This window comes from Chenopodium album, chromosome 14, assembly GCF_948465745.1.
Source record: "Chenopodium album chromosome 14, dcCheAlbu1.1, whole genome shotgun sequence".
NCBI classification, from domain to species: Eukaryota; Viridiplantae; Streptophyta; class Magnoliopsida; order Caryophyllales; family Amaranthaceae; genus Chenopodium; species Chenopodium album.
The window spans coordinates 11423533-11495621 of record NC_137847.1 but is presented as its reverse complement, the minus strand read 5'-3'; the positions used below and the strand labels follow the sequence as shown (position 1 = coordinate 11495621).

General features: G+C 33.1%; 3 protein-coding genes across 3 annotated transcripts; 1 reads left to right on the top strand and 2 right to left on the bottom strand.

Moving 5' to 3' along the window:
• Window positions 1-24048: 24048 nt before the first annotated feature.
• Window positions 24049-25540, top strand: LOC145580060 (putative serine/threonine-protein kinase PBL16). The gene is made up of 3 exons (XM_081637383.1): window positions 24049-24179; window positions 24295-24418; window positions 24520-25540. Exons 1-3 carry the CDS (start codon window positions 24075-24077, stop codon window positions 24894-24896), a joined length of 606 nt encoding a protein of 201 aa, XP_081493509.1. The 5' UTR covers window positions 24049-24074; the 3' UTR covers window positions 24897-25540.
• Window positions 25541-25636: 96 nt separating this feature from the next.
• LOC145580059 (WD-40 repeat-containing protein MSI4-like) lies at window positions 25637-35295 on the bottom strand. Its single transcript, XM_081637382.1, has 15 exons — window positions 35083-35295; window positions 34141-34204; window positions 32801-32887; window positions 32133-32195; window positions 31571-31636; window positions 31381-31455; window positions 31187-31262; window positions 29418-29613; window positions 29235-29316; window positions 28728-28801; window positions 28131-28242; window positions 27974-28048; window positions 27039-27115; window positions 26574-26673; window positions 25637-26139 (listed from the first exon to the last, which is right to left on the bottom strand). Exons 1-15 carry the CDS (start codon window positions 35202-35204, stop codon window positions 26038-26040), a joined length of 1371 nt encoding a protein of 456 aa, XP_081493508.1. The 5' UTR covers window positions 35205-35295; the 3' UTR covers window positions 25637-26037.
• A 1285-nt stretch (window positions 35296-36580) lies between these two features.
• Window positions 36581-40154, bottom strand: LOC145578911 (uncharacterized). Its single transcript, XM_081636207.1, has 4 exons — window positions 40019-40154; window positions 39809-39915; window positions 36931-37009; window positions 36581-36822 (listed from the first exon to the last, which is right to left on the bottom strand). Exons 1-4 carry the CDS (start codon window positions 40019-40021, stop codon window positions 36775-36777), a joined length of 237 nt encoding a protein of 78 aa, XP_081492333.1. The 5' UTR covers window positions 40022-40154; the 3' UTR covers window positions 36581-36774.
• Between the last annotated feature and the right edge of the window lie 31935 nt (window positions 40155-72089).

The window sequence follows — 72089 nt, the reverse complement described above, 5'->3', positions numbered from 1 at the left end:
ACTTCAGCTTAATTTCAGTTCAGTTTAGTTTAGTTCAGTTAAGCTCTTATCAGTTCAGTTCAGCTCCTAATTTCCTTCTCACATAAAATATTCATTTCAGCTCTAATCAGTTCAGCTCCAATCAGTTCAGTTCAGTTCAGTTCAACTTCAATCAGTTCAGTAATACCTCGTATTTTAAAAACGTATTTTCTAATTAATTAATTAGTATTCTCTTAAAAGGGTATTTTAGTAAATTTTACTATTTGAATTATGGAGCCAAAATGATATTTAAATTTTGGCGCCAAAAGTATTTTAAAACTTAATTATTATTTTTGGATTTTGGATAAGATTTATTATCCATTTATTTTATTTTAAAATCCGGATTATTTATATATATTTTAGATACTTTAACTAAGAGAAAATTATATTAATTAGGAGGTCAGAATTTCCTAAATAATAAGCTATGATTTTCGAATTACTTAGAAAATCGCTACTTTGACTTTCGTTTTCGAAATTTGCGTTTCTCCAAACTCAATCAAAGTGGGGGCTTCTGTAGAAACCCAAATGTGTCTCCCCAAAACCAAACCCAGTGATGAATACCTTTCACGTCATTTGATTATCGAACGAAGTGAAAGTGTGAAAAGTCTAGTGATGTGGTTGTTTTTATTAAAATATCTCTCAATCTATTTTTGAAAACGTTTCTTTTCTTACTCTATTTATGAAAATAGCCAGTCCAATTTATTTTGGTCCATGATAGGGTCCAATAATGGTGTATTTGGATTGGGCTCAAAAAGAGCTTTCGAACGATATATTATAAACCCAATTCCAATGAATAATGAGGAAGTTATGGCTTAAACTAAATTTGGCTCGAAATGAATTTTAAATGCGGCCCAATGATCTAGAGGAGGGCCTATTAATTATTATTCCTAAAGTTATTAGGATTGATTTTAATCTTCTAGAATATCTAGAAGGTTCTTTTAAATTCTAATAGTATTAGGATTAATAATTATATTTTAAAGAGTTTTATTTGAAATAAAATAAGTGTTTCATGATAAATCTGATTTTAATTTGATAAACACGGAATTTGCTGCTTAATCGTATTAAGAAGAGGATTCCGCGTACAAACGCGTTTTATCTTTTAAGTAGCGCCAAACGACAGAGTCTGTCGCTTGGCGCTAACATCTGTCGCCTGGCGCTGATCTTGTCACCTGGTGCTGATGTCTGTCACCTGGCGACAGATGCCAGTTTTATTCCGAATAGAACTTGATTTGTTTTCGAACTATTTTTCTATAAATAGGGTCCTAGACCTCCGTTTTTCAATCAACAATCATTAACAATCATCAACAATCAACAATTCACAATCATCTCTCTCTTTTCTCCTTTCTCAAAAGCTAGAAGCTTCTTCTCTCTATTCTTTTTCTAAACCTTCCCTCTTACAAAATTCCACATACATTAGTTCTAGACACACCTAGCCAAGTTCGAAGTTGCCTTCGCCCTAAACGTGAAAGGTTATAATTTCTGAGGGTTTGGTCCCAAATCCTATTTCAATTCTTTAATTAGATTTATTATTGTTTATTATTTTCCTTGAAGTTACTAACGCGTGTATTTTGTTATTAGAAATAGATACGAGGCATCCAAGTAAGTAATTGCTTTGATTATTACTTTGATATAAGAATCATGCTTTGATTGTTTTAATTCCTAGTATCATGTTAGGATGTCTTTATTGATTCCTAGTATCATGTTTAGGTTGCTTCTTATTTCTTTCTTCTATCATGTGTAGTATCATGTTAGGGATGAAGCTTTGATCTTTATTGTTTAGTGACATGCTAGGATTTGTTATTAATCTTGTTAGTATCATGCCTAGGATCTTGCTATTATTATTATGCTTTATTGAGATTATTTTGATGATTGTTATTATTATGTTGCTTGATATTATATTATTATTATTGTTATTGCTTGACCACGCCCTCTCTTGCAAGATTAAAGGGAATTTGTACTTGTAATCACGCTTAATAAGATAATTAATAATCTTGTTTAGGCTAACATGATTATAATTCAAGTGATCGCCAATAATAGAGTTATTTGTGCATTAATATTCAACCAACATAGACTAAACAGGTTTAGGGTTAACCTATTGATTGTATGTTAGTCAGAAAGCGCACATGAATACGAGAAGAATAAAGTAGAGGCCTATTTAGGGCAGGTTCAATCTCTTTTATGTTGGATTTGTACATTCATCCCCGAACTTCCAGTCATGGTTCCAGACCTATTGGAGTTAACGATCTCCTGGATCGTTAAGGGGTGTAACCTTCACCCTGTGAACGGTTTACAAGTTCCTAAAACTTGTTGGCGACTCTTTTACTCTAGCTTCCTTCTCTTTGGACGCCACCATGCTTAAGTGTATGATCATAGTGGGGCTCAAGTGTGGGATGCTTGAAATATTCCCTACAACACTTAGAGAGAAAATTGGTTCTTGAAAAGAATTGATTTTAATAATCACTATTATTGAATTATTGAGTTATTGGTATTATTTTTGAGTATCTTGAGATCATTGGTTTTAAAAAGAGAAATTGGTTTTATAAATCATTTCTATTTACTTATTGAGTTATTGGAATTGTTTTGAGATTATTGAGAATTGGTTTTGAATCATGAGTTTTGGAATTATTGGATTAATCATTGGAATTGGTTTTAAAAGCATGTTTGCAAATGAATTGAGTTTACATTATCTTGCACTTATCGTACTTAGCATGTTTTGCTAATCCGTATTTCCTATTTGTTTTAGTTCGCCCTGTTTACTGTAATGGTAAGCAGTGTTAACTATTTTCAGGTGGAGTCATGAATGAACATATGGGAGTCCTGGGATTTGCTTCACCTAGTTTAGGAATGTTGGTCTCGTCTTTATTTTGATTACTCATAACAATGTTACTATTTTTATAAGTATTAATAAAAGAAAGAGTACTGATGTTTCCGCTGCAAAGTATTGGTTTTAGTTAGTAAGTTTTGAGTAGCCTTGCGTAATCACGCGGTGGTAATACGCCTAAGTCTATTTCTACGGTATAATTAAACGTATTATACTAGTATTTCCGTAGGGGGAGATTTGGGGGTGTTACAAGTTCAGTTCAGTTCAACTTCAATCATTTCAGTTCAGTTCTGCTCAGTTCTGTAAATATGAACAGACCCTGAGTATAGACGTGGCACATGTCGTCTTACATTTTTAATTTTTAATTACACTATTATTCTTAACTGTTTCATTAAACACTTCATCTTCATCTCCCTTCTTCAATTCAACTCTTTTATTTTCTCTGTTTAATTTTTGTCCCTCCACATTCTTTCTATCAAGCCTCATTTTGAATTAAAGTCCCAAAATTTTTATTTCTGTAATTATGTTTTCAGTTACGCATTATACCCATAATTATTTATTGGTATTTCTTCACTCATCTCTAAATGCAATTTCCTATGAACAACCCTTGTATTGCACAAGCCCAGAAGGCTAGTAATAGTATGAATATTCAATCCCTCTGTTTGGGTTTTTTTTTTTTTTTTTTTTTTTTTTTTTTTTTTTTTTTGGCATTGATTTTGTTTAAAGGTTTACTTGCTTTATTTAACTCTAGAGGCTAGGACCTATGTTAATATAATGTGCACATGTTCGGATGTAGAGGAGGTTGATGATAACTATTTCGAAGATTCAACCATGTTCTTAATATTTTAAGGGTGTGGATTCGAGTAGAGGATGAGAATAGTTGTTTTAATGAGGATGGGAATTGGGAAACGAGCATCCAAACGCGCTAAGAAAGTTGTGCAAGATCATACAAAATTATTGAAGAGTTTACCAAATATCAAACCAATCAACACTAGTAAAATTATCAGCAAAAGAAGAGGAATTAAGTGAGTATAGTATGTGCTCGATTTGCTTTGAGAAGATCTCAAGTAAAGAGGAAATCATAGAGATGATTTGTTGTACGTAAACATGTATTTCATGGTGAATGTTTATTTAATTGGCTTCCGTAGAAACATTCTTGTCCATATTGTAGATGGAGTAGCTTAGTAGATGTTTATTAGTATTATTGATTAATTAGGTGATAATTTATTATAGGTTTATTTATATAGGTAAAAGCTAACGAACGCCCTCGGGGCGTTGGATAAGCTAGCTAAAAGTAGAAAGATTAAATTAAAAATTAACATTAATTACATCGATCGACGCGTGATTTTGTCATGATTTCCCAAATTAATACCACTTTAGGTGATATTTTAAATTCTTATCCAACGCTCCGGGGGAGTTCGTTAGCAAGATCTTATTAAATATATATTATTCATGATGTCATTAAATTTGTGTATATAAGTGAGTATTTTTGCATTGCTCTTGAACCATAATCATTCGTATTGCTTGCTATGTTAATATGGCATAGCATATATATATATTTCTTTAATTTCCCTTGCTTGTTAAATTAATTAAAACACAATAACCCTTAGTAACAATGATTGCATAAGGTCTTAAGAGCAACTCCAATAGTTTTAGTTAGGGACTTGTTTACATTTTCAAAAGTCTTTAACTATTAGCTAGACCATTGAATCTAAAAAATATAATTAGCTTGGCCCAGGGCCGTTCCAATAAAATTAGAGGCCCTATGCAAAACAAAAAAATATAAGGCCCTTAAAATACTCATCTTCAGAGTTCTAATTCGTTGACGTCAAACAAACTTGCCGAATAATAACAATATTTATATACAAAATATAGTTAGCATTATTTTTTAATTTAAACAAATTATTTTCAATTACTAATTACCATTCCTATGAGATAAATCATGTGAATCAAACCTTTCAGTTCATTAAGAAAAAAATAATTGATGAGATGTGTTTGAAATAGGGTAATTTATGTAGAGAAAATAGTTTTGCGATTTGAAATTGATTATCAAATCTTCAAGATAATTAAATCTCTGACTTTTTTAATTTGGGGAGGAGTTAAGAGGAAATATGAAGAGTCAAATCATATAAATTGAAAAGGATCTTGCTAACGAGCGCCCCGAGGTGTTAGTTAAGGAATAATTTTATTGGTTGAAAGAGTATTAAGTTAGGAATGCATGATAAAATCACGCGTCGTTCGGTGTAATTAATGTTAGTTTTACTCTAATATTTCCACTTTTAATTCTTTTATCTAACGCCCTGGGGACGCTCATTAGCTTTTGCCAGTTGGAAATTATGAACAAACGTTATTCAAGGAAAATGCAAGATTTGAGTGGAATATGAAATTAATGTTGAGCAAGATTTGAGTGGAATATGAAATTAATGCCAAAATTTCGGAAGAAAATCTGCTGCTTTCCCAACACAATAAAGATCTTGACAACTTGTGCAAAATTACAGTTATACGTTCATTGAAAGCTAAGAGAAGAAAAATAAAAAATTAGCCCTCTTACATTTGGCCCTGTGTAGCCGCTCAGGTTACACATGTTAAGGGCCGGGCCTGGCTTAGCCAAGCAAATTAGTAAGTCATTAGCTAACCATTGGGGCACAAAATAGTAACATAAAAAATTAGCTTAAAATTCTATGTGGCATATCAAGCTTATTTGAGAATTAGCTTACCATCTGAGATGCTCTAATCTTGATATATATGTTAGGTTAATGATGTAATAAGATCATTTTATGAAAAACTGCATGCAGTGTAAGATGGAAGAGAAAACTTAAATCAATCAAACTAAAAGAGTCTAGAAGATCGAGATAAAAGTAATAATATTATTTATTCAAATTACAAATGTACGTTTTACATTTTTAAGTGTACGTACACGTGATTAGTGGTCGATCATTATTAGATAACTAAAGATATAAACTTGTTCTTTCTAAGAACAAGCAATTTGAGCACTCTTCAAGGTGAAGTCATAAGATTTGTCCCAAGCATATTTGAAACTTAGGGTAGAATTTGGAGTGATAGGATTCCCACCATTGATGGTACAATCTCCACCATTTGTTTCAAAATCGACGGGTGGATTGGTTCTTGAGTTTAAAATCTGTCACAAGCTAATATTATATCCACAAACACACATTCACAAGTGTTATGAAGGTTGAATTTAAACTCGGGCTTCCCTCCTACTTTTACTCCGGGTGGCGCTTGATCAAGTTTCAAGTCTGCATTTGTGCAACTACTTCCTATACGAAAAAATTTCATGTTATAACAAAGGGGTATTAATTGTGAGATATAAAAAATTTATATGTTGCAAAAAACAAAAAACAGAGGTATTATATAATAAATGGATCTTGCTAACGAACACTTCTGAGGCATTGGATAAGCATTTAAAATACTACTAAAAGTGGTATAAATTTGGAAAAGCATGATAAAATCATGCGTCGATCGGTGTAATTAATGTTCATTATATTTTAATCTTTTTACTTTTAGCTAGCTTATCCAACGCCCCCAGACGTTCGTTAGCTTTTGCCATAATTAATGATTATAATCATCATATAATTTAAATTTTACAAAAAAAAAAAAAAAAAAAAAAAAAATTGTAACGCTTACCTCCATGAATTAGACATACGAAAAAGAGAATTGCACCAAGAAAATTGACATACGAAGCCATTGGAAAGAATTTAAACAAGAATTTAAATATGGATGTTTCCTAAATTGTGTTTTCTCTTTGCGGCTTTTGCTAATAATGGTGTATATGTCCTATTTATAGAGAAGCATTGGAATGAGAATTTTTAGAAAACGTTTTTGATTTTTTATACATTCCTTATATGTTTATTTTTTTATTTTTATTTTTTTGAAAAAATTTCTTATTTGTTTTATCGTAATTATGATAGAAAAAGATATAAGGATTTAATTCAGAAAGTGTATAATATGTTATCTTCATTTCGATATGTTGGAATCAAAGAATTAATTCTCCGTCTGTTCATAAGATTTCTAACCATACATTTATTTACACTAGCGCAATAAAACATAATAAAAGCAAAACACAAAAAAATCAAATCAAAACAAATACACTACATACCATTTTCCCCCTCTCAAAGACATTTATATACATGTAATACACCCGAATACACAACATAATTACTCAAATTAACTATTTCATCCTTGGGTGCATACAGTGCATATCATCTACCATGCGGGTGTATATTAATAAATTTCTACCCCTCTCTACTCCTATATATAGTAAAATAAAATTATTGCATACCATCAATGTCTAAATTTAACTGTGACTATCTAATTGGATTGATTGAATAGAGAAATAAAATCCTTGAGATTATCGTCCTTTGAAAATTTGATTTTACTATGAGCTAGCTAGAAATTTTTTATGAAAAAAAAGGGAGCTGATATTACAAGGCAAAAAAAGTCGCTTTCAAGGTGAAATTATCCACCCATTGTCCGTAATATGTGAGAGTCTATAAATGTCAAAATTATTAATTCAATGAGCAATAACTTTTGTATACATCCGGTGTACAGTAATTTACTGTACATCGGGGATCACTTTTTATCAAATTTAGGGTCACTTTTACAATTTTTTGGGTAACTTTTATCAATAAAGTATAAATACTTAGTAACATTTATTTATGTTAGGGTAACATTTATCCATATTAGGGTAACTTTTGCTTATTTTAGGGGTAACTTTATAACAGATGTACAATATTTATTGTACATCCGATTTATTTAAAAGTTTGTGTTCAATGAGATATTTTGTAATCTTTTAATAATCTTTTGTTATATATCTATATTTTTAGTAGATAAATATTTCGATAAAAATCTTTTCAAACTCCACCAACTGGTTATTTTTATCAAAATCTGATATTGCCAAGGCAAAAAAAGCCATTTTCAAGGCAAAATTATCCATCCATTGCATGTAATATATGAAAATCTATAAATGTCAAACTTATTAATTCAATAAAATAATTTGTAATCTATTATTAATTTTTTTGTTGCCAATAATGGTTTGTAATCCTTTATTGCCTATCTATAATTTTGGTAGCTAAAATAAATTCTAATTAAAATCTTTCCAACTCTTAAGACGAAAAAAATAACTAGCTAGTCGTCATTCTCCGGGGAATTATCTCATATGCACAAAGAGTTCTACATCATTCATAAAAACAATTAAAAAAAAACACTCAAAAAAAAAAAAAAAAAACTTTGTATATATCATTAAAAGTTTAAAACTTATACTACATAACGAAAAGAGATAATAGCAGAACAATCAATCTAGCCAACACAGGAGGTGCATTAAGATCAATTGAATTTGGTGTACTTTCACCAAAAAATCATGCTAATCATGTACAAGGACTAGTAAATGCAAGAGGATTATATTGACGATGACGACTCTATAATGATGAATAATTAAGGGAGGCAAAAAAAAAAGTCACTTTTAAGGAGAAATTATCCACCCATTGCCCGTAATATGTGAGAATCTATAAATGTAAAACTTATTAGTTTGGCCTTGGAAATGGGTTTTTTTTTTTTTTTTTTTTTTTTTTTTTTTTTTTTTTTTTTGCCATGGCAATATCAAAATTAATAATGTTTAGGAAATTTTTACTTTTGCAACCACTCAAACACCCCTATTTTACTTTTTGCTATGCATTTAAAATTTTATTTTATTTTGTTACCACCAAAAACTTTTGCCAATTGGTCTAAGCTGCACCCTAGATAGATGCAACACCGGCCCAAAAGCTCAATTACACACACCCCATAAAAAAAAAGCTCTAAAACAAAACTAGACAACACGGAATCGCAGCCCACCCACGCCCAATTAAAAACTGCTATAGTTTTATTTCAAAAAATAAAATAAAATAAAAAAATTGTCAATTCATTTTTCTGTGTCTTCAACTTCTCCCAACTTCTTTAATTAAACATACTTCACTTTCTCTCTCCTCTTATAATTTTTTTCTCTCTAAAACTAAAAATTGCCATGGATATTTTGAAAAGAGCTCTAAAATCAACCAAATTTTTCAAAAAAAAAAAAACTGTATAGTCATTTCAAACATTTCTATAGTTAATTTCTGCTGTTATTTTCTCTCTCTAACAAAGTTCCTTTTTTCTCCTCTACATGATTTTACTTTACTAAAAACTGAAAAATTAACAATGAATATTAGAGAAGAATGAAAAATCAAAATAATTCTCCCAATAAAAGGTAAATATTTATGAATATCATTGACTTTCGTCGTTAATTTTCGTCCGAATTTTTTGATGCTCTGTTCGAATTTTTTGTTTTGTAATTATATTAGGAAACCAATGCTTATGTTCATATTTTGAATGGTTATGTTCACTCTCTGAAATGTATATATTCATATTTTTTATGCCTATATTCACTTTCTGAAAAGCTAATGTTCACATTTAAAGGAACCTATGCATATGCTCATATTTTGCATAATTATGTTCATTTTTTGGAATTCATATATTCACATTTTTTTTAATATGTTCATATTTTTAATACTTATAATGCATATGTTTCATAATCATATTATTTTTATTTCTTCAAATTTTTATGTTCATAATTAAATGCATTATATTCATAATAATATTTTATAAGTTCATAGATAATTTCAAATATTCATAATGTAAATATATGTTGTTCATGAAATATTTTCATTAAATCTGTTTATGCATATGTTGTCTTTCTTAAATATTTATGTTCATATTTTTTACGCATATGTTCACCTTTTAAATGCTTATATTCACTTTAAGGAAACCAATGCTTACGTTCATATTTTGAATTGTTATGTTCACTTTGTGAAATGCATATGTTCATATTTTTTATGCTTGTGTTCACTTTTCTGAAAATGTAATGCACATTTAAGGGAACCTATGCATATGTTCATATTTTGCATGATTATGTTCATTGATAAAAAAAATGCAGAAAACAGATGAAATTCATACACAGATGAAATTGATCGAAGCTAACAAAATTCAATTCATATTGAATTCAAAAAATCAGATAAAACTTAATCAATCGAAATAAGCACAAATTCACCACATAATAAATCGAAAATCATACATAAATCAAAACAATTACAATCGAAATTCACACAAAATTCATACATAATAAATTGAAACAAAAAAGAAAACAAAAAAAACAGAGGAGAGAGAAATAAAAGAAGGAGAAAAAACAGAGGAGACAAAATTAATGAAATTTTTGATGAGAATTAGGAAAGAAAAGAGATGAGAGAGAATTGGGAAGAAAGAAACAAAAAATTTTAAAAAGGAAACAAACTAATAACGCGAGAAGAACGTTAGTTGGGTTTTAGGATCTGACTTTAGGCTGCGTGCGTTTCATGCAAAATATCTTGTGTTTCATGGTTGTTGCAGCTATCCTATATACTACCTCCGTTTCTTATTATGTGCAACAAAGGGGTATTATTTGTGAGACATAAAATATTCCTTTGTTGCACATAATAAGAAATAGAGGTAGTACATGAGATTGCAGCTAAGAATATGTGAACTTTTGCTACCACTTAACATAAATCGTTTGGGTTTCGTTAAGTGGGGCCTATTATCTCATTAAATAATGATTTAATTTATTAAAAAACTAATAAAAACTTTTACTTCATCTGTCCCATAATTACAGGAAAATATGTCGTTTTAGGTATCCCAAAATGTTACTCCTATTATTAAAAATAACACCATTATTACTTGGCTTTTCCATACAAATTACACACATACCTAAAAAAATCATTACTTAATACTTTTAACTTTTTCATACAATATTCTCTTCTTTTTATTATCCCCTTACAATATTTTTTTTTTTTTTACATATAATATTCCTTTACTTTTTCCATCTCCCTTAAAAACTGTATTTTTTAGAGTTATTTGTCTGTAATTATGGGACGGAGGGAATAAAAAATTAATTTTTTTTTAAAATAAAAAATCTTTGCCACTCCATCCCGTCAGCCACCCCTTACCCCTCCGTACTGGCTGCCCGGTGCCTAAACGATTTCTAGGCGCCGACGACCCCGTTTCCCTCACCCAAAACCGGCACCCCTAACCCTAAACAACACCCTTAAAACCACCTTAAATGGATTTTAGGGTTTTGTTTTTACCCGTTTAGGGTGGTTTCAGGGAGGGGTGGGGCCGAATGGTGTTTCTAGTGTTATTGGTAGGGATTACAACTGTTTGCTACTACTGCGAATGATTGAAATTGGTTGCTTGATGTCGCTGCTATTGGTTGCGATTGGTTGCTTGATGTCACTGCCGCTGCGGTTAAATTGCTCGTGGGTGAGCGGGGATGGAAGTACCGAGTGGTTGTGCAGTGGTGTTATCGGCAGGGATGGTGGTCGATTGTGGGCTGCTACTGCTTGGGAGCTGTTGTTTGTTGGCGGATAATGGAGCTGGGGAAATTGGAGTTGATTGCTGGTGGTGATGGAAGTGACGGTGGAGGGAAGTGTTGTGCATGGTGGTGAGACAGGGGCTGTTGTGCGTGTGATTGGGTGGTTGTTTGTTGTTGGTGGTTGGTTGTTGGTGTAAGCAGGGAGCAGTGGTGGCTAGAAGAAGGGAGGGGTGGCTAGAAGGTGACTAGACCCCACTAACGAAAATAATAACCAATTCTGTTAAGTGGTAGCAAAATACATATTTTTTGCTTTTAGGTGGTAGTAAAATAAAATAAAAATTTAAGTGGTAGCAAAAGTCAAAATTTCCTAATCTTTATAATATTTGGTAAAATATATGTTGTACTGGAGTTAAGCTAATTTCAACCAAGTCAGAGTCCATGTAAACAACCTGTACAAGAAGACAAACACAACATAACACTAACTCATCCTAAGAAGAAACATAGAAATTGAATTGCCGTCAAATCTTTCTTGGATCATGTGTTCACTCAATTTTCGGCAATTGTATTGGGCTATTTCTTGCCGACATTGATCCAAGAGGCCCTACAGCAAATTCTTCATCAAATTATAGTCACCTCAAACTCAAATCCTCATTTTGTTGAAGTTGTGCTATGTGCTATAGATTCTTGACAAGGTTAGTTACAGTAGAGTTACTTAACGTAACATAAATTTAGGAGAAACAAACCTAAAAGTACAATATACCATAATCTTTGTGATATACAAACTATGTTTGCAAAGCAATTAAGGGGCCGTTTGGCTTGGGGTATTCAACAAAGGGAATGAGAATCAACTACCATGAATCCCTTTGTTGATGTTTATAGACAAATTTAATCATTCCCTTTACCCCTCCCATTACTCCATTTTCCTCTATCTTCATTCCCCACCCCCCAAGAGAATCACACAAACCCCCAAACTCCTCTTCAGCCAATTATCTTGATTAACTTTCTAACCTCCTTGATCACCCTTGAAACACCAACTGACCACCGATACCACCGCCCAGCCACTGACTCTACCACCCTGACACCACCAGAACCACCGCCAAGCCACTATAAAATCGTCGATGCCTTGCCGCCACTATCTAGCCACCACTGAAACCACCTAAAACCACCATTCTCCACCGAAACCACCCAAATCCGATCCACTCGAAAAAAAAACCCATCTTTCCCAAACTACCCAACTCCATTCGAAATAACCCTCACCCACCACGTTCACCACCCATTACCCATGAAATCACCACACCCACCACGAAAACCACTACAAAAACCACCCAAAAACCCTAACCATCTCAATAAAAAAAAACCCATAACTATCCCATAAACAACCCCAAACACCCAAAAAACAACATATAACAATCTATTAACGAACAACCTGCTAGATCTATAAAAAAATCACTTAAAAAAGAGAGAGAAGAGGGATAACAACGACATTTAGCAATGGAGTTGGTGCGGCGGTAGACGAGGGAGGGGCGACAGTGTTGAAGGAAAAGGGGAGTAGGTCGCTGGCAGGGAGGGGTGGGAACTGACAAAGGGCGGAGGTGAACTCGGCGCTACTGGGGGGAGGGGGTTGGAGTTGCGGTTGTTGGAAATGTAGTTGGTACTTCCAAGTTCCATCTTCATTCCATTCTTTTTAAGTAAAACAAACAACCTATGATAAATTAGGGAGTAGTTGCTTTCAATTCTCCCTCTTTCTCTTTCTCTTAATCATTCCCTTCCCCCTATGCGAACTTTTGCATATAGTATTGTCCCAAAAAAAGAACAAAGAAATTTTTTTTGCATATAGTACATTACAACTGTACAAGTTTAATTAATCTGATCTTTTGCATGCATTCTACCCAGATACTTTGGCTATAAGATCAAAATGATTGTTTAACCTTATCAAGTCTAATAGAATAAGTAACTATGGTATACATATACAAGACTACAAGAGTATTATGACGAAAAACTATAACTTAAACAGGAGTTGCATGCTAGGCAATCTCCTTCTTTTGGCGAAATTAAATAAATGAAAGAATAACAGCAAAATAAGGACAAAATTGTAAATAAAATGGATGGGTTGTATTTAATGGCAATTAAATTAAAAATAAGAATTAGATCCAACCAAATAAGAGCGGGTGTTGTGATCCATAAAATGACAACTATTTGCTATTGATCCTTGCATTTTGCAAGGCAAAAGCTAATGAAGGAATGTTAGATAAGAAGGCTAAAAGTAGAAAATCAACTTGAAATAAACATAAAATAAAAAAATAAAAATAAAAATAAAACTTGAAATAAACATTAATTACAGTATTATATCGATTGACGCGTGATTTTGACATGCATTCACAAATTGCTAGTTATTTCGTATCGTTTTAGAAAGTATATTAAATTGTTATCTAATGCCCTGGGGACACTCGTTAGCAGATCCCTAAATCAGAGGTATTACTTATGGTGCATTTCTTAGATTTTTAATAGGAAACTCTTGTACAAAGTTAGTGATGAGGTGGATGGAAAGAGATTAAGAGTTGACAATTTAATAGTTAGCCACAGAGAAAATACAAGTTAATATCCTATATTAACAAAACTTGTTAATATCAAGGCTACTTTTATAAATTTAGCAACCACACTAAGGGTAATCTTGTAAATTCAGTGGCCAATCCCCCTTTCTCTCCCCCCTATCACCACCCCACAACCACTAGTACCACCTGCTGCACCACCGTACGACCCTTAGCTTCGCCAGTCGACCACCACACAATCACTAGCACCACCACCTGACCCCCACTGAGCATTAGCACCACCATTCGACCGTCACACCACCGCGATGAACACCACTAGCACGAGCGAATCCCTTTCCCTAAGGGGTTAGTATGACCCAATTTTAATAATTTGCTACTAAGGTGTCTTTTGTTTGGCTGGCCGGCCACCGATTTAGAGCCGCGCAGGTGGTCGGTCTTGAGCATGGCCATGGGAGGGGAGGAGAGAGAAGGAAATAGTGGCCATGAGAATGGAGGAGAGAGAAGGAAATAATGTCATGTGAGTGGGAGGAGAGAGAAAAATTGATGATATAAACATGGTTTTGTTAATATAGGATATCAAATGGGTTTGCCTCCTTGTGTTTGTGCCCTGCTTTTTTCATGCCATCTTTAAACAAAACTCACAATAGATAAAATTCTAACCACAAGTCCACACGCAAGTCAAATGGTAATTCAAGACATGCGCTACGAGTAATATGGTACATAGCAAATTAATACAATGATTGTCAAAAAAAAATAAAAAATAAATAAATAAATAAAAACGAGTATTAGTATACTTGATAGTTCATACCCATATATATATCATCCTCATTCTTTTCCTCTCATATGTGAGTTTTTCTTGACCACCTCCAACTTTAAGTATAACCAAAATATATTCCTGTTGTCCTTTAAATAAATTTCTTATTTGTCTTTTAATAAATGTGTTTTAGGAAGGTGAATAAGTAAAGAAAATACAAAGTATATTAGGGTTTGATTGATTTCTGAGGAATTTTATTTAGAATTATAGCTAGGACTTTGTTAATTTACAATGTATATAAATAATAATTTAAAAAAAAAAAGAAATTCTCAACGGTGACCCTTAACTTCTGCTACGCACTAATGGTGACCTCCTTATTTTTTTTTTTTACCTAGGGGTTCCTACGCGCACGATGCGCTCGGTATGGCTAGCGTTTCAAGAAGAGTTATTGCAATTAGTCCTTATGTTTTATGCCAGTTTGCCAACTATTTTATTATAAACACTTGTTTATATGCAATTAATGTGTCGAATGTTGTATATCTTTTCAATGTTCTAAACGGGGATGCCCCAGTTTCTCATAGTGAGAAACAAAATTTGTTCCTCACATGGCATTTTTGTAAATAAACCAATAATTTTATTCAATTGTGGAGCCCACTATAATGAAAAAGTTGTTGATTTATTCACGAAAATGCCCCCATAAGAAACAAATTTCGTTTCTCAATATGAGAAACAGGGAATATCCCGTTCTAAACTTTAGCAACCTACTTTAGAATAATTAGTGAGGGAATTGTGAAAAATATTGTGTTCTAGAAATGCAAATCTTTGATATATTTAAAGTACGAGTACATAATAAGACGAATCAATTAAACGCGAAATGATTAATATCATACGTCTATATTTTACTTGTATTTTGTATTATTAGAATTAATTTAAAGTCTCTATTATACTAAACACAAAATCTTACACGTGACTTGTCACATCATGTGACCAGCTGGGGTTACTTAGTTAGTGTTGTAGGAGTTAATTCGTTAGTGTTATAGGGATTACTTGATTTCGGTTGATGTTATAGGGTTACTTGATAGTGTGATTATGGGTTATAGTACACTCTTCAACACTATTATTGGGGTTTTCTCCTCAATATTTCCCTTTTCAACTTCTTATACATAGCCCTATATTTATCATTTTCCTAATATTTTTGAACAGATTATCGGGGTTACTTCATTGTATTTTTTACAACAATGTTATTGCAAATTATATATGTTTTTTTTTTTTTACTATAAACATCCTATGATAGATTGCTAACACAATATGTGCACGATTAAAGTAGTATAACCTCCATTCTGCATATCAAAAGCTTTTAGCAGTTTGCATCTATATTGCAGCTTAATTATTACCTTTATTATCTTTATTTTACTCAATAATTTGCACTCATCTCTTCGTCTACTGCAAAATTTAGAACACTAAATACTATCATCTGATCTTGTAATGCTTTGCCGCTTTGTAGTATCAATTGCTTGAATACATTATTTTTTTAAAAAAAGTAGTTATTGAGAGTAAATGTGTAACTAAATATTTTGAAGGAAATTGAAAACATACTATTTATAAGAGTAATTGAGGATAAATGTGTAAATAAACATTTTGAAGGGTAGAATTGGAAGCACACTATTCATAAGAGTTTTCTTGTACTTTTTATAAGGTAGGGAACACATTATATTATAAAAAAAAAAGAAGTTATTGAGAGTAAATGTGTAACTAAATATTTTGAAGGATAAAATTGAAAACATACTATTCATAAGATTAGTTGAGGATAAATGTGTAAATAAATATTTTGAAGGGTAGAATTGAAAGCACACTATTCATATATAAGAGTTTTCTTGTACTTTTTATAAGGTAGGGATACAAAATGACCCCAATTAAAAGATTTATCTCACTTATGACATTAATGAGAGTTAATTAATTAAAAAAAAAAATAACTATGTTAGCTTTGAAAAAAAAAAAATAACAAAAGAAAAACCACCCACCCAACCAGCACCTCCACCCTCATCCCCACCATATCTAGCAGCACCATCTCCACCCTCACCGGAGCCACCTCCCACCCAACCCCCTCATCTGAAACGCCGACCTCACACCCAAATCGCCGAACCATCGCCTCCATCCTTTCCTCTGCCTAGACCCGAACTCAAACTCTAACCTCACAACTCTCTCTCCTTTGACCTTCAATTCTCGTCGCCTTGCCGTGGATTGGTTTTGGTCGAGGTCTCGAGGAGGGGTGATGGGTTTAGGGTTTGAGGTTTCGATTCTGGGCAGAGATCGAAGAAGATAAAGAGATCGAGAGAGGGTGGAGGAGAGGGCGGGGAAGATAGAGAGAGAGAGAGAGAGAGAGAGAGAGAGAGAGAGATCTATAGTCGGTTCTAGGTGAATTGACGGTCTGGGGGTGGTCATGGTTTGGGTTCAGCGATCTGGGGGTGGTCGGGGTTGTGAGATCGACAATCTAGTGGTGGTGACGGTGAGAAGGAGAGGGAAAGAGGGTTGTGGGCGGGAATTGGGGAATCTAGCTTGACGGTGTTTGAGGTGGACTTGGCACAACGTCATAGGCGGGTGAGGGAGTCTGGGCATCGTCGACGATCGGAGGAACTTGGGGTAGTGTGCCGAAAGGGAGATGATGGTGGGCAGGTGGTGGCTGGTTTTTGGTGGTTAGGGTTAATTTTTTTTTTTTTTTTAAATATAAATCTAACCATAGTTAATACTTAATGAAATAAGGTTATGGTGAGATGAAATTTTTAAGTAAGGTAATTTTGTATAATAAAAAAAAGGGGAGGTCACCATTGGTGCGTTGTAGAAGTTAGGGGTTACCGTAGAGAATTTTCCTAAAAAAAAAATCATGATAGTGAGGTTTAATTGAATAAAAATGGATTAAAAAAAAGTGTAATTAATTAATTAATAAGCAGTCAAAAAAAAAAAAAGATGAATAAATTATTTATCTAGAAATTAGATCTTTTTGTTTGAATACAACTTTTATTTAAGAACAAAGTGATTACTTAACCAACAAGATCTCTAGGAACATCTAATCCATGTTACTTGTACTTTCTATGCTCTATGATGGATATGCATGTGTTTTGAGAAATCATATTGTGGACCATCTATATTGGATATTTTCTTTAGTAAATTCAGAGTTGTTCACATTTCATGTGAGATGATTATAAAAAGAATGCACCCCCTTGAGGATGATTATCATCAGGAAAAATTGAGTTCAAAATTGCGCATACCCCTTTAATTATACGAGTCCCGCGAGAGTAAACAATTGGGAAGTTTGAATCCTTAATTGACTAGTTGGACTACATTTGGGCAATTCTACGGCTTAATTTGCTGCCTTTTTTTCTATTTATGATATTGTCATGTGTAGAGTATACCAATTATTGTTTAGGGCACCTTGTGTAGTCAATTTTTTGTATTGACAATCAAGTAAGAGTTGACTCACTTGATAAGGTTCTTATCTCATATTTTAGAGATTTAAGGTTCGAATCTTATCAAGTAATGAGCGTATTAGGGGATAGAGATTTTCTTATCCTTCCCTTCACTCTCAAGTGTGTGGCTAACGAGGCAAACCCAACTGATATCCTATATTAACAAAACCATGTTTATATCACCAATTTTTTTCTCTCTTCCCACTCACATGACATTATTTCCTTCTTTCTCCTTCATTCTCATGGCCACTATTTCCTTCTCTCTCCTCCCCTCCCATGGCCATGCTCAAGATCGACCACTTTCGCGGCACTAAATCGACGACCGGTCGGCCAACCGGCCAAACAAAAGATACCTTAGTAGCAAATTATTAAAATTGGGCCATACTAACCCCTTAGGGAAAGGGATTCGCTCGTGCTAGTTGTGTTCATCGCGATGGTGCGGCGGTCGAATGGTGGTGCTAATGCTCAGTGGGGGTCGGGTGACGGTGCTAGTGATTGTGTCGTGGTCGGCTGGAGAAGCTAAGGGTCGTACGGTGGTGCAGTAGATGGTACTAGTGATTGTGTGGTGGTGATAGAGGGGAGAGAAAGGGGGGTTGGCCACTAAATTTACAAGATTACCCTTAATGTGGCAACTAACTTTACAAAAGTAGCCTTGATATTAACAAGTTTTGTTAATATAGGATATTAACTTGTATTTTCTCCAAACACGAGCACGTGGTAGCTTAGGCAAGATATGTCTGTTATTTTTTTTATGTCTTGAACATCATTGGAGTTGTTGCATGTGGTCTATTGTATATTCCGTTAAAAAATGAGACGAAAAAAGTTAGCATGGCATAACATGAGCACAAGGTAAGGAAAGACATTTTTATTTTTAAAGAAAGCGGAGAAGTCTTGGTACGTCACAACAAACAGAACAATTAAATATATCAAATTAGTTTGCCTTAAATACACAAACAAGACGCAACATATTATCATGACATATGGACCTGGGTTGTGTCCGAGCTATCCTTTTAAAAATTCGAGACAAGCTAGGCGTTAGACATATGGGCCTGACATGAGATACAACCCACAACCTTATTTAATTGAGTATGGTAGAAATCCCTAGATACCTTTTGTAATTTAATTTAATATATACAGAAATTAAGGAATATTGTTAAGAGTTAATTAAATTAGTCAAGGTGTGAATGTCCACACTCCAATTCTTCATTGCATTTAATGTAGTAGCCAACCCTAATTGCCACCCTCTAAGGTTATAGCCCACAATGTAATAGTGGTTCTTACTACTATAAATAGCCATGTAATTTCACTTGTATGATGCACAAAAATATTACCAAGAGTAATACATAAAAGTAGTAATACTTCTCTTATTACCTTCTTCTCTTAATCCTCTAATTTCTATATATTTCATAACACGTTATCAGCACCATCTTCAATCGGGTATACTTATACCGATTATCCAATTTTTACAAAGATTCAATTTCCTTCACAAAATATATTTTGAGGAGTATGCTCTATAGTTGCCCATATGGGATCCTCTATACCAGAAACTCACAATATATTTCTCCACAAAATTACTCCACATTATTAGCCATGTTGATTAAAAATGAGGATATCAATACATACCTTATTTATGATACTTAGTTTGGTAACTCTCATGCATGGTTATAGAAAGTAATATATAATTACTTTTGCATGTGGAAATATTTGTTGTATGCATGTTAATAGAGTAAATTTCATGGTCACACAAATCATGTTTATACTTACTTACTTGTGCATAATTACTAAAATGAAAAAAAATGATGCAGCCTTTATATTTATTTAATTTTTTAGATTACACACTTTTATGTTTCTTTCAGTTTTCGAACCCTTGACCTCATGAATAGATTAGGGTTCTCGGACCACTACGGCTTGCATCCCAGTGTGATACTTATTTACGTTTGTAAATATTAATAGTTTGATTACGATTATTTTACCAGTCTACTAGAACATTGTATGATACTTTTACAGTAGTGTAAAGCTGAAACGGATAATTTACCCCCCTATAAAAGGCGGATTACACCCCCTTATTTCACCATACAAACCTTATCCCCTCCTTAAACTTTACCCAAATTATCTCCTCTTCTTCTTCCTCCATTTACACCGGTCATACACCATGTTCCCCGTCGACAACCGACAACCACCACACCCCTTTACTTTCGAAGAAGATTTAAGGAAATTAAAACTATATTTAGTTTTAATTATGGCCCTAGTAGTTTTATTAATGGCAATGATGATTTTCATCATTTTACATAAGTAGCGCTCGGTTTTTCGACAAAGAGAATTCATGCATGTAATCTCCGTAGTACTTCAAGTTTTTTTTGTCTTCTAGGTAGATTATAAGTGCATTTTGTTATAATAAATATTTCTTTTGTCTTATCATTAATGTATGTCATTAATATTATTATTATTATTATTATTATTATTATTATTATTATTATTGTTGTTGTCGTTGTCGGTGATGTAGTGATAGTAGTAGTATTTATTGTTATTGTTATTATTATCATTGTTATTGTTATTATTGTTGTTGTCATTGTTTAACTAACGTAATTATCATGTTTAATTTTAGCTTAACTTTATGTAAATCATAATAATAACCCAAGGGGGAGAAGCAAATATGTTTTAAATGGATTATTATTATGATTACAATTTGATTACTTTAATTATCACTTGCTTAATTGGCTTAATAATAATTACCTATTTGATTGTAATTAAAATGAGAGACTTGATGAAAAGACAATTTGACGTATTAGACTTGTCCGGACATAATTATCTTGAATGGACAGTTGATGCCCAAATGAATTTGAAGGCTCAGGGATTGGAACATACAATCAAAGAAATTACCATCACAGGAAACGAAAAAGATGCCCCTGCTCAAGTTAAAGTTCCAACTGATCAAGAGAAAGCAAAAGCTATAGTTCTCTTAAGGCATCATTTACATAACAGTTTGAAAACTGAGTATTTAATGGTGGAAAATCCCAGAGAACTATGGGATAGCCTGAAAGGAAGATATGACCACCATAAAAGGGTACTCCTTCCTTCAGCACAATTTGAGTGGACAAACCTGAGATTTCAGGACTTTAAATCTGTCAGTGATTATAATTCATCACTATATAAAATCGTATCAATATTGAGATATTGTGATCAACCAGTCACTGAAGTACAAATGATAGAGAAAACACTCTCTACATTCCATGCTAACAACATTGTATTGCAACAGCAATACCGTGAAAGAGGCTTTGCAAAATATTCTGAGCTTATTTCTACATTATTGGTTGCTGAAAAGAATAATGATCTTCTGTTGAAGAATCACAACCTAAGACCAACTGGGTCTCAAGCATTCAATGAAACAAATGCTGTAGAAAGCTCAAATCCACCCGAGACAAATGTTGCTCATAGAGGTGGACGTGGAAAATATAATAATCGTGGCAGAGGTCGTGGAAATTTCCGCGGACGTGGCCGTGGACGTGGTTATGGCCGTGGTAGAGGCCAATTTCCCCCTAGAAACAACACTCAAAGGGGGCATCAACAAGGAAACAAAAATCAAGCCACCACAAAAGGAAAAGACACATGTTATAGATGTGGCATGACTGGACATTGGGGACGTACTTGTCGTACGGCCAAACATCTGGTAGAACTATACCAGGCTTCCATTAAAGGGAAAGAAAAACATGCCGAAACAAATTATGTTAATGAAGAAAATGTCCCTGGAATTAGCCTTGATGTGTCTGATTTCCACATAGACAATGGTGAAGCTAGTGGTGAATTTATCTTTGGAGAGAATAATCATGTTTAGATAATTCATCAATTACTATGATATGTATTATGTTTTCATTATGTACTTTTCTTATATGTTTTTTTTTTCATGTTCAAGTTATGTACTCTTAATTTTTCATCATTAATAAAGTAAGTCCAGTTAAATTATCTTAAACTAATCTTATACTTATTATTTTATGAAGATATGGATCTGCCCGAAGTTGGTTCCAAATTTCAATGCCTTTTGGATAGTGGAACAACACACACTATTCTGAAGGATAGAAAATATTTTTTAAAGTTAAAATTATTTCAAGCAAATGTTAATACCATTTCTGGGTCAGCCAAGCTAATAGAAGGTTCTGGAAAAGCTTGCATAATACTCCCAAATGGAACAAAATTAATCATTATTGACGCTTTATATTCGAGTAAATCTCGAAGAAATCTTATAAGTTTTAAAGATGTGCGTCAAAATGGTTTTCATTTAGAAACAATGATAGTGGATCAAAAGGAATATTTATGTCTCACGGCAGAAAAACATGGCAAGAAACATGTGTATGAGAAATTGCCAGCACATTCTTCAGGGTTATATCATATAGATATACGACCAGTTGAAATAAATTCGATATCTAACCAGAAGTTAGATAATAAGAATCTGCTAAATTTATGGCATGATCGTTTGGGTCATCCTGGTACAGGAATGATGCACAAGATTATAGCAAATTCAGTAGGACATTCAATTAGGAATGTTAAAATCCCTCGATCAGATGAATTAACATGCTCTGCATGTTCACTTGGCAAATTAATAATAAGGCCATCTATGAACAAAATTGCTACTGAATCTCCAACATTTTTAGAGAGGATTCAAGGAGACATTTGTGGACCAATTAATCCTGCATGTGGACCATTCCGATATTTTATGGTATTAATTGATGCCTCAACTCGATGGTCACATGTAAGTCTCTTATCCAGTAGAAATGTTGCTTTTGCAAAACCCCTTGCTCAAATTATTAAACTAAGAGCACAATTTCCAGACCATACAATAAAAAGAATAAGGCTTGACAATGCAGGGGAATTTACATCCCAAACATTTAATGATTATTGTATGTCGATTGGAATTGTTGTAGAACATCCTGTAGCTCATGTTCATACACAAAATGGACTTGCTGAGTCATTAATTAAGAGACTACAATTGATTGCAAGGCCATTATTGATGAGATCAAAATTGCCTTCATCTGCTTGGGGTCATGCCATAATATATGCGGCAACTCTAATTAGGTTGAGACCAACTAAAAAAATAGATTGCAATTTTATGATTATGCATGTTGCGTAATTAAACATTTGTAATTAAAAAATAGATAAAATTGTGATATGCTTATTGTGAATGACTGAATGTATTCTTGATAAACTTGGATTATCTTTTTCATAAATGTAAATTGCTACCTATGTACGTAGAGTCCGATTGTAAGGATTCAAATGTGCATTAAAAATAAAATTTAAATACACATTTATAATATTTCGAATATTTTTTAAATGGTTCTACTTTGAATGAGGACATATATTCCAATTCGCAACTTGATCACTATAATACTCAGCTTTTTTTATTTCGGATTGATCACGATAGTAGATTACACATATTTTTAGAAAAAAAAAAAAAAAAAAAAATTGGGTAGGGAGCAAGGGAGGAATCTAATAAGGTATGTAGTGGGTATATTTATAAAAGTACTTCGAAATATAGAGTAGAGGGTGTATGAAAATATACAATTAAATTACAATTTTTAATAGAACTTTTTTTTTTTTTAATACGAGCACAAAATTTTTATATTTTGAACAACATTAAGGGCATGTTCTGATTGACTGAACTTAACTTAACTTAACTTATTGGAGTTGAACTGAACGGAATATTTTATGAGAGAAGGAAATTAAGAACTGAACTTATTGGAATTGGACTAAAGTGAAAATAAAGTGAAGAAAACAGGCCCTAAGACTAGTAAATAAAGTTATGCACAAATTATTCCCCTTGCTCGGGCTATCTAAATGAATAACATAAAATTTAGACAAGCATCAACCCATTACTTAGTTCACCATTTTTTATTTTATTTTATTTTATTTTTGTTGTTGTTTAGAGAGCCATAAGGGCGAGTGAGAGAAACAATTATGGGATTTTCAGAATTTGGGAAAGAAGCTCTACCCACTTGAGCTATCCCTCACTCTCACTTAGTTCACCAACATAATTGTATATATTTAGCTCTTAACATATAATTTTATTATAGGAGTATTGCTTCCCCTATCTTGGGGTATCAGAATGAAGATTGCTTTTGGTGCTGCAAAAGGACTCGCTTATTTACACGATGCTGAGAAGCCTGTCATATACCGAGACTTTAAGACGTCTAACATCTTGTTGGACGAGGTGGGAAACTTATGTTTTAATTATACTACACTATGTTTTCTATCTTTACCTTGCAAATGTGCTTAATTTCACACCCTTATTTACTCCGTTCAACATTCATATATATACATTCCAGGATTACAATGCAAAACTCTCGGATTTTGGCCTTGCTAAAGATGGGCCTGTTGGCGACAAGTCTCATGTCTCCACTCGTATAATGGGAACATATGGATATGCAGCTCCGGAATATATCATGACAGGTAAACTGTATGTATGACTATTAATTCTGAACAGAGGGAATATTGGTTATTAGTTTATTACAGTGTTATTAAACAAGTTACCGGTGGATGTGTAATTGCAGGTCATTTAACTCCTAGGAGTGATGTATACAGCTACGGTGTAGTCTTACTTGAGCTTCTCACAGGAAGGAAGTCATTAGACAAGTCGCGACCAGCAAGAGAGCAAAACCTTACGGACTGGGCTATTCCTTTACTTAAAGAGAAGAAAAAACTACTTAACATCATAGATCCTAGACTTGGAGGAGATTATCCTGTAAAAGGAGTGCAAAAGGCAGCCATGTTAGCCTATCATTGCTTGAATCGCAACCCCAAGGCTAGACCACTTATGCGCGATATAGTAGACTCTCTTGAACCTCTTCAGATCGATGACAATGAACCTCAAATTTTGAATGGTCAAACCACTTTGACTTTCCAAGCCGAGGTTCCAAAAACTATCTAGTTACTTGTACAATAAACTAAGGTTTGTCGTTTGTGACATGTAGTCTGTTGGTATATTTTCTTTTATTAAGAACAATGAGATGTTATGAATTAGGTATCCTTCTAACCAAGGTTTTACCTAATTTATCATCGATCATAGTAATTGGGAGGTGGGATAGTTGATTGATATACTTGTTTGAAAAAGGTTTTTTTTTTTTTTTTTGGCTTCATAAAACCTTCACAATTTGTCCTTACTTTGTACGAAGTATGTATTAGGAATTTAGGACCTTGTAGCTAAAAAGCCTGATATTATTCTTAAAGGATAATCTGATTTTCATTAAGCTAATTTGTGTACAAGATATTGCTCTCACTGAGTAATTAAACAATTTAGTAACAAAAAAGAATGTAATTGGCATGCTACAATATTTCAATTTTACGAAGAATAAAGTTTTGAGCTTAATTTAGAATTGTTCTCCATGCCAAAAAAGGGCACACAAGATTGAAATCTTTAGGGCTTTCATTACTAGTCAGTTATAGGCTACATAGGTTTGATTTCATTTCTTTTTTTTGTTTCTAAAAGGGTGCCCAATAGCGATGGTGATAGCCTGATAGGTTGTTGTAAGACTTCCAAAAGAGGAGAAAACATGGACAAGAGGGAAGGAGAAGATCAAAGATGGTAATTAGATTGTGACAAGAGTTGTATCAACTCCTTTACCTGTCTTTAGCCGTTTGGGTGCACCTAATTCTAGGAACACCGGAGTATCATAATTCTAGCCTTAAATATAGATATTGCAAAGGTGAAATTTAGCTAGAGCAATATCTGTATCCTAGGGATCAAGCATAATAAGCTGCTGTCTGCTGTAGTGCTGTTCAGCCTAATCTAGTTACATACTATCATACTTCAATCTAGAATAGTACACAGATTCACAAATTTATATTACAAATCACATTCCACAACCAAGGTAAAAGATCCCCACCACCCCCAAACACCCTCAAAGTAAAACATAACCCTTAAATTCCATAAATACTAAGTCCCATTCCTTAACTTTCCTGCATCAGCATGCTACATAACTAAAATAGATTTCAGCTCGCACCAGCCATCGTCTACTTTACACATTCATGGGACCTGGAAGACCATGTACTCTACCACTGCTTATCTCACCTCATGATTTAGAACCACATGTAACAACATGTGACTTGAATTCTTCAAGCTCAGCTAAAACCTCTTCTTCTGGTCGGTAAATTAGATCACTCATACGCCATATCTGCGGTAAAATTCATGTAAGAAGACATCAGTGTTTCTGTTTATAGTTAACAAAGTTATGTTAGTTGAATGATGAGGTAATCAGATTATCAGAAGACTGATACAGCCTGAAATTAATTGTAGATTTCTGTCAGTAAAAAACAAAGGACTTGCTGGCTTCTTTATATTAAGGCTTTCACTGAACAAAGCCAAAGTACTAATGTAAAAAAGGGCTTGTCAATAGCTTGAGTATTAATTTAGGTCTAGCAGCAAATTGGAGAATTAATTCAAATTTAGGCTGATGCGGCAACGTCAAAACAAATGCTTCAACCTAAATGAAACTAAAACGCATTTCTTTCTCTTTGAATGAGCTAATATCATGATTAAGGTCATGATAGTCACTATTCATGAATCAGGACATCTAGTGCATATGTAGCAATCAGAGATGATTGGTACCTGTAGAGTTCCACCACCGCCACTAGAATCACAGTCATCAGAAACACTCACAATAGTCCAAGCATCATAGGTATTCCAATGAAAATCAACCACCTTATCCCTGTATATAATTCAGAAAAGCAAATTTGTTCAGTTGTAAGGCTTCAAGACCTCATCCATTAGAGCAAACAAAGCAGTCAGAAAACATACAAAATACTTTTGAAAACAAAGGCTAATATCAAATTTGCATCAAAAACGTTTTTACGCTAGCATTAGACAGAACCATGAACTGTTAAATTTTTTTATAAAGACTCGAATCACTTGATGTCAATTATTCTACAATATGACAATACAAACGTTTTTGCAGAGAAAATGGTTTAATGGAACATGTAGAAAGATACGATGAACGAAAAATTTCCAAGTCTTTAAAATAACCACAAAAGAAATGAATATATCATGTAGAAACATATTAAGAAAAAACCAAACCTGTGTCCAGCATGCTGAAAAAAGAGACCTGGAGGAGCATTTGGTGTTCTTACCCCACGCTCTTTCTTTTTACCAACCTGGAAAAAATAGCAAAGGGTATATCAAAGAAGTTGTACAAGTGGTTTAAAAATGTGGAAACAACAACAAAAAAAAAAAAAAAAAAAAAAAAGAAAAGACACCAGGATATAATAAGATGAAATGCTTGAAATATCTAAGTTTTATTAAGTATTGTAAAATCATTAACTATGTCACAAATTCACAATCGGATAACCCTTTAATAACACATGCCAAACAATTATAATATCAGCAAAGCACAGAAATCTTAAGACACAGTTCTATCTGGCTTATTTAGTCTCAAATTACCTAGTCTGAATTTGTTTTAGCTTTGAACTTTAACTCGTATTATTTGAATTTATCTGAGTTATATCTGACTCATTTGTCTAAACTTTATTACATAATTTTAAGTTATTTCCACTGTGGTGGAACTCATTTGTGAGTGTGTCCAAACTTATTATTTGTAGATCTTATCTGAGCTTATGCCCAAGAAACAATACAACCCATGCACAAAAGTCACATGGTTATTCTTACACTAGATCTATGACTTAATAGATGATGTTCTTGCCACGGTTGATATGTATTCAAAAGTCAATTTTAAATAATCTTCAGACAAATATTAGCAGAGGTTCATATTTATTAAAAGAAGGAAAGGGGCAAGAGAGCATTCAGCAATTGACAAATACAGTAGGCACTAGAATATGAAATCAAAAGCTAGAACACTGGCAGATTCTTTTTACTGTGAGTAACTTTCGGCACAAAAGTTGAACAATAAGTCCAAGCAACTAAACTAATTCCTATCTCCTGAAACCCTCTGCCTATAGTTGTTTTACCCACAGGTCTCTAAAAACATTACAAGAGCAACTGCTGATTTTCTTTACCTTCTCATAGTCCCAAATGTTGAGAACACCATCCTCTGCAGCACTTCCAAAGACAGTTGGATTGTCAGGAGACCACTGAAATTAAGGATGTGTTAAGAACAGAATTTGCAGGATTATAGAATGTGGTTACAATCATTATGCGAAAAACATTTAGAACCTGGACACAAAGAACAGCAGCTTTGTGGCCCTCAAATTTGTGAACAGGTGATCCTACTCCGTCAGAAGTAAGATTACGCCGGTCAAACATACGAACAGAGCTATCAGCAGATCTGAAGAAATTAACACAGAAGCCATGTCAACTCCTACAAAAATATAAGTGTTATTACTGTTACCTAGAAAGGGTAAGGCTGTGCATATTTTGACCTCCCAGACTGACCTCCGAAGGGATCAAACTATACGCCTATCCTTTTTCTCATATGGATATACATAGAGGATCATATCTCATGTATATATGAAGCAACCTAATACTTCCTCTGTTTCACTAAAATTGCAACACTTTGACTTATGCAATATTCACATACTCTACTCTGACTAACTTTTATGATTTATGGTTATGGAAAAATAGTCATGTGGGACCTTATTAGATTCACCTCAATTTATACTTTCAAACAAAATTTATAGTATACACTTGTTGATGAATAAAAATATTAGAGATTGAAATAATGCATTGTCAAGCGTGAAATGATAAGTGTTACAATTTAGTGAAACAGAGGAAGTACAGCATAAACGGAAAAATCAGTGATGCAGAGCGTACCCTGTGAGGATGTAATTTTCATCAAAAGGATTCCAGTCAACACAGTGAAGATCGGCATTATGAGCCTTCTCAACCTGTCAAATTTAGGACCAAAGCACCAAGTCATGTAACAAATAGAATCAGAGTTAATTACATATAGTAATAATGAAATTTAAAAGATAAGTTTACGACTTGAAACAAACATATAGTCTATTTAGTTGAAAGGGTAGAAAATCCCTTGAAAATCACTATCACAATAGCATCAAGTAAGGGAATTTACAATAGTATTAGATCAATTTATATAAAATTCTTACTGTGAGATCAAATGGAAATTTCATCAATTAAACCAAATCAAAATAGCATTTGCCATTCATGTTTGTAGCTCAAAAGTAAAGATACATTTTGAAATCTGCTACTATACATAGTATATGATATTATGTATGTGCACATGTGCATGTGTGCATGTTTGTAACTATAATAAAATAATCAAGTCCTGCTAGAAACATCAAAAAATAATGACAACTCTACCTTAATGGCTGGATCAGACCCAGTCCGAGCATCCCACAGTATAAGGCAAGAGTCATCTCCAACACTACAGAACTCTTGAGAGCTTCAAGATAATTGCAATAGAGTCAAAACCAAATGACAGAACTGCAAAACTCAAGAGTCCCAAATTTTCACTTTACTAATAACATAAAATTGGAAAATCACCTTTTTGGACAAAACTGCACATCTTCCACAGTATCTTCATGGCCTTGAAAGATACCCCGAGGTCCAACAGAAGGGCTTTCACCATTTTGTTTCACTATTGTCGCCCCCGATCCTTGAGGCTTGTTGGTTGAAGGGTCTGAGGCTGTTGTTGTTATGTGGTCCTGAATGCTCCACAAAACTACGGACTTGTCTTTCCCTGCAAAATTATAGCTATGTGTGACAAATTTTGCAAATATATTCAAGCGTACTAAAAGCAAGTGATGCAAGTACAATTAATGGAGCTCCATTTTCAAGCAACCTGCTGCCATTGCTAATAAAATTATCTGTCTTTGTACATGCTTTTTGAGGGAGTATATAAGGGGAGTTACATAGGTAAGATATTTAAAGCAGGAAGAAAGCTTGTCCTATGAGAAGAATATGAATTTTTCACAGACCTGCTAAATAAAAAATGGTATTATCTACAGCCAATGATTGGCATCTACCTATATAGATTTCCATCTGACCTTTAGAAAATTATATGAAGTTGAAGGTAACAGTAATGATGGCAAAAACAACACACACAATCACATTAATAAACAAACCACACAATTTCCTTGTATCAGTTGAGTCCCAATAAGGCAGTAATACCCCATCATCGTACATTCAACACTGGAATCTCATCCATGAGCAAAACCAACAGCCTTAAGGCACCCCTCTCAGAAAAACATTATGATGTCAATGGTGCACCATATAACAGGCCTATAAATCTCATTAATAGGTATCCCACCTCCTTGATGTAGTGCTAGGGTAATACAGTGTGGTCAGGTTACATTGATACAATTCAAGAGAAAACAACCCACTTAAGAAATCACTTCCCTAGCGGTAATGTGGTATGCTACATTTCCCTAAACACAGCTCTCAGAAAAAAGGAATGAATCAAACAAAAATCTCCTTAAGAGAGAGTAATATCCTAAGGAGTATTACTACTGACCACTAAGGAAGTAAATTCAAAATATCTACAGGCCAATAATATGTTTACAATCAGATTAATGACTCTCTGTTCTTAAAAAAAAAAAAAAGAACGAACTTCTTACCTTTTTCCCTCTTTCCAACTTCTTGCATTTCATTCATTCATATTCAAAAATTACTTTCTAGTTTTGAGTGAAAATCATCTAGGAACACTTTATGTACAAATAGAATATGATCCAACATATATTACCATAACTATAATTTGGATAAGCCGGACTTGACTTTTTCAACCCACTTTGAACCAAAACCACCCCAAAATTCCACAGCGCAATGCTGGATTTACAAATAATTGAATCGCTTGTTAGTTTTCACATGGATGCAACAGAAGACAGTATGGTGAGGATATGTGCTTGCTAGACTAGTTATCTGTGTGCGCACTTTTTTTGGATTGGCAGATTTTCTTTGTGCTTGTAACATTATGAATATTCGCACCTAGTGAATGAACAAACACTGTTACCAGATCCTACCCTCTTCCTCCCTCCACCCCCACCCCCACCCCCCAAACAAAAAAGAAGAGGAAAAAAAATAAATAAATAAATAAACACTACAACAATATGAGATGAGATGATTGGGCATTGAATAGAATACCCAGCCAATAGCAAGCTCAAGAATCCATGAAGTCAGACAATCCAAGATAATATCAAATCTATGAGAAAACATGATAGCATATTAACATCAATGTGATCCCAAAAAAAGAAATATATCACATGAGCATCAAGATGAAGTCAAAACTAGAAGTACTAATAATACAGCCTCCCCACCTCCAGAGAGCACATAAGGTTCCTTTGGACACATTGCAAGAGCAAACTCGGCATTTTCTTTATGTCCTGTCAATACCTGCAAGAGAGCATGACATATTATACTTGCATGTTCCTTGGAATTAAAGCACAATGAATAACCCTAGATATATTATACCGAGAAATGAACAAGAAAAAAATAAAAATAAAAATCATACCAAATCTGGACGAGAAGGAGTTGCTCCTAGCACAGCATGGCGATTGGGTTGAGTCTCAACATCCCAAATCAAAACCTAAAATACAATCATATATAAACTTCTTTTGTACAGAAAATACATGAAAATAGAACAAGGGATAATTATAACATTTAGATAATAATTGTTTACTGTATGTCTAGAGAAAGCTTACATCAGGACTATCTGTATGGGTGGCAACAATATGATTATGCTGAGGAAGTTCCCTGATTCTGTTCACCTGTTAAAACACATTGGGAATAATCCATGATTGCTCATGTTCTCTTCAGAAAGGAAATCATGTGCTGAAATTAACACTAATGAGTAAGTTCTTTCATAAGATGTCAAGCCACTCATAAAGAGTAAAACCAACTCAAGAAAAGGCACACACTCTCAAATGTCCAAGTTGATTACATTTGAAAATAAGCTATAACGTATGTGAACTTTTTATGTTTCCACTTAAATTGTCATCTTTCTGAATTCTTTCTAAAAACAGCCTATCCAAGGCACCAGGCTTGAATAGTGTTATACATAATTTTACAGGTTACAAACAAACAAAGGACATTTGAAAAGTAGCCATCAGTCACAGACACAAAATCACAAATAATATAAATCCGAGCAAAGGCTCTAGCATGAAATATGAACATCCTTCAATACAAATACGCATATATGAGCGAGTTTAATACTGTACACTTGTACAACCAGAGCTCTAGAATTCAAAAACAATTTTTCTTCACCTCTCCAGGATGTATAATGGTCTTGTACTTCTTCACAAATGGAGAGCGAGCTTCTTCATTAAACTACACCAAAAAGAAATGAACATATTACAATCATCAAATGGAAAAACTGAACAGGAAATCAACAAAATAAGGCATTTCAATTTTTATGAATCAGGATGGGATGGGGTGATATTTTTTGTTTACAACATTTATATGTATGCTTCATCTACTCGAGAAATATATATATATATATATATATATATATATATATATATATATATATATATATATATATATATATATATATATATATATATACATGAAATTGGAACACCTCGTGCCCTTGTTCCAGTGTCCAATACAGATGTGACTCACAATCACAGATTACAAAGTGTACTTAGAAATTGGGATAAAAGGAATATTAAGCAAATTCTACATCCTTCAATCATATCTTGCCACTTTTGAGATGAAAAGCACACCAATAATGAAAATAAAATAAACAGTTTTGAACTCAATTACGAAATAACTGTCTCGTAAGTAGATTCACGAAATATTAGTTATTCTATATATATACAAAACTAACAACCACCTATAAGTGACAGGTAAAATGAAATAGGAGTAAGAAAAGTTGGTCAAGCAAACACTTAATTTGGAGAGCAGGGAACTACATAAGATAATAAGATCACCTGTGAGATATGCTCTGCAGCAGCAACTCTTGGCTTTACAATTTCACAGTTAGCTATAACCAGTGTATTTGGCACACTGCCATCGGTCTAAAAAATTACAAAGAGAAATACCATCATAACTAAAAAGGACCATGTTATAAAAGAGCAAAGAAAGATTTAAATTCCAATCATATGTGAATGCAACTTTCTGAACAAACATTAGCTGAGTTCATGCAAAAGAAAATTTCAAATATAAATAATTTAATGGAGAATTGGAGATGGACAATCAAGTAGCAGAACAACAGAAATTTAATCGTTAACGATGCCATTGCTTGGTCCATGTCATGCCATAGCCAACACCTCTAATGAGGCTTTTACCTATAGAAATTCAAGCAAGCTCACCAAACAAGCAAGGAGGATTTTCTTACATCAGACCTGTAATCTGAAAGTCACCTAACTGAACTACAATTTCACAACAAATAAAACATAACTACATAAGGTATAAATAATTATTTAGTGACATGTTATATGTAATCCATTATAATTGAAAGTTGATATACTGTCCATCATAGATGTTAGAATATGCCTTGAATCAGTTAGCCCCCTTCAAATGACTCACTATTTGTTGAGTAGGTTAGGTTTTTTGTTTTTGAGCCTACATTCGGCCTAATCCGTTTTAGGAGTACTATATAAACGCCGTAAGGGTTTAACAATTTAACCTAGGAAATATTATGTAAATTGTACTTTCCTCAAGATCAATAAAACTCTCCTCTCACCTCTCCATGAACATAGCTAACTCATCATTAGTCAATCAATCAATCAATCAATCAAAGCCTTAATCCCAAAAGTGGGGTCGGCTAACATGAACCAAATTTGATTATTCCGTGTAGTCATCAACATAAATCTTTCTCCTCCATCCCTTACGATCCAAAACTTCATCCTCACGTAAATCCATGCACTTCATATCCTTCCTCACTCCTTCCAACCAAGTCATCTTTGGTCTCCCTCTTCCTCGTTTAATCCCTCCATGGTCCCACTCAACTCATCATTAGTGAACGAAATAAAATTTGTGTTCTTGTTTGTTGATTTCTTTAATCTTTCTTGCATCCATTATAACAATAGACGTCTCCATACTTGTTGAGAAACGAAGTATTAGTGGAGGTCTCTCAACCATGTCAGTTAGAACTTGAAAAGAAATTCTAAAAGAATTGCAACTCGGAAAACATATAAGCACGAAATTTAAGGGAATTTTTTTTATTATTTAATTTTTACTATAAATTCATATAGCAACAACAATGTACTATGAAATTAACCACTATTAAGATTAAAAGGAGAGAGATAAGAGGAAAAGCAGAAAATGCCTGTTCAGAGAGATAGAGACGCTGCCGGTTCTTGTAAGTAGCTTGCTCGAGCTGCGGGCCCCACCTGCATAAGGCCATGAACACAATTACTCAAGACACACTAAAAGTATAGGTTATTTTGAAGTGAATTATAAGGATGACAGATGATTAAGTTGCGCCCATTTGAAGTGAGTTTGTCGTGTTCAACTCCTCACAATTAGACCTGCTTATTATTTTTATTTTAACTCTGAAATTAACATCATACTTCAAAAGTTCAAACTTCAAAATGCCAATTATAACACCTTAAAATGCAGGAATACTACATATCATTAAACCTCTAAAATTGCACAAATGTACTACAAAATCAGAAAATAAGGTAGTTCCATAACTCATACTGCCAAATAATTTCAAAGGCGAACAATTAATGTTCATTTCATGCTTCATCACAACATCAAGTTATCAATACTACAAAAAAATTTCAACTTTGAAACACAACTGTGACGATTAAGGTTCAATTCGGCACGATATCAACACTACCGAAAATCAGCAACGATCAAAAGTATCAACTTTGAAACAGAACAGCGCTCTGGAAAGGTTTAACTCACCACCGTATCAAGCCAACCGAAATTTAACAACAACCAACCAACCAACCAAACAAACAAACAAAATTATCAATTTCTCAACAGAACCTAGACTGATATATTTAATTTTCCAGCATAGTCAATTATGAAGTAAGTCAACCATTTTGGACACAAAAATTCATCATTACAACAAAAGAAGACGAACAAAAACAATCAACAACTAAAAAAAGCTAGAAATTAACCAAATAAAAAAAAAATGCAACAAATTCATCAAAATACAATACAAAATACGTGGAATTAGGGCATGAAGAATTGAAAATTTCGAAAATTTAGAGTGAAACAGGAAAATGATAGAATTTGAAACCCTAAAAAAGTAGAGTACCGGCAAGAGAGAGAAGGCCAGACGAGGTTGTGATTAGCGAGCCAGTCGTAGAGAACAGGGACGAGAGATTTCCATTGAGCGTACTTCTCATCAACTGCCGATTGTTGATGTTTTCCTCTCATTTTCTTCTTCAAACCAACTTTCTCTAATTCTTCTGCTTCTTCTTCTTCTTCTTCTTCTTCTTCTTCTTCTTCTTGTCTACAGTTGGAGTGAGCTGCTTTGCATTTGTAATACAGACAACACTATAAAATTACGGACTTGGGACTTTGGGAGTATGGGACCCTATTTATTTTGTGTCTGTGTCTGGATTTGTAGAGAGAGACGATTGTACGATTATTCGAGGGGACCCGACCTGATTAGAATCAATTATAAAGGTTTTAAAAATTTCAAGTAATTTTAATTTAATTTAAAAGTGATTCGAATTAAATTTTGACTTCTACGAAATGTAAACTCATTGTTATCGCAGGACTGAAATCCGAATTAAATTTGATATGACTAGACCAATTGAACTTAACCTAATTTAACACCTTTAAAGTATCTTTAGCTTGTCTAAGTCCAACACAATTCTATTCATCGCTGTATATATATTTTCCAGCTTAAATTGATTCCATTATCTTTTTTCGATTTTCTTAATGTGTTTTTCTTTTCCCCTCATCTCCTCTCTCTTTCTTTTTTTTCTTTCCATCGGAATCTTGAATTACAAACACTTTTTTTTTTTTTTTTTTTTTTGGAAAAACACTTGCAAACTTACTTTGACTTTCATTTTTTAAGTTGGAGAAGGCATTAACCAATGATTTTACCTTGTATCCTTGTTCTAATAATTGAAAGATTTGATTAATCCCTTTTTTTTCCTTGTGTATCTTTGTTCTAATAATTGAAATATTTGATTAATCCCTTTTTTTTTTTCCTTGTGGAATTTTATCTAAAGTATAATTTGCAGTTTGTTTGATTGATAAATTCAAAAAAAAAAAAAAAAAAATTTGTTCCTTTGTGTGAATGCTCTTAATCATCATCCAATCTCTCTCCCATAATTGACAACATTGTATTGCTAACTTACTTCACATCAATACTTCCCATGACATCCCAAGGGATGCCTAACTTTCCTTCATCATGGAGTAAAGTGGCCTACACATTATCACGAGCACCAATATATGATTCCTCAGAATCTGTCATCTCGTTCACGATGGTGAAGGCGGCAATATGTTTCATCTTCGTCGGCACAAGCTTTAATGTCCGTAATTATTCATTTATTCCCATAACCCTTTTTTTCCCTCTTTTCCCTCCACTTCCTTCAATCCAAACAAAGTGTAAATGATGAAGATTGCTGGCAAATTATAAAGAGACGGATTCACATAACTAATGTTATATCATGTCATCATGTGGTTAATGTGGTAAGTCGTAAAGTTTGTCCTACTTCATCTACCAATTGAATTTTGAATTGTCTTTCAGCCAACAATATTGAACTTCTTTCTTCATACTAGAATTTGAGAATTTAACCTTATATCAGAAAGTATAGCCTCCCATAATAAAGCATTACTGATCAACCCGATTCATGGAAGAAACCATGGTGCGGTCCATATAATTACAGTTCATGATTCATAAGCCACAGTGAACTGCAAAATTGTCAAAACATGGCCAACTTTAACTATTACTCAATACTCTATAGCAAACAGATGGATTTAACACTAAAAATCAGACATAAACACCGCTTGCTAGGAGCAAAAATAAAGATCCAAAGCCCTGCAACAGAGACAAAGATTTGCGTCAATTCAAGAGGGACTACAGGGCTATCAATTTCAGAAAGTTAAATTATATGTAGTATAAACTAGATGATGCATAATTGCTTACCAAAAAGACAGAAGCAACTCCTCCAGTGACGAGTTCTTTAGCAAGACTTCGATTCTTCTTAGCAGAAGTAGCCGCGTAGCTAAAATAAAGATTAGAGTAAATATGTGGAATTAAGATTAACAATGATACCATATAGCCAGACAGAGCTAATCAACATTGATCGACCGGTACCACACAAGATGAATGCAGCAAAATCCATACTTAAATCAAACCGAAATCCAAACACCAAATAATCCAAATCAGCATTTCACTCTCTAATACAACTAGTGCTGCACAAATGTTTCTAACAATCTGACCTCTATTGGTCAATGTGACATACACGTAATTTAATCCATATTCCACACTATATTCACGCAGGATTCCAAGATAATTTTCACCTTTGCTTCCAAATTGAAAGATAAAAACTCCTTACATTTCAAACACTTCCAGCCAGTTTGGAAAACCACACCATTGTTTAGCTAATTAGCTATAGCTCATCACCAATAAATGTTAGCAGTAAGATGTTGAGCACTTGAGTCAGTTAGATGTTACAACTATTCAACACAACCAGGTTTCAAAAAATATTTACACGAGAAAATTTGATCTAAAAAAATCTAAAAACATAGCTTGACACAATAATACCCTATATACTAATCATACATCATGCAAAATCCTATCTTTAACTATAACATTAGTGCTCAAACTGATCACCACTACTATATCAAAGACTGATACTTGGAAGTTGGAACAAATACAGTTTTGACTCGATCAAACTGTACTGCCAAACATGCCTTTGATTTTATCATGCTACACTACAATTGCTTCATTTTTGGTACATCTCAACATTGTCATTTATTATCCTTCCATACAACCAATTTAAGAAATGTCATAATACCCACAAAATTTGCATCCTTAAAATAAGGCAACTACTTTTATAAAGTACAAAAAAAAAAAAAAAAAAAAAAGATAATACTGTCAGTATACTTAACAAAGTAAAATCCAGGCACCATCATAAAAATCATGTGAAGATGGAAGAAATAGAATAAAACAATTGTATATTGCACTCTCTGTACAGTTTGTCATACTTAAACTCAGCGTCTACTTACTCTTCTTTATTACCTAATTTTCTGGTAAGATTTGAGGTGGGATAACTTTCAAAACCTTAGAGACTTCAAGTCTTCCAAAAGATAATCCTAACTCCTAACTACCATCCTCAAAGTTTTCTGGAACCTTAATAAAAATCCCTGCATATTCATCTACAGTTGACTGGATTCACAGGAGCAAAAGAGTGTAAGATCTAGGTTTTATTGTAAGATTCACAATATTACATTCATGACTCATACACATATACACTAGGCAAGTAGGCATTGATCTTATCTCATGGACCACCGACCAATACAACATCTTCTGATTTAAGAATCAGACTAAGAAATGCTATCCCCAACATGTTCTAATAGCCTCAATCCCTCATATGTCATTTAGATAACAATAAGGGGGTGTTTGGTTCACGAAATATAGGTAAGAGGTATAGGTTTAGAGTGATTTAAACCCATACCAATATACCATGTGTTTAGTCAATGAATTTATGAATTTCAAACCCATACCTCAAACCCTTAAGGTATGGGGTTTAAAAACCTAAAGGGAGGGGGAGGGGGGTGGATTTGGCTTATACCAATAGTTCAAGTATCAAATAAAATAAAATAAAATAAAATAAAATAAAAAATCATTTCAGAATTAAACCAAACACTAGATATTAAGAATTAGGCTCCAAACCTATACCATCATGGTTTCATTCCTTATTCCAACCCCATACCACTATGAGTACCGAATAGAGACCTTCAGGTGCAGGAAATCAAATGGGAGAGAGAAAAATAAAACCCTCCACCTAATGGTCACTTCCTATTTCTCTTCTATATGTTTGTCTAAGGTTCACTTCTTCAAATCTTCTGACTTTCATCCCCCTTTCAAATTGTTTGTCCAAACACTTTTCAATTAAAATTTAAACCCAAAAAAGAGCGAACTTAGCTGAGGACTTTGAAGAAGCATACCAATTAGTGAGAGTTAATATTTATAAGAAACAAAAACCACAACATACACTGTAGAGTAGCCTGAAGTTTTACACTACTAACTGTGAATAAAATATAGGTTTGGAAAAAAGTGGGTGAAAAGATTTGAGAGGGAAAAAAAAAGACATTTGTATGGAAAATAACAACAAAAAACAAACACTAGCCTATGCAAAGATTCCAGTTGTTGCCATGAATGGGCGGACTATAGATGAACTCATAAAAGGTTATAAGTTTATGAGGTGTTGATGTATTAGTATAAATAAATAATGATGAATAGCCTGTAAGCCCTTCAAAATTCCCCTACCCCATCTCCCCCCATTTCGCGATAGTAATACTAGGGTTTCATTTGCATCCCCAATTTGCAAAAGTTCAGCTCCACTCATCAAGCATAAAAGCCGGAAACTCGACCTCCCACTTTCACATACTAAATGAAACAATGACTAGTTAATCTCAATTGCAAAAACATTACTTGAACTCTACCACAACATACCCAACAAGGGCATCAACAAACACAAAATTTGAATTACAACAAGGCGCCAGGTTCGGAATCATCAAATTCACAAATTCTATGCATTAACGACTATAAAATTCAATCTTAGTTTAACTTCATTATTAAAATACCCAACTCAGAAATTCAGATCACAACAATTACATTCACAAATACCAATCCATATAACATTAAACAGAAAACCCCAATTCAAAACAAAAATCTCAAGCAAAACCCACCAAATAAATACAAAATCACAACAAAAAGTAGAAAAATTCAACTCAATAAACCAACAATTACTCAATTAAAATAAAAAATTCAAAACATTAGGTAGAGATCGACTTACATAAAGAAAGATGCAGTGACAATGAGCCCAAAAACGAGGAGGAAGAAAGCTAGGGTTGGATACAACGATGGAGGAAAAGGACTAGTGATGGGTTTTGCCGATTGAGCCTGAAAAACACCATTAAAAGAGAAACAATTACAGATCAAACATTGATTGAAAATGAAGATTTGAAGAAGAAGAAGAGTGGAATATGAGGAGAGAGATTGGTACCATGAGAGATGAGAAAGAGAAATCGCGATCTGCTCAAGGTTTTTGTGTTGCTTCAGCGAATTCAGGGAGACTGAAACAAGTTGAAGTTATGCACGCGCTACACTCTCTTGGAGTCTTGGGGTTTATGGTTTTTTTAATTTTTATAATGATCAAGGACTAATATGGTTTTGGTGTTTAAAGAGTCATCAAGGCGAGTGATAAAAATCAATTCCGGAATCGGATCACTAATTATAGACTAATTAGCTTTTTAGCCCGTTTAATGCACTGGTTACCTGGGTTAATCTATACTAATATTTAATAACAGGAAATTTTACAAACAGTATATGCTGCCATGTGTTCCACTCTTATTGGTACACTTTTTATTTTTTTTTCCCTTTAATTATTTATTTTTTCATTTTTTGTAAGTTTTTCACTAAAAAGACACTTGTATTTTGTGATTACTTGATTAAGTCCCGTGCCATGCACGGTAACTTTCATGGTTTATTATTAGTTTAATTATTGCATAGTATTAATTAAAGTAATAATATTTTTGTTGAGTGTGTATAATTTAAATAATAAAATATAAATACCAAATAGTTAGGGAATATTATTGCATAGTATAAATATTCTCTAGGAACCTTTGGCCAAAAAAAAATGGCAGAAATTTTTTAAAAAGAAGATGATACATGCATGTCATTCCTGGTGTCACCTTTAATATAATCTAATATATATATAAATAAAGGGGAGTTTTTTCTCGAGTTTTTAGAGAGCCATATAGGATCTAATTTTCTTAGTGTGCCATGTAGGATTATAAATTTTAGTAGTAGCCAATTAAATAAGAAATTATTAAAATCTTTTATAATTAAATAATTCAAATGTCACGTAAGCGAAATTGGCGAATGAGATTTTAAAATTTAAATTATAATTATATGATTCAAATGCCACGTAAGCAAAATTGACGAATGTCATTTTTAAATTTAAATTAATTAAATATATAATATTATCTTTTTATATTAGGAATTTTATCTAAATATATAACCAATTTTAGCACATTAATTAAAAAATTTGTTTTAAAAAATTCAAACAAATCGTGCATTGCACGTGCTTCATCTAGTATAATATATAGTTATAGATTTATGAGTTAAAGTCAATTTGATGCAATATAATGTAAATATTCTTTTTTTAATTTCGTACTATAAATTAAATCCATTTGATAATGTATTATAAAAAAAATCATTTTAAGCAAATAATGTTGATATTACTAAAAAGAATCTTTAATTTCTATTAATATAGAAATTAAATATATATAATTTTATTGTTTTAAATAAGCTGTCAATAAAAAAGGTATAAAAAGAAAAATCAAGTTAGAATATATTTATTTCAAGAAAGTGATTTTTGGAGGGAAAAAACGACACCAGGAAGTGACATGTGTCATTCCCGGTGTCTGTTTTAGTATTATGTTATTGATTCTCTTTACAAACATGAAGTTAGTTTCTTTCATACAATTAACAATTCATTTGTGTCTCTTGATTGATTCTATCAATTTCTTATATAATGGGAGATAGTTAAGTAAAATAATACGAGTATTAATTATCACTTCATATATATTTTTGCGTGGAAATATAAAAAATTGAAAATATTAAAAAGCATTATTATTTTTTACCACTAATATTTTATTATTTTATTACTATGTAGTATAAGTTTTTAAATCGTACACTTATTTTGACTTAATTCCAATAAATTAAAAGAGCAATCCCAATGTAAAATCAAACAACCCATTATAATAAACATTTTAGCAAAAAAAAAATCAACCTGTGCATTTGCACGGGATAAATACTAGTTATTTTCAGATGTAGCTATGTTTTTTTACGAAGTAATTGTTAATTTCTAAAACTTAATAGAAAAAAGAGTGGGAGTAGAACTGTGAAAGAAGATCAAGGAATTTAGGGTCTACTCCGATTTAGTGAACTAAGCTGAATTAAACTTAATAGAGTTGAAATAAATTGTTTATGAGAGAAGGATATTATTAACTGAACTGAATAGAGTTGAAATGAATTGTTTAAGAGAGAAGGTTATTAGGAACTGAACTGAACTAATTGGAGCTGAACTGAACTAAACTGAAATTAAACTGAAGAGAACGAGCCCTTAGTTAGATATATATACAGGAAGATTGTGGGATATGAAATGACATATTAATTTAAATTATACTTATAGTCTAGGAGATGAAAAGACAATTTTTGTTATAATTCATCTGTTTATGTAATGTGTACTAATTAATTGAACTTTATTTTTTTTGGTGGAAATGAAACACTTCATTTTGTTACTTGAATTTGCAAGTTGTAGAATGCATAAAGGATTAAACATAAATATTAAGGGAGGTGACATGTGGCATATGGGGTGTAATGAGTGACTTGTGATGCGATTTGTCACATGAAAAATTTGTGGTTTGTGTTTTTAAATACTAAAGTATAAATATAGATACAGATATAGATATAAATATAGACTAGTTTTTTAGGTACAGATAACGCCCCGAGTTACTACATTATTTCATCATTGAAATCATTATTTGTATTCAATTTTGGTAGAATGATATGTAATATGGAATAGCTTAGTGGCTAACGCTTTAGATTTTAAACTTAAGGTTGTGGGCTCAAAGGTTGTACTAAATTTGTCAAGTAATAGGAAATAGAGTGAAGCCGATTTGGTTATGCGTTAAAAATGAGCAAAATGGACTACCAATTGCACTTTACAATAAATGGGAAAAACCAATGTATGCATGTGTGACACCGATCAACCAATTGTACCATTATGAATTCAAATCAGGGGTTCACTGTCACGCGATCTCTTCTAATTACGAGTTGAAACAGATGATGTATTTGATTTCTGTGGAAAAATAGTCAAAAAAGTACATAATGAGAGAGCTATATAAAGATTGATAGTATGGGAAATACAATGATTTACATGGTTCAATTGACCTATTTCACGAGTGGAGGACTTTGGAGCTTTTGAAAACTTCAATGGCGAACATCAGCACGATTACAAGTGTCTTTTTAATGTGGCTCAATCTAAATGATCATCTAATGATCTTTTTTATAATACTAGGTAATGATCTTTTTATAATACTAGGTTAAGTTTCGTGTCATGCATGGTCATAATTAAATTTTACAACAAATAAACAATAAATAATGGTGTTGATTCAACGATAATTTATCCAAAAAAATTATTTGTAACAAAATAACTTGAATTTTAATTAGTTTATACCAATACTAAATATGAAAGGTTATTGAATTGGATTGTATAAATAAATAAATATAGTAATAGAAACTTAGAAGCTATAAGGTTTTATATAAGAAAATTAAAATATTAGTTTAGCTTAGTACCCATATACGAACTCATATACATTTGTCCTTAAATTGTTGACACACTTTGATCGACATAATATGAAAATTTAGTTGAGTTCATTTTATTTTAGGATAATTAGTATTCAATAATCAACTTTTTAAATATATCTTTAGTGAGTAGTAGGGGGTTTTTTTTTTAAAATAATCACATAAATGTTTAGAATAATTAAATAATTTTCCAATATATGTTGTTTACAAAGTTATTTTGTTCTTATAAATGTTACGTATAATTTTAAGATTAATACAAAGTATGCTACCAAAATGATTTTTCTTTTTTTAATTAAAATAAATTTTAGGGAATTTTGACTTTTACCACTTCCAAAATACGACTTAATTGATTTCACCACCTCCATAAAAAAAGATTTATTTTACCACCAGCTAACGGATTCTGTCCATGAACCCGTTAGTAGGGCCCACCTTTTTAACGTTTCTTCTTCATCTTCCTCGATCTTCCATGTCAACCAACCAGCAACGAAATCAACTACCTCGGTTGTCGAAATTTCGTGTGAGGCTAAGGAGGGGCCGAAATTTGGTGTGTGGGTTAGGGAGGTGGTCAGAATTAGGTGGTGGCTAGGGTTTTAGGAGTGCGGAATTTGGTGGTGGCTAGGGTTTTAAGAGTGGTCGGAATTTGGTGACTAGGGTTTTGAGGTCGGAAATTGGTGGAAAGGGGGTCCAAATTCGGTGTGGTGGCTGTGGTTGTGCAGTGCGGTGCGGTGGTCGTTACGTGGCGAATAGGTGGTGGGGGCTTGTAGCGGTTAGGTGGTGGGGCTGGTCGTAGCGGCGTCGCACCACCAGCCCCAACCCACCTGAACCCACCACCTCCGATCCCTTTCGCGAAACCCTGTCGCCCCCGAAAACAACGAAACCCAAAACCCTCGTTCCTCAAAACGGCCACGAATCTGGCCACAAATGGCCGACATCGGCCGGTTTTGGGGCTTAGTAGCCTTAACCGGCCGATTTTGGCCTTTTAAGGCCGGATTCGTGGCCGTTTAGGGGGGACGAGGGTTTTGGGTTTGGTGGTTTTTGGGGGCGATATGGTTGCGGGAAAGGGAGGGGGAGGGTTCAGGTGGATTGGGGTTGGTGGTGCGACGTGGGTGGTGGTTTCGGGGAGGGCTGTGGTGAGTTGGGGGGAAGGCGGCGGTGGCGCGGGGGTGGCGCTGTGGTGGTGGCTGGGGTAGTTTTAGGTTTTTTTGTTTTTTTTTATTTCTCTTTTTTTTAACAAATAAAATGCTGACACGTGTTACTGTGGGCCAATAATATGGCGACACGTGTGCAAGGTAGGCCCCACTAACGGATTTATGGATGGAATCCGTTAGTTGAAGGTGATTGGTGGTAAAAGCCAACTTTTATTTTTTTATGTGGTGGTAAAATAAATCTTTTTTTTTTTTATAGAGGTGGTAAAATCAATTAAGTCGTATTTTGGAGGTGGCAAAAGTTAAAATTTCCTAAATTTTATTATCAAATGATAAAAGTTGGAAAAAAAAATTGATATTGATAATATTATAACACTTTGGAAAATAATATATTCCAATACATTATTTTTAATCAATGTTAGTATTTTTGTAACTAAAAGTTTCCTAGTATATAGAATATATGTTAAAAATTTAATTGAATATAATTGGATTAAATTAAATATGTTGTCAAAAAACTAAAAAGGAAAGGAAAAAAAAGCCGGAATTTTTTTTAACCAAATGTCATTCCTGATTTCGCCTTTAGCATAGGTTTATTGATTACATAAATCTTTTATTAGTTTCCGTGAAATAACCCAAGTGCACATTAAAAAACTCGAAAAAAGAAAACAAAAAATTAAGATGGAAAAAATAAAAACTAAAGCAAAGAGAAGTTTAAGAAAACTTCCGAAAAGCTCATTCAAACCTTTGAGTGAAAACTTTTAGATTCAAACTTACAGTTCTTTCATTGTAAATGGTCATTAGATTCATAAATTTATCATTTCTTATCATAAATAAGTTAATGAGTTTATGACTTAGTCTTTGTAAGTCTATTGAGACAAACTTTAACTTAAATCACCTTGAAATCATATGTAGATTGAGAGATACGAGCATATTCATGTCATCACTATTCGCCTTTGATTTTAAGGCACAGTTAACAACGTGATTAGCCATTACTAAAAAACAAAACATAATAATAATAATAATAATAATAATAATAATAATAATAATAATAATAATAATAATAATAATAATAATAATAATAATAATAATAATAATAATAATAATAATAATAATAATAATAATAATAATAATAATAATAAATCAATCAATCAATCAATTGGGAGAAATGAGTAATGAACCACAACTTCTTTAACATATATTATTTGATGATTTGCATAATCTCATGTTAAGCTTAATAATTATCTTGCCAGCGGCCAGCCATATCATATTGAATAGTGTAGATTACTACAAGTATTAATTAGGCCGGCATGATTAAAGGAAGAGATTATAATAAATACATGTAGCATAATAAAAACCTTTATAAGTTAGTAATCTACAAATCCTACAATATAAATCACACAAAATTATAGTATCATATAAGAAAAATATGGCCAAGTTCATCCGTAGCACCAACTTAGCTGCTGCTTTACTACTTGTGCTCATTGTGTGCTCTGTCCTTGATGTTGCTCTGGCGCAGAATGGTAATGTATACTTCAACCAAGATCTTTCGTTTACTCCCGACCACAAATTTAATCTATATCCAATACCAAAGACACCAAAGTTATAAACCCCCTTTTTTTTTTAATATATATATATATATATATATATATATATATATATATATATATATATATATATATATATATATATATATATATATATTCTGCTTATATGTTATCAAAATAACTAAATAAGTTTTTTAATGAAATGAATTCTATAGCCAAAAAATAAAGTTCAAGAAAAAAGAATGATAATATTACTGTAATCATTGATAATCATTGATAATAATATTAATCTAATTACCTTTTTTTAGGTAAATTATAATTACCTTATATAATAGTATATGCTTTAAAAAAATATAATAATATAAAAATTTACCTAGTAAATTATTGAAGATATATACAGATTTTCTAGTTAATTGTATACAAATTGAATATGATTAACAAAAATGAGAAGACAATAATATAGGTTATAAATTGAGATTTTTAGTTTGATAAACTTTTGTAGGTCCTATTGTAATATACTTCGTATGTATAAGTGAATCAGTTGTAATGCAAAATTTTAATTACATAGGAGACATTGCATTTATAAAATAAAAATTACAGTATAAATATATATGTATAATGTTAGTCAATGATTTTCTCATTTGGTAAATATATTTTTTTTTGGAATAAATATATGGAAAATCTTAATCAATCAACGGATATTTATTGAAAAAAATTAGATTTTTTTTTTAAAAAAAAATGGAGGGGAAAAGCAGCACCTGAAATTGACATGTGTCATTCCTGGTGTTTGTGTTAGTATTATGATATTAATGATTTAACTACATTATGACAGTTTGTTTTATACTTTGTAATGGTGAATTGCATGTGGGGGAATAGGAATTAGTAATCTCAAAAATACTATCTTTGTTATTTTTGTTATAGGGTATAAAAAGACCTGACCCAAATGACTTTACTATCATCGATCTCTATTGACAGTATCATTATTATTGGTAATAATGTAATTGAAAAATACATGCATGGCGTTATTGGCATACTTTCTAAGTATATCATTAAACTTCTATCAGGATATGAGAGTGAGGGACAGTTCAAACGGTTAGAGCTCCCTTGCCTTCCGCGCGATTCCAAATGATCTTAGGATTGATTCTCATCATTTGCCATTTTGGCTCTCTAAACACCAAAAAAATGATATGATTTACTTGATTGTAGGTGGTCTCAGAGAGTTTTGCGATAGATTGAGCAAGACAATCAAAGGTGATTGCACAGATCATAAAGCATGTAGAAATTCATGCTTTGATGAACAAGGTCCTGTTCTAGGTGGAGGTTGCATCCAAACATCTTTATCATTTGATCAAACTTCATTTACCGACTGCTTGAACGAAGGTCAATCGGTAGAACTGTGTGGCCAAAATGCCAGTCGTGATACCATGAACAGATGTGTCTGCTTTGTCGCCTGTTAATGAATGATATCATAACCCAAAATCACTGTCAATCCATTCAAGTTCTATCATTTCAATTGTACTACATGTTCTTACCCTTTTTAATTTTCCGTTTGTGTGTTTTTCTTTTGTTAATTAATTTCATTCAATTATGAGTGTATTTTGTTAATTTTTGGAGAATCAACTTCAAAACTTTAACCAATTAAGTTGGTTGACATCTACTTTTGTTATTCTAATGCAAATTAGAAATGTAAAAGTGTATTAAACCTCCGCTTCACCCACATAGTGAAGAAAAAACACCAAGGTGCACCGATGCTAGCACAACACCTCCATGTGCCCACGCCTAAATAATAAGCAACCACCATAAGATTTCACATAAGTGAAATACTATTATGCAGAAAAGTAGTCAATCTTTACGCTGAAAGAGAAAGGAGAGATTTCCTTTATTATAGTGATTTTTTTTTTGAAACAATTATAGTGATTTTTTTAATAGTATGTTGAAACCATATTTACACATTGTAACAATTATATTTAAGTTATATGACTATAAAAAAAAGCCTCGAGATAAATTCCCACCGCTTTCTCTCTCCTAGGTCATTTACTTCCCACAGCTTCCCACTGCTTGGGCTACTCCCCGGCGAATTGTTAGCTAGGTCTCACTGCTTCCCGTTCGCCAGTGAGCCTCAACCCTCTTCGTTCTCATTCTTGGTCGCTGGGGGGTTCCTTCTGCCGGCAACCCTGATCTTCTCTGGGTGCTTGCGTTACCCTTTTCTTTGGTTATTATTAGTTCGCTTCTCCTTTTCAGATCCTGGTTCTTTTTTCCTTTAGTTCGGTTGGGTTGGGTTATGTTTTATATGTTCTTGTTATAGTTTTCTGTTCTTGCTTTTAATTCCCTTGTTTATATGTTCACATTTCTTTTTTTTGTTCATGGATTACTTTTTGTCTCTCTTTTTTAACTACCTTGTTAGGATTTACCTCGTTTCTTGTTTCTTTTTCTTGGGTTAGTTTGCCTCTTTTACAAAGATTATTGAAGTTTTTATTGTTTTGCTCAAGAGTTTCTTCTTTCATTTTTTTTGTAGAAGTCGTAGAGTGGTTTTGCTTGTTGGAGTTTCCTCCTCCTTGAGTTGTTTGTTGTTTCGTATTTTAGGCTCTTAGTTTAATTAGAATTTTGAGTCTCTATATGGAGTTATTTCCATCCTTTATTATTTCTTTTCATCTTCCTGATGATTTCAATGATGAAAATGTTTTCCACCTTCTTCCCTCTATGGATAATCCTAGTGATGTTGTTGTATGTTCCTCGGAGTTCAAGGAGCAAGGGAACTCCTTGTTTAAGGCTGGCAAGTTTAAACTTGCCTTTTCTAAGTATGAATTGGCTAGTAAATTGTTGTGTTTTACTATGCCATGTTCCGTGGAAGCTTTATCTTCGTTTCGATCTTTGGCATTTTCTTCATCTCAATCTTAAGGCTTGTGCTTTGAAGCTTCTAGATTATTCTGCTGTTGTTAAGCTTTGTTCCTTAGTGTTAGAGTTAGCGCTCTTTATAGAAGGGCCTCTGCGTATCTAGAATTAGGCAAGCTTCAGTCCGCTGGAAAAGATCTGGTTAAGGCTACTAAAGGTGATCCTAATAATTTAGAGGTGTAAACAAAATTACATTGTGTTGAGGGTTTGCTACAAGATGTGTCTGTAGGGTTTTAGGTACTTTAATGCGAAATTTCACGAATCATATTCGTTTGCACCTAAACAGGATCTACAAGCATAACACATAAAGAATCACATAATACATACCTTTGACGCGTGATTTCCATAAGCGATTGACTGACAATCTGGGAGATAATAGAGCCCCAAGCGTTGCTCCTCTACTTAGTCCACAGGATTCGAATGAGCCGTCCACCAATACTAGATTGGTCGAGTGAAGGAGGAAAACCACGATCACCACCTTTGCGGACAACCGGCCACCACCACAAACCACCATCACCGTGCACACAACATCGGCACACACCAAGGAGGACGGACGAGAGTGAGAGAGAGTTTGTGAGGGGTTGGCTTGTGTTTGCTAATTAGGGTTTGATCTATAATCACTGAATGTTATGTTCAACCCTAGGCACCTAGTCGATTTATAATCATATTATAACTAGACTAGGAAGCAAGCCCAATCCACCTAAACTCTTCCATATGGCCGGCCACCTAGAGGGAGAAGGCCCATCATGGGCCTCTTCCTCTAATGCTCAATCTAGGCCCTTTGTGTGACCTTATAGGATCCGTTCAATTGGGCTTTAGGCTATTTTACTAGCCCAAAGACCGTAAGTACCTCTATCTATGATAATACGACGACCCAAAAGAACGAACTTAATTATCTCTATAATTTGATCCATTATATATCTAGTAATTGCACTTAACGAAGACATAAATCCTTCAATCTCCCACTTGTCTGAGACAAGTGTGCAATAATCAAATTCCTTAAGTCAATGTGTGTCGATTTGATAATATGATTGCATCACATGTCGAGATCATATTAATCTACAAATCCTTTCTTGAAATCTGAGTTAGAATTACAAAACAAATGATTACTGAGTAATACATTTGAGCGCGGCCACGCATTCTCTTAATTCTCCCTCTTCAAGCCGCGAAGACACAACCTATTTATAATTAAATAGGTAGACTCAATCCAATCTTGTGGCAACCAAAGCTCCCACTCAACTATTGAAATAGCCAGGAAACACCCTTTATAATCTCCAGTTACGGATAGACGTTTGAGTGCACCACAGTCAAACAAATTATTGAATGAAATCAATGTTCCACTCATGTCAAAGGAATCCACTAATATATCCGGAAGCTCTATACTTGAACTTCAAAGTAGGTCAATAGTTCGATCATGCATCATTCATGTATATCTATGTGATTGATCGAGCATCACTATGCCCTTATAGCCCATGAAACTGCGCTATCCAATCAATCTTACATGCTAGTCCATTTATTGAAATCATTTATGTCCACTTTAATGATTTCGAACTAGGAACTTAAATAGTGTATGAATTTAGTTCACCTGTGGGGTTTCATTCACCAGGTCATCATCCTGATGAGCCCATCAATTCATAATTATTTTGGACATTTTATTTAATTTCAAAAACCATAATTAAATAAGATTGAAAATTTGTTTCAATTGATAAACATAATTTTGCAAGTTAATGTATTACTTATGCAATATGCTTTCTCAAAACATATACAACTTAAATTACATAACTTACTTCAATCCAAGAACCTTAGTATGACTCTCATACCTTAGTTATGGAAGGGGTTTAGTAAGTATAATTCATGAGACATTCTCATAAATATGAATTTTGCAACTTCTAAATTTTAATAATAATATTCATCTCCATACACTAAGAACTTTCTTTCATCCTTTTACTAGTAGTTAGAAATTTCTAATTGTATTCCAACGTTACATTAAATTTCGATTGAAATCTATCATCACTTGTTCTTAAAACACGTGAATCAAATAGACAAGTATAGGCCATGACATTCATGATGCATTCTTTGCAAAATGCATAAGGAGCATTACTCAAAACCTTATTTTATCAACCTTTCTCAAAGCGTTGAATCATCAAGCAATATGCCATGTTACATGGGATTGAAACTCTTTCAATATAATGTTGAACCTCATAAGAATCTTATCAATATAAGTTTCTTAACCAAACTCAAACATCCTTCGAGACCTATCTCAATAGATCTTGAATCCCAACTGTACTCATCTTCCTTTTCAAGGTTTTTCATACAAAATGCATTAGCCATAACTTGACTCTTCAAGCAATGAACAATTGCTCTTTGTATTAGACCAAGAAGACTTCATAGCTCCCAGTAAACATCTTATATACATAACATATTCATTTTATGAGAACATCAAACAATTTTGATTAACTCACAAAATTAAGAATGCTAACTCCATGATACTTTCTTTGATCCATAAATGAACCTCTTATACATCCTTAGGATTATTGGATTTTCAAAACTATTCTAATAGTATCATATACAAGTCTTCTTTCATGAACCATTTCAAGAAAGTGTTTTTGAAATCCATCTACCAAATCTCATAAGGTAGAAATCACTAAAATATCTTTAATAGATCTTTAGCAACATGACTATTATAAAGGCTTCATCGTAGTCATAGTCATACTATGAATTTGTTGAATTCTTTAACAAGTCTTTGCTTTGGTTAGTGTAGACACCCATTTGTGTCTCCCCAAAACCAAACCCGGTGATGAATACCTTTTGCGTCGAATGATTATCGAACGAGGTGAAAGTGTGAAAGGTCAGGTGTTGTGGTTAGTTTTTATTAAAAATTCTTTCTTTCTGTTTTCGAAAAACAACTCTATTTTATGAAAATAGCCAATCCAGTTTAGTTTGGTCCACGACAAGGGTCCAATAATAGTGTAGTTGTATGGGGCTTGCAAAGAGCTTTCCAACGATATATTATAAGCCCAATTCCGATGAATAATGAGGAAGTTATGGCCAAAATACTAAACTGGGCCCGGTTTGATCTTTACATGCGGCCCGATTATCTAGGGGAGGGCCCAATGTTAATTATTATTCCTAAAGTTATTAGAATTAATTATAGTCTTCTAGAATTCTCTAGAAGGTTCATTTAGGTCCTAATAAAATTGGAATTAATAATTAGATTTTGATAAGTTTTACTTGGAATAAAATATTATTTTATGAAAAATACGATTTCAGTTTTCATACGGACTTTACAAGTCAATTTTGATTGATAAGTGGACTCCTTGTTTGAAAGCGCGTAGGAATCCATACGGTCGCCATGCGACAAGACTTGTCGCCACGCGACAGAGTTGGTTTTGCGGCGACAACGTGGAGTTTTATTCCTTATCAAATTCTACCTATTTCCGGACTGTTTTGTTATAAATAGGGTCCTGAACCTCCGTTTTTGAATCAACAAAAAAAAAACTATCAATTCTCATCAACAATCAATTCCTTTAAGCTCTCATCTCTCTAGCTTTTCACAAACACAATTCCGCATACACGAGATCTAGAAACACCTAGCCAAGTTCGAAGTTGCCTTCGCCTAGACGTGAAAGGTTATAATTTCTGAGGGTTTGGTCCCTAATCTCTATTTTAATTATTTAATTTGATTTTTTGATTTTATACTTTTCCTTGAAGTTACTAACGCGTGTATTTTGTTATTAGAAAGAGGTACGAGGCATCAAAGTATGTAGTCTTATTGGTCTATTCTTGTAGAAAACATGTTTAAATTTGTTTAATTCCTAGTATCATGCTAGGATGTTATTATCTCTTTCTAGTATCATGTTTAGGGTGCCTTTTACTCTTTTCTAATTTCATGTTAGTATCATGTTAGGGCTAAAGCTTTGATTTTTATTGTTTCGTGACATGCTAGGATTTGTTATTAATTTTGTTAGTATCATGCCTAGGATCTTGCTATTAATATTATGCTTTAACATGATTATTTATAATTATGATTATGATTATTACACTAGTAGAATAAACGTAATGGCAAGCGGTTCAAACCCCCTAATGGCAAGCGGTTTTGAACCGCATGGGCTTAGGGGGCTTGCCATTAGCCATTTAAATGGCAAGCGGTTCAGAACCGCTTGCCATTACTAGAGAAAGGGCAGCGGTTTTGGCGCCAAACCGCTGCCCATTATGGGAATAAAAAATAATTTTTTTTTTTTTTTTTTTGGTTTTTTCCACATAAATTGATACACAAACTAAACATATGTAAAAACATTAATATTTTTATTAATTATTTGTTGTAATATTACATTTACATCAAAAAAATTAATACAAGTAATAAAACTAATACAAATAATAAAATCAGCTCTATTAAATAAAAAAATTAAAAAAAAAACTCATGTTGCTTCGTACCACCAGCCACGACCACCGACACCACCGGCCCACCGCGGCCCACCACGACCCCCACCAATATCAGAACACCGCCCAGCACCACCACCCACCATCAGCCGTCCACCCACAACAACTCCCACCAACACTAGAACACCGACCAACACCACCACACACCACGACCACCACCAACAACAAATAGATCTGAAAAAAACCAATTCAACCACCCATCACAATAAAATTAAAAACAAAAAACTGAAAAAACAAAATAAAGGAAATACCTTGAATACCACCAAAAAATCGAAATTGGCTTTAAATTTGGGTTTTATGGGTCAAATTCGACCATAAAAACTGTAGATCTAAAGTTTTTATGGTCGAATTCGACCATAAAAACCCACACGCACCACCACCGGACTACCACCATTTAAACCCACAATTGGCTCGAAAACCCACCGGACTACCACCAGATGTCGCTCGAAAACCCACCGGACTACCATCGGAATTAGCTCGAAAACCCACAAGCAACAATGAGGGTCTTGGTGTGAGAAAGGAAAGAAAGAGATGAGAGAGAAAGAGAAGGAGAAAGGAGAGATGAGGAGATGGCGTGATAATGGAGGGGAGAGAGGAGAGAGGAGAGAGGAGAGAAAAGTGAGGGATTGAATGAGAGGAGAGAGAGCGAACTGAGAATAGGGGTGAAAGGGGAGAGAGGCCGTGAGATGGGGAATTATTGGGCTTAGGGTTTGTGAATTGTGATCCCGCCTTTTTTTTTTCTAAATGGCAAGCGGTTTGGGGTTGAACCGCTTGCCAATATATATAATGGCAAGCGGTTCAACCCCAAACCGCTTGCCATTACATATATTGGCAAGCGGTTCGTGCCAAAACCGCTTGCCATTTAATATTACATGTTTATTTTAAAAAAATTGGGTAAATGGCAAGCGGATTTTTAAAACCGCTTGCCATTTGGGGCTTCCCATCACTTATTTTCTACTAGCAATTATTATTGTTGCTTGTTGTTATTGCTTGATCACGCCTTTTATGCGTGTTTGAAGGGAATTTGTACTTGTAATCACGCTTAATAAGATAATTAATAATCTTATTTAGGGTTAATATGATTATAATTCAAGTGATCGCCAATAATAGACTTGTTTGCGCATTAAATTCAACCAACATAGATTAAATAGGTTTAGGGTTAATCTGTTGTTTGCATGTTAGTCAGAAAGCGCACATGAATACGAAAAGAATAAAGTAGAGGCCTATTTAGGGCAGGTTTAATCTCTTTTAGGTTGGATTTGTACCTTCATCCCTGAGCCCTATTTGGTTCAAGACCTTTTGGAGTTGACGATCTCCTGGATCGTTAAGGGGTGTAATATTCACCTTGTGAACGGTTTACAAGTTCCTAAAACTTGTTGGCGACTCTTTTGTTCTAGCTTCCTTCCCTTTGGACGCCACCATGCTTAAGTGTATGATCATAGCGGGGTTCAAGTTTGGGGTTAATGCTTGAAATATTCCCTACAGTTAGAAAACATTTTTCTTCATTGTCTGTTTTGCTTATAATGGGTCACACCCAAATAGGCAAATTAATCAAGTTTCATACACTTGGTTACAGATTTAGAATCTATTTAAGATTTCCATGGTTTTTAAACCACTTGGAGTTGTAACTTGTCAAATCATCTTTATTACTTGCATAATCATCATGTTCCAAAATAAATATTTTAGAACTCTTAGTCAATATGAAATCATATTTCTTCGGCTAAGTTTTATGTATGCTAGTCATCATAGTGGGTTTTTATGCAACAATTGAAACTTATACAACAACTTTGTTTAGTTTTCAGTGAGAAACTACAATTGAGGGTGTGCACTTGGAATGTACTACCTTCGACACATGGTTATTAATCCCATTACACTTAATGAGACCACGCGTTGTCATTTGTAACATGAGGTGAATTATGCTCATATTGTTGCTTTTATTCGATTATTTCTCGAATTTCTTCAAGATTTTCGAATTCACATTTCTTGAACTTTTCAAGGCTCTCAATCTTTTCGAATTAGCTTATACTCCCACTTGCCTTTTGAAGAGGCATATTTAGCATAGGGTGAACCAAATATGGTTTGAACCATGTTTGTTTGTTGCTTTTCTCGGACTCTTTCGAGATTTATACTACTTTCACTTGACCTTTTGGAATTAACATATTTTCCACAAGGGCATCTACTTAAGCAACAAACATTTTGTGCTAAGTATGACTTGTGTAGTAGTACCCCGTGCTCTATATAGGACTTGAGCGTGCATTAAATGTTTTAATATAACTTTCATTCCTTACTTTGTAGAAAGACTTTATAAGAACTTTTATTATCCATATCATATATGAAGCCTTTCTATATTTTGATTTGACATATGTAGTTTTGTTTAGTTTTGTAGCTTATCTTATAAGTATATCCCTTGAATAATGGTTGGAAGATAGATAATTTTCATCCATTATCAAAATATAACTCATATAGATTGATAGCTCCTTTTCATTAGTACTTCATAAGGTTTTCTTTCGGAGTTTGTTGTGAAACAATTTCACAACTCTTGAATGTTTATCAAGGTTTTGGCTTGAATTGTCATTGTCACGATCATATCGCAATAGAGTGAATATATATTGCCAAGTAAATGTCTTGACTCAAACTTTTACAATTACAATCATATTGTAATGTAATCATTATATTGTCAAGTTCATACTGAACTTTTGATCTTTTCAAAACTTTCACACTTATGCTTCAACTAAGCACTAGTGATTATATTACAAATGAAGTTTCATTGTCCGTCTCTAGCCTGTGAACCTTAGGTTTTCTTACATCGATATGTAATCGACCTCGAGTTCGTATCATCATTTTTCTAAATGGTGACTTTGTCAAAAATTTCAAATTAGAATGAAGTTCATATATATCAATAGATTCACAATCTAATGATATTGATAGTCCATCCCTTTGGATCTTCCGCATGCAATGCTCATTTTTCGTTCGAATTAATTGACATTTTAGAGACAATTTATATACTTATAGAAATGGTTTAATTATTTCTATCATATAGAACTTTGAACCTATTTAGCTTTTCAAAACATATTGTGACTCAATAAAGCATTGAATAACATTTACTCCACGTTTTTGAATCTTCAATGTTAGTCATTACTAACCTTGAATGGTTTTTTGTTAATAGAAAGAATAAATAACATTTATTTAATTCTATCCAATAACTAGGTAAGGTGAAAATAAGCTTCTACTTGTAAAGTTGCAACTTTTGCTTCCAAACTTGTAGATTCTACTTGTGAAGTAGCAACATTTGCTTCTAAGCTTGTAGATTAATCTCTTCCTTAGCCATACTTCTTCATTTAGTTCAACCACATTCTCAATGAGAGAGAACTAAACATGATATCACATATCCAAGAAGTAATAATGTGCTAAATCAATTTCTATAATATACTTCTTTAATTGGAACACTTCCATTCTTTTACCTTCCAACTGTATGACGTTGCTTCTAATTAATTGGAATTGGTCCATTTAATTAGAAACATTTGTTGTTCATAACAACTTTTAGCATGTAAGTAGTTCTAGGTTTGAGAAGTAGCAACTTGTTTGCATTTCTTGGCCTATAACTATTAATGCAATCCTCATATATTCTTAAAACCTTCCCATTTGAGCCACTTAGAACATTTCTCTTAGGTTCAAAATGATGCTTTGCTTAACTTTTAAGAATTTTTCATGATTTTACTAAGGCTATTCATTCATTATTCATATATGAGTTTAATCAACTATTTAACTCTATATGAAATGGATGAAGAATAATGTCATTTGATCAACTTTTGATCATAGAGATTTCCAATCACTTTCTTAAATTCAATCATATTAAAGATAAGGGATTTTATTGGACTTCTATACTTGTCGTTTTAGAGGATTTGCACCTCCCATCTTATTCTAACCTTTGAAACACTTTTCAAAATGATGATGGTGTTGGCATTTTACTCAAACATTTTGAATAAAAACCAACCTTAGACATGTGACATGGGTTTCTAAAACATGCCTTTTAGAACCATCTTAGCAAAATTGGAATATGAGTTTACGAATTATCTTTTGACCTTTTGAGAACGTTTCTTCAACTTCATTTTTCAATTGAGGAGATTATATAAATAATAAAATTAGAACAAAATATTACTTGTAAACGTAAAATTCAATTAAGTTTATCTTTGAAGTACCTAAATTAAAGTTATAGGTTACTTCAACACTTTATTCATAATATGTGTCCCAATTGAATTAAGTGATTCCAAGATCCTTTATTCGTGTAATATTGACCGGACTGAGGCCCTACCATCAAGCATTACATTTTCAAGGTGAGTAAACTCTTTACTGATTGCGACTCTGCAACTTTTGGTTGAATAATTAACCATCTCATGTTTAATTATTACCTTTTGCTTCAAGGTTTTAAACGCTTTAGGTTACCTTGTTGAGCATAACCAATTAAATGCGTAGAACGTGATCTACCCAAAAATACCCAACATAACAAGTGACACTCTGCTGAGGCCGACCCATCACTCACCATCGAAGGATTGTTGGGTATCTAATCGGAAAAACAATCTCAATATTAGTGGGACTTAGATTTATTATGTTATGATGAATTTAGTGAACTTTAGTGCATCATCATTAACATCAATAAAATCTAACATGCATAAAATACTGAATGCATAAACAAGACATAGCATGGCCCCTAATCCTAAAAAAACTAATAAAGTAAATGCTCCTACTTGAACTTTCATGGATCTCATCCACCTTGCTCCTTTGGGCCTTCACTTCATGGGCTTTTTGGATTAACTGCAACCTGTAATTCTACTCTATTCTATTTACTACTTAAATAAAATAAACAAAATTACAAAAATACTTTATCGGTTCGTAGACCGTACTTAGATTACAAAAATACATCACGATACGCATATCGTATTTAGCAATCTACTGGGCCATACTAGTCATTATATAGCAACATAATATCATATATTATAAAATTGCCACATAATAAATCACTCATCATGCTTTCCTAAACTACAACATCGAATGTTCATAATAAAGGAAACGCAACACCTAAATATCTCATATTGTAATTACTGCAATTAGATAATATCATACATTGCTCATGACCATCAATAAAATATCATATATTTTATATTAGGCATGAGATAGAATCAAATCTTATTTTAATCGTAAAAGATAAATCATATTTATCCTCAAAGATTATCCTAACAAAAATAGGAGATTCTATCCTAATTACTAGCCAATCACAAAATTTAAATCAATTATATCCTAAAATAATTATGGGATAATCACATTATTTAAATCAATCTTTATCTTTTTGGAATATGCTCAAAATGTCCTAACAAATCCTATCCAAAATTAACAACTTTAATTATGGATAATCATCAAAATTAACAAATTTAAATATGGATAATATCAAATTTAACAACTTTTGAAAGATTTGATTTTATCCCAAATAAAAGATTTTATTTCAAAACAATTCTATTTTATCCCAAAATAAATCATATTTATCTAAAATATTTTAGAAAAAAAAAATAATAAATTTTTTTTTTGAAAAACCGTGCACCAGCCACCGTGGTGTGGCCAGCCTAAGCCGGCCACGGTGGTCGTACACCTGACGGTGTACGCTGCTGAAGCAGCGGCAACAGTGCCGCGCAACACTTTGCACGGTGCTGCTGCTGCTTTTTTACTCTCGCACCCCTGTTGCCCAACCCTTGCCCTCCCTCTTGGACCACCGTCGACGGCAGCCACCGTGGCTGCGCCACCCAGCCGCGGCTGCAGCCTGAAAGCTTCAATCAATATAATTTTTTTTTATTTCAATTTTAATTAACAACTTTTGTTAAATAAAATTAAAGTGATCCATGATAAATTAAAACATAACTTTTATGATAATTCATCAAATTAAAATTAAATTCACAATCCAATTTTAAAATCTAGGGTTCTTCATGAAAAATAATCCCCAATTTAATTTAAATTTTAAATTAAATCATTGATCATGCAAAAATTCACAATTTATACATGAAATCAACTAGATTAAAATCATGAAGCATAAAACAATCGAAATGATTCAAAAACCAAAACACAAAAAACAAAATTTTAGGGTTTAGGGTTCCGAAAAATTCGAATCTAGGGCTAGGGGTTTCGAGATTTTCGGGCTTAATAGGGCGAAATTCGATCCATTCTAGGCTATTTTGAGCATAATTAAATCACATTTAATCAAATTCCAAAAATTAAATCTCTATTTAATATAAAGATTGAACCATAATTAAATTATTCTCCCTCTTAATTGAATTGAAATTTGTGGACATAAAAGATTTATGATCAATATGCGTAAATGCAAGAGGCTAACTGATACCACTATAGGGTTTTAAGTACTTTAATGCGGAATTTCACGAATCATATTCGTTTGCACCTAAACAGGATCTACAAGCATAACACATAAAGAATCACATAATACATACCTTTGACGCGTGATTTTCATAAGCGATTGACTGACAATCTGGGAGATAATAGAGCCCCAAGCGTTGCTCCTCTACTTAGTCCACGGGATTCGAATGAGCCGTCCACCAATACTAGATTGGTCGAGTGAAGGAGGAAAACCACGATCACCACTTTTGCGGACAACCGGCCACCACCACAAACCACCATCACCGTGCACACAACATCGGCACACACCAAGGAGGACGGACGAGAGTGAGAGAGAGTTTGTGAGGGGTTGGCTTGTGTTTGCTAATTAGGGTTTGATCTATAATCACTGAATGTTATGTTCAACCCTAGGCACCTAGTCGATTTATAATCATATTATAACTAGACTAGGAAGCAAGCCCAATCCACCTAAACTCTTCCATATGGCCGGCCACCTAGAGGGAGAAGGCCCATCATGGGCCACTTCCTCTAATGCTCAATCTAGGCCCTTTGTGTGACCTTATAAGACCCGTTCAATTAGGATTTAGGCTATTTTACTAGCCCAAAGATCGTAAGTACCTCTAGCTATAATAATACGACGACCCAAAAGAACGAACTTAATTATCTCTATAATTTGATCCATTATATATCTAGTAATTGCACTTAACGAAGACATAAATCCTTCAGTGTCTTTGGTCGATCAGAAGCAAAAGGGTATGATGGTCCAGTCTATTACCCAAGTTGAGTAGATTGTCCAAGTTCCCAATGATTGTGTTGTTGGTTGTCAAGTCATAAGGGATTGATGTGTTGCGGATGTGGCTGCTCCGATTGCTGATCTTCAGTGTAGTGTGTTAGGTTCATCTATTATTTCGGAGCCATTATTAGCGCCTAGTTCGTCTGGCGGTGATAAAGATTGTATTCTTCCACCAGAGAGTGTTGCTATGTGTAGGGAATATTTCAAGCATTATGATAACCCCAAACTTGAACCCCACTGTGATCATACACTAAAGTACGGTGGCGTTCCAAAGGGAAAGACAAAGAGCAAAAAGAGTCGCCAACAAGTTTTAGGAACTTGTAAACCCAAAAGACAATCAAAAAGGACCATCAACTACTCCATAAGGTCTTGAACCAAACAGGGTCCGGGGATGAGGGTACGAATCCAATCTACAAAAGAAAGGACCCGCCCTATAAAATAGGCCTCTACTTTGTTCTGCTGGTATTCATGTGCGCTTTTCGAATAACATACAAACATTATATTGAACCTACCCTGTTTATCTATGTTGGTTGAATATTAATGCACAAATAAAACTATTATTGGCGATCACTTGAGTTAAAATCACATTAGCCTAAACCAAATTAATAATTATCTTATTAAGCGTGATTTCAAGTACCAATTCCCTTTAACAATCATAAAAGGTGTGATCAAGCAATAACAATATAATAAAACAAGCAACATAATAAATAAATCAATAGTGATGATAATAGCATGACAAGGCATAATAAAGCTCAATAATAATAGCAAGATCCTAGGCATGATACTAACAAGATTAATAACAAATCCTAGCATGTCACTAAACAATAAAGATCAAAGCTTCAAACCTAACATGGCACTAACATGATATTAGAAAGGATAAAGACATCCTAAACATGATACTAGAAAGCATTAAACATCCTAACATGATACTAGAAAGCATTAAACATCCTAACATGATACTAGAAAGCATTAAAAGCATCCTAACATGATACTAGGAATTAACAATAATAAGCATGCAATCTACATTGTGAAAGAAATAGAAAGTAAGCTAATCTACTTACTTTGAAGCCTCGTACCTCTTTCTAATAACAAAATACACAAGTTAGTAAACTTCAATGAAAATAATAAAGAATAATTAAAGAATTAAATTGAAAATCAAATTAAATAAAGTTTAGACTAGATTTGGACCAAACCCTCAGAAATTATCAACCTTTCACGTCTAGGGCGAAGGCAACTTCGAACTTGGCTAAGAGACTCTAAGTCTTGTAAATGCGGAATATTGTATTTGAAAAAAGGTTGGTTTAGAAATAGAGAGAGAAAAAGAAAAGAATTAAGTAATTCTTGATGAGAGAATAGAGAGAATTGAGAAAGAGTTGATGATTGCTGATGATAATGAAAACAGAAGTTCGGACCCTATTTATAAGGAAAATAGTCCGGAAAAATCATAGAATTTGATAAGGAATAAAACTCCACGCTGTCGCTAACAAACCGACCTTGTCGCCAGAAATTTATCTTGTCGCCAGGCGACAGAGTCTGTCGCGAGGCGACAAGCCTGTCGTTTCGCGACAAGACAGTATTTTGCGAATTTTGTTTTAATCATATCTTTTGATCTAGAAGTCCAAATAAGTCATATAATATGTCGTTGGAAAGCTATTGAAGTCTAATTTCTAATGCAATTTGAATCAGATTAAAATATTATGTAGATAAAAAGATATTAACGAAATAGTGAAAGGGCGTCAGTTTTGGATAGAGTTTCGTATATCTTTAATATCTTTTTCGTTATAGCTCGGATTTAATATTATAATATATCATTGGAAAGATAATTTCAAGATCTATCCAACCATATAAAATTTGGATAAAATATATGAGGCACGAAAATAATATCTGACTATCTTTGAACATCTTTAAATCCGAATAGAATTAGGAAAGTTTTAAAAAAGGAAAGTTTATATTTAAATCAAATTCTATGATCTTATCTTTTCAAAAAAGGATAATTAAGATATTTTAGAAACTTATAAAAGATTCTAATCAATCCTAATTAGTTTAGGAATAGGATTAAACCTTTGGACCCTCCTCATGATCATTGGGTCGTAGGTAAAATCCGGTTTGGGCCTAGTTTAGTATTTTGGCCATAACTTCCTCATTATTCATCGGAATTGGGCTTATAATATATCGTTGGAAAGGTCTCTTCGAGCCCCATCCAACTACACCATTATTGGACCCTTATCATGGACCAAAATAAACTGAATTGGACGTTTTCATAAAATAGAGTGGGTTTTCGAAAACAGAAAGAAGAAATTTTTAATAAAAACTAACCGCAACACTTGACTTTTCACACTTTCACCTCATTCGATTATGGTTCGACGTGACAGGTATTCATCACTGGGTTTGGTTTTGGGGAGACACAAATGGGTGTCTACACTATGGAATGTGATTTCCATTCAGATTTAGGTGTTAATGATAGGATTACAGAGAGTGTTTATATGGAATGTGATTTCCAATAAGATTCAGTAGGTATTGATAGGAGTTGTAAGTCTTTACCACCTTTCGTCGAGAAGCTGAAGTCCCTCGTATGCATGAGTTAGTTTCTCAAAATGGTTCAAGTGCATCCCTTAGGCTTTCTTCCTCAAATTTTCAGCAGGTTAAACAAGGCAATGTCATTCATTTCTACCATTCTCAGTCCATGTCGTTAATGTCTATTTGGGTTTTGTAATACTCTGTATTTTTATTATATTTTTATATATGTATAAATTATTTATTTTATTCATTAAAATGATTCGTTTCAATTTAAAAAGAAATTAATTATTTAAATAATATGTCGGTGTGTATAAATTAAATGAGTCATGAATTGAGGCAATAAAAGTATTTTGACTTGGGTCAATCTTGTTTAATGATTAGACCAACCTATTGGGGAATTAAGGAAACTTAAGAGCCCAATAAGTTGGCCCCAAAGGAAAAGTTAAGGGGGAGTAGGATTTAGTAATACCTTAAAACCTCAAGATTTTTCTACTCAAGATTTATAATTGTCAGATTTCACAAAAACCCCAAAATTCGCTCTATTTTCCTCTTCTTTTTCTCTCTTTCCCCCGCCTCTCTCTCCCTCTTCTTCTTACCTCACGCTGGCAGCCACCTGCGCCACTACCACCACCAGCGGCAGCAGCAGCAGCACTGGCGGCCACCACCGCCGGTCGTCTTTCTCCTCCTCCTCTCCTCTTTTGCGGCTTGGTTTTTTTTTTTTTTTTTTTTTTTTAAAAAAAAAATCTTTCTCTTCATAATTTAATTCTATTGTCTTATTGTTCTTAAAGCATGATTTTAATTATGTTTTGGTATTGATTTTGGGATTTTGATGTTGTTAATTAAATTATTCAAATAAATTTTAGATTTTTATTTAATCAAGAACCCTAAATTATAAACCCTAGAAATTGGGGATTTTATGTAATTGGTTAGGATTTGATGCTAGGTTGTTGTTATTGATTAATTCATGGTTTAAACATGTTTTTAATGTGTTTAAAGCCCTGAATTTAATGCTGGAAGATAATTATACACACTACTCTTTAATTATTGAGTTAGGGTTTGATTTCTCATAAAAGGGAAAAAGGTTTTAATGATTCAAATATGATTTTCTAGTCTAAAAGTGATTTTTTATACTCCCTCTGTCCCCGAAAGAACGACCTTTTTGGGTTGATTTTGCGGGTATTAAGAAAATTAAATAAAAAAATATAAAAGTATATTGAAAAGATAAATTTACATGGGCTTTGTAAAAAAGTAAAGAGAGAAAGTATTAAAAAATACATGAAAAAACAAAATTTATATGGGGAAGCTAATTTTGCACAAATATTGTTGTAAATTGGTGGGTATTTTAATGTAAATGGGTCGGTCATTTTGGGACTAAAATTAGGTCAAAAGGTCGAATTTTTGGGGACAAAGGGAGTACTAAATAAGTATGCTGAAATTTTATTTAAGTCATGAAAACTAAGTCTTTTTGTAAGGATTTAAAGTATCCACTTAAACAAAAGGTTTTATGGCTTTTATATCATTAAATTGGGTTGATTAGTAAGGTTTAAGGAGTATTATAGTTGCTAGAAATTTGTGAGAATAGTAGATTAATTATAGTTATGTACTTTTACTTGTAGGAAGCTTCAAGCTAGGTGATTTCTAGCGAGTGTGGCCAATTTTAGGCAATATTCAAGGTACGTATGTGCATAAGAATAATTGTGTATGCATAGTATCATGTTAGGATTGTGAATTATGATTTAAGTGATGAATTAGTAGCATGTTTGGTTGATTATATGCTTGGAATTGATGTTAGTTGAGCATGAATTTCTATGCAAACATGTGAATATATTATTTGAAGCATGATACAAGTTGAATATATATGAATCATGGAAGTATGTTTTATTTTCAAGTATCAAAAAAGCATGAAATTTATAACTAAGGCTTATGCATGTTTAAAAGAGATATAATTAGAATCATTGAGCATGATTCATTAATTAAATTCTCACCTATTTATTATTGGTGTTGAGTCAATAAGTTAGTTTATTTATTGTAACACCCTAATAATTCTCTCTTTAAACCTGTGAGTACCATGAACAAAATCCAAGAGAATTACTGCTGTGCTACCGCCACGTGTTCAAACGTTAAGGCTATATCAGAAATTAGCAGCGGAAAAACTAATTGAGTTATAAATGAGTTTCAAAACCAATTAACAAAACCAAATTAAGTCTTACAACTTGGAACCATTAAGACCCTTATTCAAAACCCAAATTGTAAAAATAGTAGATAAATGAAACCGAGTTTAAATAAATTCAAAAGTAAGTAGCAGAATAAGCTGTGAAAAGTAACCTACACTCCACTCAAAATCCCACCACCTTGATGCAAATTCTGAGTATGTAAAACCTGTGGTTAATCTGCTCCCCAATATTACAAGTGTAAAAATTGGATCGTCACAGAGTCATTGAAAGGCGAAGGCCATGACCAAAGTAAGACACACAAAAGCACGCAGTCAGCAACGCTGAGTACATACAAGCTACGAAATATAATAAGAAATTCCTAGCATGCTACTAATAATCAATCATTAAATACAATTTAATTATAGACCCAAATACATGACTCAACTGTTTACATTACTAAGACTTCACTAGTTAATAATAGTTAAATCATTTCATTTTATTCATTAGATTAAGCAATAGATAAGGTTGTCCATCCCATGCTCCATTTGGAACATCAATAAAAGAAAAACCCCATGCCTCCTTTCGGAAACATCAATAAACATCCAATGGCCACGGACTCGACTCCGTGACCATAGCTAGTATGAGATCTCATCTAACTCCTAGTTTTTGAAAAGCATTTGAAACAAGAGACTCGTAAATCAGACGACCTCTAGAAAAGTGCACGGCTAATACCCTGTGTACCCCAACCCCTGATTGTCATTACTCTAGATGTGCACAAATCTAGAGTTTTATTGCTCATCCATCTTGCACTTTATGTGATTTACAATTTTAGACTTGGTGATGACTCGTATGCAAAACAATACAATCAATCCAATATCAATTCAATCAAGTAAACCAAATTTCCAATTCAATTCTTGATTTATTAGTGATAAGCAATATTTATTATTGATTCCTTTAACTACCTCGGTGTATAAACACCTTGAGTGCATAAAGCACCCCAAAACCTTAACCTCGTCTTATAAGACTTAAACTCTTCCTTTACTCATTCTATCTCAATAATCATGAACGAGTAATAAATAAATCATTTCACATATTCACGTACCTTTGCCTCTAAGCGCATCTTACAAAATTAATGCATAAATAACACTTGTAAAGTAGAATAATACACAACATACGGAAATCACAATGTGTAACCAAACAATTAAGCCCAGTCTTCTCTATACATGATAATAAGTTCTCGATACATCCCTAAACATGCTTCTAAAGGCAAGGTTTCGTAACTCGTACGTACCTTCAATAAACGAGTTGGTTAGCCACTTTAGAAACTAAAATTCGCCTTCTACGAAGTCCTCTCCTAAACCAAACAACAAGAACTAAATCAACACCCAAGCAAATAAATTTACAGCAATACCAAACTACTTTAAAACCCCTAAAACTATTGAAATAATGCCTTTATATTATTCCCAATAGTCAAAGTTAATAATTTAATAGTTCACCATAAGTTTATATGTTAAAATCATAAAATTATAGCTTAGAACATAAAATTCCAGCAACTTTAAAGTGAAGAATATAATCTGAAAATTTAGTTTAAGATTATAAAACAACCTCATAAACATGTATACTTGAAATAATCATTATATAGTAGGTTAGTATGTTTAAAACCCAAAAATAAACCAATTTAATGTAGTTAGAGGCTTTAAAAAATAATTATAAAACTGAAAACTTATTCTTGAGATTAGATTTTAAAGTTCAAGGCTTTATACTCATAAAATACCCACAATCATTGTTTTATGAGATTAGAAGCATAAAAATATGAAACTAACACAATTTGAACATAAAAATTGAAACTTTAATTATCTGAAAATTTATATAGAATCAAAATAATTATGCTTTAACATAATTTAGACATAATATAATTAGATAACTTAGTTAACACGTTTTAAATCCTAAAACCATGAAAAATCAACATTTAAACCCTAATTTTTATACATACATAAATCTAAAATTTTGTATTATAAATAAAACATATTAAAATCCATAAATTTATAATCTTTTGCAAATTACATGCATAATCAAATCATAGTAATAATAATTTAAGAACAATATTCAAATAAAGATTAATACTTGAATCAATTTAATCAAAACAAAAGAGAAAAAAAAAGAAAGAAGAAGGAGAGAGAGAAGGGCGGACTGGGCGGTGATGGTGGTGCTGGCAGCGGCTGTCGGCAGGTGGCTCGGTGGTGGTGTAGGTGGTGAAGGCAGCAGCTTTTTTTTTAAATTTTTTTTTATTTATTATTATTATTTTTTTTTGTTGTTGTTGTTGTGAGTACGTGAACGAGGAGGAAGAAGTGAGGGGAAATAAGGTGGGTTTAAGGGTTTTATTTTTTGTAAAAGTATGGGCTTAACTTTCCTAATCCAAGTAGGAGTAGAATTGTTGTTTGGGCTTAATTAAGGGCCGCTTACTTTTGTTCTTGCTTGGGCTAGATGAGTTGGGCAACTTCTTAAGATTAAAATTACTTTAAAAAAAAAAAGTCTTGCTAGGAAAAGAGTTATTTGCTTACTAAATTCATTTACTTATAAGTAAAAATTATTTATTCAAACTTTATCAAAATATAAATATATATATATGCAAAATTAATTATAACTTATAAAATTATAGGGGATTACATTTATTTACTCGCTCAAGTAAGTTGAGATTGTGTCAATGAAGTTTATTAGTGCATTCTACGCACTAAGGTAGTAATCGTGCAATTTTGTGCAAAAAATTAGGCAAGGAACCTTAATGAAAATAAATAGTATCTGCTCACTAATTAATTCAAAAATGAATTGGAAGTATGTGTTGCATGTTGTTATGTTTATTCTTGATTGATTAGTTGGATTCATCACATATTAAATTGGTAAATCATGTAAAGTGTAAGAAGATACGCACCAAAACTCTTGGAACGTATATACCTTGAGTATGAACATATGGGGGGAGTTATGGGGTTTTATATTTAACCATAACTTCTATAGGAGTACATGACGCTGTACTTTCTTTTATTATTTATGCGCTGGAATTCTGTCACCAAGTGTGACATAGTAGGTGCCAATTGGGGTAGCTCCTTGATTGGAAAGCTCCATTTTTAATGGGCTATTTTTAAGGAAGGAAACCCGTTCGATGCGTAATCGAAAGCTATTATTTATTCTTGAATTAATTAGTGAGCACATACTAGTTATGAGTCAAGGTAAGTTGACTTGTGATTGTATGACAAGCATGTTTTATTAATTTTTGTTGATGATATGATATTCATGTTAGTGTGGTGCATATATACTCAGCTTTTGCTGATTCGTACTTTTTTGGTTTTCCTTTGGTTGACCCTACTACGACCCATTTATATGGTGAGTAGTGGGTTGAAATAAAGGGGAATTGACAGGTACTTGAAGCATGAAGAGCATTAAGGGAATGAGTACCGAGAGTTACTTGTTATGCTTTCCTAGTTATATATTTTGAATATTTGAGTATAAACTTATGGTTTATGTACTAAATTTACTATGTTTGTTTATAAGTTGGTTTTTAAAAAGGGCCATGTGTTAGAGTGGTTCCAACTTGTGTTTTTATTTAATCTTACTTTGTTTTGAGGTTGTGAACTCAAGTTTTATTTTAAGAGTTGGTTTTTATTTAGACTTTCGTTGTGTGACTTTGAAAATAGCCTTAACTGTTATCACGGTGGCGGTAATATTTTGGATATTTCCTAAGAAGGGTTTTATTTAGGATAAAAGTGTATTTTTAAAGAAGAAAATTTCCAGGGTATTACAGGTTTGCCCGAGTCAAACTTCTATCCAGATATAGGTCCCCCAAGATGTAACTTCTAGGGAAGTATAGACCTCTACTGCTACTTCAGCTGAGTTTCCAGGTGCATGGAGCAATAGGCGGTGTCCACTTCTAGGGAAGCAGTCCACAAATGCTCCGATTTTACACTATATCCGAAGAAGGTTATCCCCTCTATTACGACAGAGGTCTCCCACAATGTGAAGTCCAGTGTAGCGATGTCCTTTACCTTTACTTCACTTCAGGTATCTTGTGATCTGATAAGGAGCGGTAGACGGTGCCCATGACATAGTCTTATCCGGTTCCCATTTTGTAACAGTCCTTAGGTGCTCCAATGGCGCACAACAATTTTGAGTGAATGACTTCCCTTTCTGATGTAGATAGTCATATGGGAGGGATAAATTCACAGGAGTTTGTGGGAAAAATTTGTGATTCCAGGTTTCAATTTGCCACTTTACATTCGAGTACCAAGTCTTTGGGTCATCCATTTTGTCGTCACAAGTCTTTATTTCATCCTCGGTTTAGGAAAATGAGTTCTTTGGTGGGTCGACCTAGACCAACTATAGATTGCCAGGTGGTTTGTGTGGGTACATAGTGTGAGCGTGGGCCTAGTGTGGACTTCAAGTACTCCAACTTGGCTCGAATAAAGTTTGCTCGTAAGTGTACTCTTCGTCAAAAAAAAAACCAATTATATTTCAATTGAAACTGCCCCAAAAATCTACATTTAACATTGTTATAAAATCTTCTTTACATTTCAATAAATTACACAGATGAATGCCTTTACCTCAAGATTGTCCTCAACATTAGATAATCAAACTAGTACTCATTCTTCTAACCTCCATCCTTGGGGTAAACTTACAAACAAGACCTCCAAATATGTCCTCGAACATTCATCCCACTTCCGTATATCCGTATTTCGGAAGATATTAACACAAAATTATAGCAAGAAAACAAAATTTGTAAGTACCTTGAAAAAATTGACAAGCAATCACTAAACTAAAAAAGAAGTTTCTGAACAGTGTGATCCTGTTCATAACTTATACATCTACCTAGTTATGATGACACGTAGCGGGCTCATATCTTCCCATTGAGTTTTAATATATATATATATATATATATATATATATATATATATATATATATATTTATAGGTTTTAAAAATTTTGTTTGAAAAGCTCCCACTAGTTGTTTAGGCTAGAAATGAGCATTTGTGTGTTGCCTTCACTAGAGGTGTTAAAATCGAACCGACCTGAAAAAAACTATCTGTTTCGAACCATAATCGATCCGATTTGATTCGAGAAATTCAAGACCCAAGCCCGATCCGTAATCGAACTGAACTCAACCCGAATCCGAACTTGACCTGATCTGAATTTAACCCGGCACCGATTTGATCCGACCTGAACTCAACCCGAATCTGATTTGACCCGACCTGAACTCAAACTGAACCGATTTGATCCGACTCGAGCTCAACCTGATCCAAAATTGACCCGGCAAATAACCGATCTAATCCGATCTGTTTTGACTCGAACTGATATTAACCCGACCTGATTTTTAACTCGATTTAATTTTTACCCTATCCGAATTTAACCCGACCATAATTAATTATTGACCTTTTTATTCAAGTTCTTATACTACGAGTACTATATATATTTACTAATTATTAATAATTTAACGTTTTTTACGACAAAGAAATAATCTGGAGTAACAAAGTTACTTTATGTATACCAATTATATAAAATTACCTTCTAAGCTTTATATTCGTCACATCTAAAATTTGCTACAAATAATTTGTAATACTTGAACATTAAAAACTCTTCTTTCAACTCGATAAAAAATATGATACATGAATGACTTGATATTGACCGAATAATAAGGTAAAAACTCAATAATAACTCTAGTTTAAAAATAACCTTATTTGGATATGAATTGGGCCAACTCGATTAAAATCCAGCCAAACACAGAAAGGAATTGAATTAGAATTGACTAATTAATAAATCAACAGATCAAACTTATCTTAATCAAACCGAATTTGACTAAATCGAAATCATTCGAACCGAAATCAACCCAACCCAAATTCATCCGACCTGAAATTAACCCGGTTAAACCTGTTTTGAACCCGATCCGAATTTATCCGAACCGAACATGAACCGATCTGGAGTTAACCTGACCCATATTCGACCTGGACTCGATAGACCATGATCTGAATTTGATCTGACCCGAATTTGACTCGAACCGACCCGAATTAAAAGAATAATTTTGACCCGAACAAACACGACCCGAATAGACCCGACCCAAACTCCATCCAGTTATCTGAATTGACACCTCTACCCTCAACTTTTGGTTTATTAGTTCATGACCCGTTTGTGGTGTGGTGTACGCATTTACCTTTTTGGAAAAAAACTAAAGTACACATTGTAAGACAATAATGTTATTAGCACATTATAGCGTCTTAAACACATTAAACAATTCGGCACACATTTCTAATCTTTTTGCCATAGCCTACAAGAGGGAGTACCAATTAGTACTTCCTCTGTTCTTATTTACTTTAATATTGTATACACACCTTTGACCGTCTTTTGTATTTATACATTAGAAAATACATAGTTTTGTATTAGATTTAGCTTGTAATTTTTTTTTTTTTTACAATATTAACTTTTAATAATTTTTACCAATTTATAATTAAAGATGTGAATGTTATAAATTTGCATTGCTAAGCTTGAAAACTTTAGCATTGCATATTTTTTTTTTAAAGTAAGTTTTCAATAAAAAAAAAAATTAAATAAATAAAAATAAAAAAAAACTTTCTTCGTTCCAAATTAGATGACACATTTCTTTTTGTTGAAGTATATCCCACCAAATATCATATATAAGTGTCCCACGTTGATAAAAGAAGATATAGTTAAACACTTTATAAGGCTAAGGAGCTACTCCTGCTATTGTATATGGTTTGGGATGAATCCTCCTTTAAACTTGTGAAGTAGACTCTCTCTCTTAATTTGCGGGTGCGGTCCAGACCTG

Excerpts from the sequence above, each read along its gene's own strand:
- LOC145580060 (XM_081637383.1), top strand. The coding sequence starts at position 24,075 with ATGAAGATTGCTTTTGGTGCTGCAAAAGGACTCGCTTATTTACACGAT. Across the intron at positions 24,180-24,294 it reads CTAACATCTTGTTGGACGAG|GATTACAATGCAAAACTCTC; the intron begins GTGGGAAACTTA and ends TATACATTCCAG. Across the intron at positions 24,419-24,519 it reads TCCGGAATATATCATGACAG|GTCATTTAACTCCTAGGAGT; the intron begins GTAAACTGTATG and ends GTGTAATTGCAG.
- LOC145580059 (XM_081637382.1), bottom strand. The coding sequence starts at position 35,204 with ATGAGAGGAAAACATCAACAATCGGCAGTTGATGAGAAGTACGCTCAA. Across the intron at positions 34,205-35,082 it reads TGGCCTTCTCTCTCTTGCCG|GTGGGGCCCGCAGCTCGAGC; the intron begins GTACTCTACTTT and ends GGCCTTATGCAG. Across the intron at positions 31,637-32,132 it reads CCATTATACATCCTGGAGAG|GTGAACAGAATCAGGGAACT; the intron begins GTGAAGAAAAAT and ends GTGTTTTAACAG.
- LOC145578911 (XM_081636207.1), bottom strand. Across the intron at positions 37,010-39,808 it reads GTCACTGCATCTTTCTTTAT|CTACGCGGCTACTTCTGCTA; the intron begins GTAAGTCGATCT and ends TCTTTATTTTAG. Across the intron at positions 36,823-36,930 it reads GAGTTGCTTCTGTCTTTTTG|GGCTTTGGATCTTTATTTTT; the intron begins GTAAGCAATTAT and ends TCTCTGTTGCAG.